The sequence below is a fragment of the Manis pentadactyla genome, chromosome 19 (assembly GCF_030020395.1).
Source record: "Manis pentadactyla isolate mManPen7 chromosome 19, mManPen7.hap1, whole genome shotgun sequence".
Lineage (NCBI taxonomy): Eukaryota > Metazoa > Chordata > Mammalia > Pholidota > Manidae > Manis > Manis pentadactyla.
This window is the reverse complement of record NC_080037.1, coordinates 5,424,921-5,497,009: the sequence shown is the minus strand read 5'-3', so window position 1 is coordinate 5,497,009 and position 72,089 is coordinate 5,424,921. Positions and strand designations below refer to the sequence as shown.

Genomic DNA, 72,089 nt, shown 5'->3' with positions numbered 1-72,089 from the left:
AATTTTCAATCTCCCCAAACTTATGTTTCACAAAATTTATTGGACATTTTTTCTCAAGCTCAGGTTTGACAGTTAGGGCACCTGATCTCTGAACAAGGGCTGCCCTTGCATCCGGATAAACTTCACGACCTTCTGAACTTGCCAAAACCTAATGCTAAGTACCAGTCATGAGGTTTCCCTGGACTGGGTGGCTGCCGTCGAAACTGGATTCCAAACTTCTCTCTTACGGCTGAACTTCTATATGCTTTACTAAAAAATGACAAACCTGAGCCTGTTATTTGGAAAGATGGAGAAGACATAGCCTTTGGGACTCTCCAGAAAAGTCTGACAGAGCCCCTGCCCTCAGACATCCTACCTATCAACTTCCCTTTTCTTTTTTGTAGGTGAGGAGAAAAGAAATGCCCTTGGGGCACTCACCTAAAAAACGTCATAAACCCATAGGTTTTATACCCAATAACTAGACCCTGTGGCACAGGAATACTCCACCTGGATCAGAGCCATCCAGCCACTGCTCTTTCGGTTAAAGCCACTGAAGAAATAATAATGGACTCCCTTTCAGCCATCCTTACACCTCCTCCGAGGCTAAAACCGAAAACATTTGCACCAGCAGTCGGTATGTGTTTGGGGTGGCTCATGATTTGGGGATGTCATGGGAATGACAAGGTTTCCTCACTTCAAACAGGAATAAAGTTAAAAATGGTTCAACATCCAAAATGTTTTAGATGCCATATTTTTGCTGGCTGCTCTGGCTATTATTAAGGTTCCCGGGCATTCCAGAGCGGATCTCCCAGAAGCCAAAGAAAAGCACCTCGCCAGTCTTTCCACCAAAAATACTGCTTTCAAGGACGCCAATTGTCAAACCTTGGTCATGATCCAACATGATGTTCTTCCAAATGATAATTTGGGAAAATTACAGAGACGCCCACCAATTGGCCCCAGAAAAGGAAAAACAGTATTGGAAAGCTCATAATTACTGATTTGATAAAAAGACAGAACTCTGGTTTGGATCAGATACCAATTTTGTCAGTAGACTCGTGGTTTAGTGCATATACAGTGGTAAGTCATGTGAACTTCTGGAAGGTACTACATCCTGGTTCCCAGGACTTTGAAAGGCTTTTATATTTTACTGGGACTGAAAATCAGATACACCATATACACCTCCAGCCTGACATATTACAGCCGCCTTTTCTTTTCTCTACAACGTAAGTGAATTTAATCTCTATGATCGAAGGCCTACTTGGTTGGTCTTCCAGGAATGATAGCAGTTTTTTCTTTCTGCCTCTGTGTTTTTCTCTTCCTTCTAGAAAACAAATAAAGGTTACTTATCCCCACAGACCACCGATCCATTGTCCTTACAACAGGCCAGTCTTTAATGACTCAGTGAATATGAGGTCATGAAAAGTCAAAGAAAAGTAGAGGGAGAAACCTTGGAAAAAATTTAAAGAAGATGTTATGTCATCCTCTGGGTTCACAGCAAGTGGGCTGACACTTCACAAGAGAACAGTTTCGAAAATATTTGTGACTTGGGAGGAACATGATTTATCAGCCACTCTGCTAACGTCAACAGACTCTCTGACCTGCGTCTCTGACATAGTACAGACTCAGGTGTCTCCTCGCCTTCCCTCGCCCGTGGGACCTTTCTGGGAAGCTGTTCTTTCTATCTGGACTGACCATCCCTTTTTTTTTTGCCAGGAAAAGTACTTTTACTTTATTGTTTAAATAATCAAGATCCAGCTTCACTGCCACCTTCTCTATGAAGCATCTTTTGACAGAGCCCAGGGCAGACTTGGCTCCTTCTCCCTGTTCTTGTTGTGTTTCCTTCATATCCTTATTGAAACACTTCACAGCTTTCCCTGTCTCTCCCAGGAGGCTGTGAACTCCTCTGGACATTTGACGCCTCATTCTTAGGCACGTCCTCGTCATGTAGTCTAGTGCTTGACAAAAGTGTTTGTTGATGGGAGGAAGGACAAAATGAAGGAGAAAAGGAGGGAAGGAAGGAAGGGAGAAAAAAAGATGGAAAGTTACTTATATCCTTTGTTACATGCCTCTGAAACATCTTTTTGAAAGAGGAAAAATATATGAAACTTGTAAGGGAATACAAAACCCTTACAAAACAGTAAATGTTAGCGTGCATTTTGGTGATAATGACAAGCAAGGATTATTGTTGGAGACTTAGAAAATTCTAGATAGGGATCACATGTTCTATACGAAGTAACATTTGTTTTGGAAAATCTTAACATTCTTAATTCTCTCTGCCTGAATTTTTGCCAAATTCCCTAAGATGGAAATGACCAGAGGTTCTGTTGTTTTCTTTAGGATAAGCAGGAGGTCTTTTCCTTGTCCTTGTTCAAATAAAACATTGATTGGGAGGATCTGGTTTTTCTATGGAGAAATGGAGCCCTGGTTTATCTCATCATTTGCTGTTCTGGCAAGTGTAATAGAAACAATTTCCAATGAAGTGCAGTTTTCTAGTTTCCAAGATGTTTTGTCTGCTCTGAGCTTTATTTCAACAGACCTAAGCCGAGAGTCTGAAAAGAGCCAGAACATTGCCAATAATAATACAGCTCACATTTAAATAGGCTTCTTTTGGAAGGTGAAAAGATCAGATAGCATTAGCCTGTCATTTTTTAAAAACAAAACAAAACTGGAAACAGGTTCAGAAAGGTTACTCAATTTGTCTAATATATAGTAAGATTCCACTCTGGGACAGCACGCTCACACGTCTGTGAAGCATTCCTTTGCACCTAAAATTTTCATTGACTTTTAATTGTTAGTTTTGTAGGAATACATCCTTCATTTTAAACCTATATTATCGTTAGCAAAAAAAACACACTTATTTATTTCTACGTATCAGGCAGGGTTTAAGCTGGTAAGAGGGGAATGATGGTCACAGCCAGATTTTAGGAGATTGTTTGAGTGAAGGAAAAGGTATGGTCAAAAGGCTCAAGTTTTTAAAAATGGAAATGATTCAACAGATGAGAAATTTTACAAGTGGATGTTATTAATGTGCTAATTTAATAATATAAGCCACATGACAGAAATTTCCTAGGAAGGAATGACTGAATCTTAAAAGGTTCCATATGGTGCCATTTATTGTGGCAAATTCAACATAATTTAAGGAGCTTAAACCCTATGTAATAGCTAGAAATCAAGAAGATGATAGTATAAAACTAACACTCTATTTTCTCTTCCCCTTCTGGCTTGCTGCCATTCGTAGCCTAACATGGGTCAACCATTTCCCATAGCTTTGTCCTCTACAAAGTGCTAACTGGAGAGGATAACATTTTTCCCTTCAGAATACTTACAATTCCCACTAATGTAATTAATATATTATGATTTTTTTAGGAAAATTAACCCTTTTTTGAGCCAAGGGTCATAAAAGCAGAGAAGTGACATTCAGTAGGGAGCACAAGAGGTCGTGATTTATCGCTTTGTGTTGCTAGTAATCCCCTGCAGAGAAAAATGCTACACGAAAGCTAAGAAAGAAATTGTTGGTGATTTAAGTCACTGAAATGCTTAAATTATAAGATGAGCTGGGATGACTTTAAGCATTGCCTACGTTCCTATAAAAGTGCTAGGAACTTTGGCAAGTATGGTATCATTTCACTATTGCTTTGTTAATGAGGCTATTATCACCACCTCTGCTTTGCAGAAGCTGAAACCGAGGCTCAGAAAAGCTACATATCAATTGACAATAATATCATTTCATGTGACAGTGAAGGAAAATAAGGCAGAGTAAGTGAATAGGAAGTGATGGTGGTGATCTTTTAGACGGGGCATCAAGATGAACTTGTCTGGGAAAGGTACAGTTGAATAAAAACTTGAATCGACATGAGGATGGGATCTACACAAGTATCTGGCAGGAAAAAAAAAATTTAGATAAAGGAAAAGCAAGCACAGAGGTGTAGAAAAAAAGCATGTATGGAATGTTTGAGAAACAGCAAGACAGTTAGCAAAGAATGAATGGGAGAAGACTGGTGAGAAGAGTCTGGAAAGTGAGCATTGATTGGGTCATGTGGGATCGTGAAAAAGATTTTGGATTTCATCCTAAGTGTGATGGGAATTCATCAGAGAGTTCTGAGATGATTTATGTTTTAAAAGATCACCCTGGGTCAAGTGTGGAGAATAGAATAAGACAGGTTCAGGAAGTGGAGCAAGAATGGAAGCAAAGGGGCCAATTATGAGGCTATTTCGGGAGCCGAGAAGAAGCCTCTGGCAGCTTGGACACAGGATGATAACCGGGGAGGTCACGAAAGGTGGCCAGATTCTGTACATATTTTTGAAGGTGACACAACAGGATTGTGGAGAAATGGATACAAGGTGTAGATAAAGGAGGAGTAAAAGATTGATCTAAGGTTTTAGTGTATAAATGGGTAAGTTGTAGCATCATTCCTTAAACTGGCAACACTGGAAGAGAGGGGGGCCTGGAAACGAAGTGTCTGACCCTGATTTGGTTTCACTCACTTTAAGACATCAATTTCATAGATATAAAAGCAGCACACCCAAATAGTAAAAGAAAGTTGGCTATTAAATAATTGGTTTGGGGGTGAATGGACAGCCATTGGGCAAAAAATAAAGTCTATCTCAGACCAGGATAAAATCCAAATGAGTCAGAATGTTAATGGTAAAGAATGAAACCGTAGAAGTATGAGAAGAAATCGTTGGACAGTTAAATCATCATCTTAAATTAAAGAAAATCTTTCTAAATGTGACACATTTTGTTTTTAAATTCCTAACACTGCCAAGATCTCTGCTTTGGCAGACGCATTCAGCTTGGCTTCTTGGCCTCTGCCCCAGGCGTGAGTAGCATGAGAATCCATCATGGGCATGGGAGAATTGCATCCAGGATTTTAGGTTCGTTTTTCTGAAGCTTCATTTCCCCCTTAATAATATTGGCCCTTGAAGTCCTGGTTGCCTTTAATTTTTATTCCTCAGCCCAGTGACACTGTTAAAAGCTCTAGGCTACCACTCTCATTCCAGAATTTATGCTCCAGGCCAGGAATCAGCAAATTCTTTAAGGAGACGGGAGAACAAGCAATGGATGAAGGTAGGACTTACCTCCATACATTTTCCTTCACCCTAGGGTTTTATTCAATTTCCTACTGCCTAGGGTGCTCTTGGGTTAGTTCATACAGCTCGATTTGCTATTTCTCCTACATTTCATAGCTGTTTTCATCAGGAGAGCTAGTATCATACAAACTGCTGTCATGGATGAGCGGCCCTTCTCCAAGTAACTAACTGATCACACATACAACAAATAAGTAAAGATTTATTTAAATAGCACAATTTAAACATTCGAGCACTTAGAAACTTTGAACATTGAACCACAAACTGGAGATTACACATTGTTTTTCAAGCCATCTTGGAAAACACTGTGTGGTAATCATTTACATATCAATATATACATTTGTATCTATAATATATATACACATGTCAGATCACCACCTTGAACACCTTAAACATACACAATGTTATGTGTGAATTATTGGAAAAATAGTTGTATTCTTATCACAAATAATAATTAATGATAATGTTAATAATATAATAAAGAGAGCCAGAGGAAACTTTGGGGCATCATGGAATGTATGGTGTACATTTATGTACAAACTCACCAAGTTATATTCACTCAATATGAACATTGTTTTGTATATCAATCATCCCTCAATAAGTTTGCTTGAAAACATATGCGACTTAGTTAAGTTACTGGTCAAAAACAAGAATGACTAGAAAAAATAGGTTTGGAATTTAAAAACACTTCTAAGCAATTCATTAGGCAAAAGCAAAATTATAATGGAAAGCAAAAATCTACTTAGAACTTAATAATTATGAAAATATTTTCATAATATTTCAAAATATTATTTTCATAATATATCAGAACTTGTGTAATTGAGTTAAAGCAGTACTTAGATTTCTATTTTTTAAATGCTTGTAGTAAAAAGAAAGTCTAAAAAAGTAAGCTGAACACTTAACTTGAGACATTAGAAAAAGAACAGTAGGATAAACCACCAAAAAAAGAGAAGGAAATTATAAAGAGCAGAAACCAATGGAATAGAGAACAATTCTATATTAGAAAGTACTGGAAAAGCTGAAAGTTTGATTTTTAAAAAGCTAATAAAATAAACCAAACTCTTGTATGACTGATTACCAAAGAAAGCAGAAGAAATGTTCAGGAAAAAGTTTGTGTATATGTGAGTGGGGAAAACTACAGAAGGTAGATACTGAACATAATGATAGATATTTTTAATTAGCACATAATGACATATTTGAAGACTTAAATGGAAAAATATAAACTCCTACGAAGCATAAAACACAAAACAGACTGATTCATGAAGAACTCATAACTCAAGGAATCAAATAGCCATTTAAAAACGTTTTTCATCTCAGATGTTTTTTAATGGTGAGTTCTACCAAATATTCCAGGAACAGACAATCTCTATCACAGATCATTTCTTCTGGAAAACAGAGAAAAGGGGAACATTTCTCAATTTATTTTGTAAAGCTATCAAAATTTTGGTACCAATATTGGTCACAAAAATATACAATAATGGAAATTAAAGGCAAAATACCTCATGCAAATAGGACTGAGAATTCTAAAGAAATAAATTTCACACCCACACAAAAGTCTAATACATCAAGACCTATTTAGAGTAATTTTAGAAATTCAAAGAGATTTAACACTATAAAATCAGCACAATTCACCACATTAAGATTAAAGATGTTAGATGATAGATAGAGATCGATCAAGGTTAATGTCCAAAATAATATATAGTTAAGTACAAAAAAATGTACAAAGTAGCAAGTTATCACTTATATAAATGGGGAAGGAGAAATATAAGTACTTATTTATAGATGCATAATTATCCCTGGAAGGATATTGTTTAAACATGATAGCACTTGCTGTCCCTAGAGAGGGGGACTAAGAGGCTTCAGGATGGAAGGGGGAGAAAATTTTGCAGTTAGGAACCATATAAATCTGGTTCAACAAGTTCATGAAAGCAAAATAAAATGTTCATGTTTATAAGTAACTAAATTTTAAAAATATTTTATAGTTTTCAATGCTTATTACATTATTAAGTGGAGATATCGAGAACTAAGTTGAATGTATGTATCCTGAATAGATCAGTGTTGGAGATAAAATTTGGAGTAGTTGTCCATATATGTGTTGTATTTAATGCCATGTGAATGAATATATACAATCCCATAGGTAACAGAAAGAAGAAGCCCAAGAACTGTGTCCTGAGACAGTCCTTAGTTTATAAGTCAGGAGGATCAAGATAAGGTCACTGAGAAGATAGTTGAAAACAAGAAATATGGCCTAGAAGCCAAGTAAACATAGTGACCAACTGTGGAATGTTGCTGACTTAGAGTAAGACAATATCCAGGAGTTTACTATTAGATTTGTCAATGCGGTAAGTAAGGGTCATGTTGTTAAGAAAGATTTCAGTGGCACTGTTAGCGTGAAAGCTTGACTGGGGCAGGTTCAAGAGAGAGTGGACATAAATTCATGGAGAACAGAAACCCTTTCAATATAGTAGGTTGTATCTGGAGAAGGATATGAGTTGAAGGAAGATGTTTTAGCTTTTGGTGGTTTTGTTTTGATAAAAGGGAAATAGGGCATCATATTTGAATGCTGTTGGGCATGACCCAAGATAAACATTGATAATGCAAGAGAGTTGGGGTATCAAAACATAACAGGGGATTTGCAGTTTACATTATTCTGCAGCAGCAGATATCAGACTTACTTCCCAGTCATAAGCAAATATAAAACTGGACAAAATGTACAAAGCAGCTATTTTCAGATCCTGGACCCAAACAATGATCATGTGATCCTGGAGCGAATGGAAACACATAAATCGAGCCCCACTTCTACCCCAGCTTTGTGCTGAAGGGCATTTTCTAAAGTGCAGTTGAGAAAAGCAGAATCAAGCAGCACACGCTGACTTTACTAGATGGAAGAGAGAGAGAATACAGGCTTTGGGCAGCAACAGAGGATGAGATTTGCTGTGAGGGCTCAAGAGGTGAGATGAAGTTGCTCAAGGAATCTGCAAAGGAGACTCTCTGGATTTTTGGTCAGATTTTAAGTGCAGCATATGCAAGGGGATGCTCCACAGAACTGAAAGAGGAAAGCCACTAGGGAGGTGTGATCTGAGACAGGACAGGTATTATGATCTCTGCAATATGTTAGAGTACTGGAGTTCTGGACACTTAACAAATCCTAGATATATAGCGAGGCCAGAGAAAGGCCATGACCTACAGATACACCTAGTCTAACTCAAAAGTAACAGGTATTTGTTCAGCCCTAACAAAGCCTTAAACAAACCTCAACAAAAGAAAGTCAATCCACCAGCAGATGACATACCTGCCCATACAATGTCAACACTTTTATAAAGAAGACAGGATAATTCAGACTATCACAAATGTAGCATTCACAATGATGAGTGAATGCCATGGGAAAGTAACTATAAACTAATGATAAAAAGAAAGAAAAGATAATTTGTGTATAGACAACAAAGATAAGATTGACTGGTGGCTTCTTATAAGAAGCAATTCAAACCAAAAGACAAGGCCAAAAAAATCTCAGCCTCAAGTTCTTTTTCTGAGAAAATATCTATCAGAAATAAAAGCAAAACAAAGACAATTTAAGGCAGAAACTGAAGAGTTATTACTAGAAAATATTCACTAAGAAAATGTAGATATAAGTTCTGCAGATAGCTCATCTAAATAAAATAATGAAGACCACCAAAAATGAGAAATATGTGTGCAAATATAGAAGTGAACAGAGGAAAACTTACAAACTCTAATCATAAGAAAACTGGAGTGGATATGATACAAAGGATATTTCAAAAGAAAGAATATTACTAGGAGTAAAGAAGGGCATTTCATAATAACAAAAGTGTCAATTTTTCAAGAAGACATTTAATGTATACCTAACAACAAAGATTCAAATACATGAAGCAAAGAATGACAGAACAAAAGGTAGACAGATACAGTCTAATACACATCACTCATTAATGAGAATAAGAAGATAAAACTCTGTAAAAATATAGAAAGTTTGGACCGCATCAAGTAACTTAACCTAATTAACCCTTAATGGGACGCTTAACCTAAAGCCATTCTTTTCAAGTACACACAGAACACTCACTTAGATAAATCACATGCTGGGTGAGATTAAAAGTTACAATAAATTTCAAATGATTGATAAGTATAAAGTATGTTCTTTAATCACAGTGGAATTAATTTAGAAATCAATAACAATAAGATATTTAGAAAATCTCCAAACATTGCAAATTAAGCCATAGGCCTCCAATTTTGATGTGGATCAAAGAAGAAAACAGTGAAATTAGAAAATATTTTGCTCTGGCTGTAATGTGTCCACACGTGTGTTATGCCACTACAGGGCTTAGAAAGAAAGCTATAGTTTAAAATACTTACAGAGGAAAAAAGGAAGACATCAGTTCAATGCTGCACCTGATGTAGAAAAAAGAAAGGAATAAAAATAAAAGTATAAACCAATGAAATAGAAAACAGACTAACAATAGAGAAAATCAATGAAACAAGAAATTAGTTCTTCAAGAATATTTTTGAAAAATGATATACATTTTGCTATGCACTTCAAGAAAAAGAGAAAGAAAATGTAAATCATCAATATCAGATGTGAAAAAAGAAACATCACTATTTATCCTACAATACCAAATAAATATTAAAAACAGCTTTATGACAGTAAAATCAACAGCTTAGATGAAGTGGAGAAAGCCCTTGAAAATCAAAACTTAAAACTGACATAATATGAAATACAAAAGGTAAATAGTCCTATATCTGTCAAAGAAAACTTCAGATGCAGATTATTTCACTACTGAATTCGATCAAACACTTAAGAAAGAAATAATACCAATCTCATGAAAACCTTTTCAGAAAATAGAGGACCATAAACTTTCCAAGCAATTTATGAGTCCAGAATAACCCTAATGCCAAAATCAGACAAGGGTATTGTGAGGAAAGAAAATCACAGAATATCCTCAGGAAAATAGTTACAAGATTGTTCACAAAATATTATCAATTCAAAAGTAATGACATATTAAAAAGACAATACACCTGAAGCAGATGTATTATACTTTGCCAGAGAAAGACTGAGCATTTTCAACTGAATATAACTTGTGACATCAACAAAACAAAGCAAAAAAGAAAAAAATCTGACCATCACAATTAATACAGAAAATGTATTTGAGAAAGGACAAAAGTAAAGACCTCTTTATAGCAAAAACTCCGTAAATGAGGAATACGAGGGGAAATTCTTCTATTGGATGAAGTAAATCTATACAAATCCTATAGCTGACCTCACTCTTGAAAGATCCCTTCAGCTGGGAACAAGGCAAGGGTGGGTGTTCTCCGGGTTTTTATTCAAAAATGTCCTGTAGGGTTTAGCCAGTGGGATAAATCAAGGAAATGGAAGAAATGTATAAACCTCAAAAAGGAAAAAGTTAAACTATCTTGATTTGTGATGGTGCTATTTTATGCACATAAGGAATCTCCGAAAACAAAAACAAATATGCAAACTCACAGGATACGAGATCAATGCACAAAGTTGCTGTACTTGTAAGCACAGCTGACCCTGGAACAGCATAGGTTTGAACTATGTGGACCCACTTATTTGTGGATTTTTTTTCAGTAAATATATTGAAAATTTTGGGGAGATGTATAACAACTTGCAAAAACATTTTCTTTACATTCGCTTACTATACTGTAGTAATCCAGCATATAATACATATACAAAATAAGTGTTGATTGTTTCTGTTATCAATAAAGCCTCTAGTCCACAGTAGACTACTAGTAGTTCAGTTATTGGGGAGTCGTAACTTATACATGGATTTTTGACTATCCAGGACACAGAAATCAAAATTTTTAAATTTTTAAATACTTAGGAATAAACGTAATTATATGCCTTCTCATTCTCAATACAAAAAAATTACAAAACATTTCTGAGAGAAATTAAAGACTATCAATATAAAGAAGTATACCTTGCTTATGAACTGGAATATTCCCTGTTATTAAGGTGTCATTTTTCTCCAATTGGATATACAGATCCAAACCAATCCCAGTTAAATTATCAGCAGTTTATAAAATAGAAATTGACATATTGATTCTAAAGTTTATATGGAAATTCAAGGGTCTAGTGGTTACCAAGGGGAAAGGGTTGAGGAGGGTGAGGGGGGAAAGGGAATAAAGGGGCACAATAATTCACAATCACAGTGTAAATAGGTAAAGTGGGGGGACAGTAGTACAGCATGGAGAATACAGTTAATGATTCCATAACATCTTACTATGTTGATAGATAGTGACCACACCGGAGGGGGTGAGGATTCAATGATACGGGTAACTGTTGAGCCACTGTGGTGTATAATTGTATATCAACGATACTTTAAAAAAATTATATGGAAATTCAAAAGCCTACAACAGCCAAACCAAGTTAGAGCAATAAGAACAAAATTGAGGACTTATTTTACCTTCCTTTGGGAATTATTCTTAAACTACAGTAATCCAGGTAGAGCGGCATATTGGCATAGTGACATATGAGTTAATAAAATTAGAATCCACAAATATATGTGTACATACTTCATTGGCTAATGATTTCTTTTACAAAGGCATCAAAGAAATTCAATGAGAAAAAAAGAGACTTTTCGACAAATGTTTTCAGCTGGTAAGTCTAGTGATAAACACTCATTGTCCTAACAAAGGAGTACATTAACCTTCTAGCCATATGTCATAATCCACCTTCAGGAAGACTTGACAGACCCTCATGCCACAGGACATGGCGCTCGTTCATTGCATGGATGATACTATGCCACCTGGACCTGGTACGCATCAGATCCTCTAGACCAGCGGTCAGCAAACCACGGCACACAGGCTGAATTTCTCCTTCCACACATTTACGTAAATGAAGTTCTATTGGAACAAGACCGCCCTCCCTTGCTCCTGTATTGTTGATGGCTGCTTTCCTGCTTCAGCTGCGGAGTTGAGCACCTGTGCTGAAGTTACATGGTCTGCAAAGCCTACTGTTTAACCCTTTACAGGGAAAGTTTGCCAATTCCTATTTTAGACAAAGTAGTAGGACACTGTGCCCCAGAGGATGCGAAATAAATCCCACAAAAATTCAGGGACCTTCCACTTAGGTGAAATTTCTAGGGGTCCGGTGAACCAGGACATGTCAAGATATCTCTTTCCGGGTGAGGAGCTGTTGCATTTGGCCATCCTATCCTTAAGAAAAAGGCATTCTGCCAAATGAGCCTGTTTGGATTTTGGAGGTGACATACACTTTATGTGGGCATGTTACTTAAATCCTGTCACTGAGCCACCACAAAACTTGCCAGCTTTGAATGGTGCCCAGAACAAGAGAAAATCCTGTTTCAGGTCTAGGCTGCTACGAATGCCAGGAGTGAAGGTTTGCAGTCATCCCATCTGGCTAAGAACCATACCAGCTAAGGTGCTTGTTGTAGGCAGAGGAAACGCGGAGTGGGTAGTGGAAGAATGTAGGTACAGGCACCAGCTGTAAACGTGTGACTAGTGTGACTAATATGGCTACCCTGGGCTCCTCTTGGGTGCTATGACCAGCAAATATGACGGACTCGAAATGTCCGTGGTAGACAGGGATACCCTTGGGGACCTTGTCGGGCCTTGCAGGTTAGTTACAGGAAGACCCTTAGGATTTTGATGCAGAGCCATGCCGTCCTTTCTGAATAACATTTTGGCTTGCTTCTAGGTCTCCTTAGAGAGTGACTGCTTGTTCATGGCCACTCAGCTGCCCATCCTAGGCGAGGAGTCATCTGACCCTCCACGTTTGGTGCGCCCAGCAGTGCTCCTCCGTCAGTGGATACGGGCACAGTTATCAGCAGTGCATCCTCTCCGCCTTCTTTCCTGTGCTCACTCTCTTATCATTGAACAGAAGATGCACTAACTGTAACTAACTTATACCTCAGAATTTGAGTTATGGGATATTAAAGGGGATACAAGAATCAGCTAGGGTAGGAATGAAAATCTCTAAAGGACAGAAAGGAACTTTGTGTCCTCCTCTAGCGAAATGGTAGCATGTTTTTGGGTGACATAGGATGGTTGTATAGTTCAAGGAAGAAACATAATTTTGTTACGGTCTTTATTTAGAGGATAATTAATGGTTTAAAGAAACGGACATGGGTGCCAAGTTGCCAAGGGGTGAAATGTAGGATTTTGTGATGTTATCTCACCTTGGTCAGGGTGAACTACTTTTCTCAGAATCCCCTTCCTGTACCTCTCTGGTTAGGGAGAGCTTCTGTGTGCAAGGTGGATGTGAAGCAGCAGGTTGTCATTCATCTGCTGACCCCCTTCATTGGCCTGAGGCGGGAGCGGGGCCTGCAGTTGGTGTCCCGGCCCCTCCATCCTCCTTCAGCCTCTCTCCTACTCCTGAGCCAGGCACGTATGTATATCTACTCTGTGAGGAAAGGTCCTGGCTTCTACAAGACTCCCACGCCATCAACGTCAAAAGCAAGGGTTTTGGTCTTTCCCTGTGGACTTTACCTTATGCTGTGCAATTGGCTTGTTCTTGATTATCTCCATTTTACATGCAAGCCTAATTCCTCACAAACAAAGAAAAAAATTCCCAAACTCCATCCTTCACCATATATCTTATCTCATTACAATGATAAAAAAACACCTAACAGAATCGGCCAAATAAGGTGCTGATTTCAGGAAGTGATGGATAGAACCTTATTCCCAAATAAGAGGAACATTTATATTCTTTAAAGGAATGTTTTTTACAATGGAATTTGACTTACTCAGTGAAATTGCTTTGAATTTCAAGTACAACTGGGGAAAAATTTGAGATGAAATTAGTAAACAAGGAGAGAAATCCCTGAGCCAATTGTCTTGGAGTAGCCAGTTGCCAAGTACGACCTTTCAAAGCCCATGAAAAGGAATACAAATGTTGCCAACCCTGCCTTTAGCGGTGACCTAGTGGCAAGAACCGAGTGGTCCAAAGGTGTTTCGAGCAGATGCCAGCCAGCCTGTGCTAGAGAAATCCTTTTCAGGGAAGGCTGTTCCTTGACAGCCCAGAATTGAGATTGCTGAATATTTTTAGTTGATGAACGTAAAATGCTATGTTCTGGGGACAGGAGACCACAAATAATGAAATCCTGGAACTCAGCTTAATTTTTAGCCCTGACATGACTACGTGTAACTTCAGTCTGTATCTGGACATGTGCCAGGATCCAAGAGACCCTCCTGCTTTGACGGGCCTGGGCTGGTGTCCATAAGGATCAAGATATATGCATCTACTCCTTTCTGCCTGTGGGATTTGGGCAGATGACATGATTTCTTCCTCAGCTGTAAAATAGGGATGATTTTATCTGCTTTTTGTCTCCTAAGGTTACTCAGAAGGTCGAGCAAGCATCACTTTTGTCTGGCATGCATTTATACATTCATTCCACAAATACCTTTTAAGCACATAATTTATCACAGGCATCGTCCTGTCTTACATGCTTGGGTTACACAACTGAACACATCTGATGAATATAAGAAACCCTGTGACCTTGTGCAAGTTACTAAGCCCCTTTTCTCACTTTCAAAATAGGAATGGTGACAGTTACCTCCTGTGTATTTCTTGGGGTTATTGCGATAATGGACAGAAAGTGCTTGACAAAATGCCTAGCGTACAGTACAAATAATTATTTTATTATTGTTAATATGATTTTAAAGAGAGTACTAAACAAAAAGAGTCACTCTTACTTTTGGAGGGAAAGTGGCCAGAATAACTCCATTCATAAGTGACCCTCCAGCTTAGTGTTAAAGAAGGCTCGGCTGAGAAAGGATGTGGGAAAGTCAGGCAGGTCAGGAGCAGGTATGGCACCAGGGAGGGGGGTGGGAGCGGCTGTCTGCTGGGCAGCAGCGGTTGTATCAAGTGGAAGGGAAAGGATAACACCCATGTGGTATGAACATCTGGTCATATTTACCCCCTGTGCTGTACTGTACAAATCCTTTTAGGATTCCACAGCCATGGTCTCTAGCCAGCCCCTTATCACCTTCTTTTGGAACCACGTTTATACAGACAGATCTAGATCCCAACTAGATCCCAAGCCTTTTGGAGAACAGGGATGAGGTTTAATTCCTGTTTGTATTGCTGACTAGCACAGGACCTGGCACACAGGAGACTCAGTACATACGTGTGCATTGAACAACTGTAGCGTGTGCTGTAATCAAGTTCAGAACAAGGCGTTCATGTGTGCAGAAGCAGGCAGCCACTGACTTTGCTAAAAGGGCTGCCAAAGGCTTTATAAGCAATATTTTCCAAGGATCAGAGCAAGATCTTTGTGTTTATCTTACTAGGCCACCATTTTCTAAGAGAAAATTTTGCAGGCAGTGTATGACTTGTACGAGCGATCCTTCAGGATCTAGAAAGTTCAGTTGTTTGTCCTTGAAAGCTTAGGAATGAATGTTTCTTTAGCTGCTGATTTATTTACATTACTAAGGTTATACAAACCTGGTCTGTCTGGGCTAACCACAGCTTAGTTGGAGTACATGTATTTTCTAAATCCAAAACCAGAACCCAAAGTCTGACAAGTGTACTTTTGGAAATAACAGAACAGAGTGTTTGAAATGGCAACTGCCTTGGAAAAACTGCAACCTCTGGTTGTTATTAGTATAGCTTACTATGTCCCTGTGCTTGAGGAATAGGTGAATTCCTCAGGGATCCCTGGGTGGTGCTCTGTGGTTGGTGAGAGAGAACTGGAGGTGGGTAAGCGTCAGTGGGATTCCACGGAGGTGCAGGACGTCAGTACAAACTGGATGTGCTGGTCGGAAGCAGAAATGGCAGGGCCACTTTGCACATGGGATTGCATGCCTCTGAGAAGTAGAGCAAAGTCCAGGCCTTTTGGGGGGTCAGATAACCTGGTTTGAAGTTAAAAGAGGGGAAAGGAAATTTAGGAAGGGAAGGAGAAGGAAAACCCTGAGCTCAGTAAACTGATGGTTACTATGAATCCCAACCTGGCCCCTTGCTCGGTACATGACTTTGAAACCATCACTGACTCTCTCTGAGCGTTAGTTCCGCATAAGAAAAAAATGGAGTAACAGTCCTTATAACATAAAACCACGTGTGTATCTACAAGGACATCAGCAAATTAAATTTGGAGTAAGAAGGAAGCTGTATTATAGAAATTAAAAGAAGCTGTAGAAAGGAGACACAGGAGAGAGAAAAAAGAGGAAGTTCAGAAAGAAACAGGAAATAATTCCAAGAATAAAGGGTATGATTCTACCCCCAAAACAGGATCGAGCACCCCCCACGGGCAGAGTAGCTGCAAAACCTCTGAGGCAAGGGACACGGAGAGTGAGAAACCAGTGCAGTCACAGATGCAGAAAGGATCTGAAAATTGAAAGGAACATCCAGATGTAAAAAGTCATTAAATACGAAAGCACTATAACCATGTGCAAAATGAGTCAATACCAGGCGTTCAAAATTGGACATAAAAAGTATAACCTCAGATGTCTGTCAAGAGTTCCAGATCTGGAGAAGCATGCCAGATGCCCAGGCTGGAATCTGAGATCAAACACCTTTTAAAGCAAAGGATCTACCAGGCAGAGGCTTTGTACATTAGCCTGACCCTAGACTAAAGGAAAATCTTCATGTATGCCCTCCTGCATCCTTCTCTTTTCCTTACTCACTTAAATAAACTTAAATATGGGTGTTCACCTCCAAAGGAAAGGATTTAAAAATAAAAATCGTATTTTTCTACCTACTCTTACACACACATGCATCCATAAATCTTCCATAACAAGCATGCAGACATTATTCAAGGTCATTCACTCTACTATCAACCCTGAAAAAAATGCTTCAATGCCACCTTTGTTGGTATCACACTAAAAAGTCTGGTACAAGGAGCTCCAGAGCTAAAGCTGGAAGATGCATATTCTAGGCTCAACTCTGCTGTTATTCACTGTGTGACCTTGTCAAATCCTTTAGATTTTATGAACCTCAGACTTTCCATGAGTAAAGTGAACATGTGAATCCCACTTACTTTAACCACTTCATAGAGTTATGGTGATGATCAAGTGAAATAAGGCAGTGAAGAGTGATACAAACAGCAGTTACCGGCAGGTCATCGAGCAGACGGGGGTACTGAAGAGGCCGAAATACCCCAAGTAGATACCTGGTAGACCAGTTAACTGACCGCGATTCTGTGTCAGTTCTGCACTAAATTGTATTCTAGACTCTCGGGACACAATGACACCAAGGAGTAAGTTATGGACCCAGCCTTTATCCAGATAACAGTTTAGGAGTTGGCTTGGGGAAGGGGGCATTGGGTTGGAAATAGGGCATATCCTTGCTCTCTCTAAAGAAGTGCTTAGTTTCTCTGATCATGCCTCTGATGATTCCGATGAGTAAGATATCACAGAGAACAAACTGACCTGGCCGAGGACTCAAGAAAAGAACCTTATTTTGCAGGTTACAAAACCTTTTCATACACGTTATTCCATTTAGTCCTCATCAACTCTCTGTGGTATAGAAAATCTAGATGGCCCCATCTTTGCTGATAAGCAAGCAGAGGCTCAGGAAGTTACTGATGCTCCCCGAGACAGTATAGAGGGAAAAACTAGCCTACAACTCAGATTTTGTGACTCTGAGTCACATCCACTGAGCCAACTAGACAGAAATGATGGTTTTAACCACAAAAACCATTTTTTCTAACCCTTAAGCCTTCTATTATCTACACATGATTTTCTGAGGTCTGCACTTAAAGTTCAAAGACATACTGATGTTGTTTTTACCAAACTATGCCATCTGTATCTTTGAAAGCTCTTGTAAGTCTGTTGCCTGTCTTGAGGAGCTAGGATAGGAATAAATACTTTCATTTGGATTTCAAATGCCTTTATCTTCATGATGCAGCGTCTTTATAGACAGCCGATAAATAAAATAGAAGATGCCTCACACAAGCCAAAAATATACACTCTTTTGCTTCTACTTATTCTTAGTCATTCTGAAAGGACTCAGCTGGAAAGATTTGTCAAGATAAGAAGCATGCAATCCCCCAAATGCCATTAAGCATTTTTAGTGGAATAAAGTGCAGTTCAAAGGGGTAAGATTAGCCCCCTGCCCCCGCTCACCTCCTAACATGCAGCAGAAATGGTATTAGAGTGAAAGTCACAATAGTTACCCACCATAAAATAATCAGGAATATTTCACTTTTTCTCTCTATTTTTTTTTTAATGGTTAGCAAATTGTCTGGGGATGTGCAGGGATGAAGACCCTGAGAGATGTCTGGCCTACTTATACAGAAAAGGAGCAAAGCCATAGAGGCAAGGAAAGCTGCAGGGCTACCTTGACGGGGATGGAGTAAATTCTGGAAGGGCAGAGGTGACGGAGGGAGGTCCAGCCAGACTCCTGTCGGTCTTAATGTCAGCCTTGTCTTCTTGTCTAACTTGGTATTTATCCCATTGGGTAAATAAAAGTGGTGGCATGTGAGAGGGGCGTTGTTTCCCGAGGGCATGATTAAAAGTCACAGTTATTTAGATTTCCTTTCATGGCCCTTGGGAGGAGAAGTGTATCTGGAAGACTTCATGTCCAGACTTTTTCAGAAGTTCAAATACCAGACCTTGCTTTCCCCTTTCCCAACACTCTTCAAGGAAGAGAATTCCCTAACTGTTGCCCACAATTGTCCTATCCAATTGGTAGGGACGTGTCTTAAGCGGAAACATCACAGACTGGAGGAAGGTCACCACTGTAGTGAGGTGGGGTCTGGTGGGTATGGAGGAAGTCTCCCTGAGGGAGATGGTACCTGTGCTCCCATCTATAAAGGTGGGTAAGGGTCAGCTAAGCGAGACTGAGGGGATACAGTGAAACGGACCACCCCGTGCAGGCAGACAGCAGGGAAAGCATGGTGCCTCTGGGGCTCTACTGGGTGTCTCCTAAGGCTGGCTGCTTTAGAGAAGAACTCTGTGTTTCAGGCTGAGGATTCAGGGTGCTATTCTGTAGGGTGTTGGCAATCAAAATTCTAGAGCAAAAACAAACTGTTAAGATGAAGGGTCATTTTTGAAGGCATCCATATAAAGAGTAGCTGGGATATCATTATACACCAATTAAAAATACTTGAAATGACAAGCTGATAGAAAGTCAGGAATGTTATTAGGCAAATTCATATTTTGCTTTTAAAACTTGAGTATTTAAAACCATACATGGACAGGTGAGGTGTTACTCGATTGAACGGGTGGTGAAGGGTGCACAAGGTTTATAAAATCTGTAGAACTTGTGCTCCCTGAGTCTGGAGCCAAAGGAAGGCTAAAGGGCAGGGAAATCCACCGGTAGGTTTTAAACAGAGGAACCCCACGATCAGACAAGTCACGAGACGAGTAACACGATCAGATAAACGCTCAAGCTGTTTTCTCCCTTGTCACTAGAGCTGTTGAAGATTGTGTGTGTTCCTCCTTTTAGGAGAATTTTCATTGAAGGGCGAATTTGCACTTAAGTGACGGACAAGTCTTCACAACACGGAATCAGCTACAAATGGTAGTTTGCAATTGGTAGTTGAGAAATTTAGCACAAGAACACTGCCGGTTCTTCCCATCCCAGTAAAAAGTAAAGTAATACATAATAGTTGCTAAAATAATATACAGGATAAAAGACTCTTCTGTGTCTATACATCTCTACTTATTACCCGGTGCTGTCAGGGAATGGGGCCATGTATAACTATATGGATGACCAGTTTTAAGAAAAATAAGATTACAACAGACAGACTTCTTTCTCCCTCAGTCAAAACTATCTTCCTTTCAATCAAAACACCCCCTTTCTCTCTGTCTTTAGGAAGGTTTTGAGGAACAAGCAATGTGTATCACCCTCATGGATTAATTCACACTACTGTGTGAATAGCTGATAACTTTCTAAGAGGATATTTCTCTTCTAGAGGAATAGTTTGCTAACCTGAAAGGGCATTTAGCTGGAAAAATTATTGTAGAGCTAGAGGACATGTGTGTATGTTTAAGAAGCACAGTTTTTCTGGGCCAACTCTACATTTCTCTAGTTTCTTATAATTATAAGATATCAACTTCAAGAGAACCTACTATTATAGATATGTACATGAGGCATTACACGGATTTTGTTCCAAAGAAAAAGTATCCTAGGCTGGGAAGCAGCTCACGCACAGCAGTGTGCTGTTGTCCCGATGTAGAACTTTGGACAAATCATTTTGCCCTTATGGGCCTCAGTTTCCTCATCTTTAAAATGAAGATTAGGGCAGAGTGGTGTTCGGTGTGTGACCGCTGCTACGGGACTGACCACCCAGGACATACGGCCAATCTAACTTGGCCAGGTGAGTGGATGCCACCTTTCAATTAGGACTTCAGGTCTTCTTGGCCCCAGGGGCTGGCATCTCAGCTGAAGAGCGTCTTTGCAGAGAGACGAGGATTGGACTTCTGTCCTGGGCACACTGGGGCACGTGCAATGTCAATGCCAGCTCTGACATTTTCAGAATCTGAATATTTTCCTTTATCACCTCTCTGCTCATCGTCAGTAGACTTGTTAGAGAAACCCAAGTAGATATGTAAGTTATGGCTTTAGTTGTTAACTTCAAGAGCAGTCAAAATAAATCTTCAGTTAAAAGGAATAAGGGAACATCAATCACCATTTTTGTTTATTAAAGCCTCTGGGCTCCGGTTTCTCTTTAAGCGTCTTATATGTTCTCCAAGAATTCTGCTTAGAAGCGAAGAGGCTTCAGGCATTAGCAGCCCTCCATCTGAGGCAGGCGTCCATCTCTTCCCTGTCACGGTCCCTTCCAGCAGCAGTCACAAGGTTCCACTTCTTCAAGACACAGCTAAGCCTTCCAAAGTCACCAGCCAGGAAGCATATCCACCCCCGGCTGCCGGCCACCAAACGCTGCATTCTCCCGAGGTGGGAGGAATTTGTAAACATGACCTCATTAACAGAGGCCTGGCTGCTAAAGACTGAGCAAAGATTGCCTCCTCATAATCTTGTTTTCTAATAAAATGTTCATCCACATTTCCTAGTGTTTTAACAACTTAAAACACTGAGACAGTTGCATTTGACCGAAAAGTAGAAAAGCATAGAATTGGGCCAGGAATTAGACAGATGAGGCCAATTCCAGGACAGGATGCATGCAGGCATTGGGAAGCCATCGGGAGAGTTAAGATGTTTAGAAAGTGGTGTGTGAGCAAAACAATTTTCAAGATACCGCTGACTGAGAATGTGCAAAATCAGCAAAATGTCCTCTGGAGGTGACACAGCCCGGAGACCTCGGCCGACATTACTGACAGGAGGGAACGGACTCCCACTTGGGCTGTAGTTGATTTCACTTGTTTAACTCAAACTGGAACATTGGTCTTAATGTTTCTGGGAGATCACCTGTGGTCCCTTTGGTCTGGGGGACCACACAGACGTGCGAGAGGCAGCACTGTGGCCTCTAAGTTCCATTCTGCCACTGGTTCTAATAGTGACCTTGGGCATCACTTCTCTCTGCGGGGGACACAAACGTGTCCACGATCGCTGCTCTGATAATACCTCTTAGTGGGAACTCTCAGAAATCAGCCAAGCGGACGAGCATGAAGAGGAGGACAGCTAGCGTGGAAGTGACTGACGCCCGTGGCATCTACATGACATACGAAGGCTCCGTGGGGGCTCAGAATGAGACTGAAGAACCCGTCAGAGACCAACACACACACGCCCCTCAGTCTCTCGGGCTCTCTTTCTCCATGGGGATCTCGTCACTGTTTCTCCCTGTAAATCTGCTCCTGTACCAGACAGAACAGCTTGGTCTCTCTGCCTCTGCACCGCAGGTGTCTCCTTTGCCACTTGGACCTTTGGGCCAAAAGAAAGAAGATGGAGCGGGGCTCCTGCTCAGCCCTGCAGCCCTGCACGTCGGCTTGTTAATCATCAAAAGGAATTTGTTCATAGTCTGAGATTTCTGCAAACAGCCCCTTATCTGAAGCTTGCCTGCCCTGAGGAGATAGGGGAAAATGTACCAAAACGATGATAGCCTGTCAAAGATTCACAGGAGCACCGTGACCAGACCCGGGTCAGTGGGAGTCAGCTGACCGAGGGCATGGAGTCTCTCGGCTCTCTTCAGACGGCCACGGGCTCCCAGGTGTCTACAGCCTTCGGTCACCCCCTAGCCTGCTTCCCCCTCTCTGCCTCCCCTTTCCCTGGCATGAAGAGGCTTGAAATCAACCCTGAGTTAGGATGGGGCTTTAGAGCATCAGTCTGCCATCCTTTTGGTCTGCTGGCTTTCCAAATGAAGTTACTTTCTGTGCCCCAATACCTTGTCCCCCCACTTCCTGACATGTCTTGCAATGAGTGGCATGAGCTTGGACTCAGCAACACCCCGATTATGCTTATTTTTGCACACAAACTCCCCCTCCCACCCAGTTAGTTGCATGGTCTTAGCTCATTTCCTAAAATATCTGAACACCCAATCAGAGGTCATTGAATCGAGCTGCTTGCAGTGGCACCTGGACCTCAGCTCTTTCACCAAAGCAAGAAGAGAAAGAAGTGGCTAAACTCTCTGAGTCCTGCAGGATCCAGATAATGGCCTCAGGCAAGTCTAACAGGGAACAACTGGCTCTGTAAGTTGTTGCCTCCTGAATCCAGAGGAAAGTAGTCCCTAGAGTGTATGAACCTGGGGCCCATTTTTCCTCCCCTTCTGAGCTTTGTGTGTCTGGCTGTATCACACTTGGTGCTTATCAGGGTAGGGATCATCCCAGCCGATCAAGGGCTCACCTGGAACGTGGAGTATTGAGGACAAGCAAACCTGCCTCAAGGAAGAGTTTCGGGTCAGGAGTGTTCAGAAGTCAAGAAGGACCCAGAAGAGGCTGCTATGTAGGTATATATTTATTATGATATATGTGATCGTGGTTACAGATACATATTTGGTGCTCTATCAAGAAGTGTGAGTCACATAGTACATGATGTATTGGATACAAAATCAGATGATAAACATAATTGTTCCTAAATGAAAAAAAAAAACTTACGGGATAAATGCTGACAAATGCACTTCTAAACCTTTCGTTTCTACTCCTCTCTCTGGGCTCTGTCTCCTGAAGCTGAGCTGACGTTGTAACGTGTTAACAATATTTAGTTCCCACCAATCCCGACACTATATGACATAAAAAGAACTCTTGGCAGACATTATCCTATGTCTCGCCATTGGAAAATTTCTCAGCATGTCCCGTTGTTGTGTCTATGCCTTTAGCCTCACACTTTCCTAGATAAGAAGTGACATGCTTTTAATGTATTTATTATTACATAATTGGTGGTCAGTCTCAACTATTTTAAATGTTTCCTCTTGCAGGGGAGAAGAAGAGGGGAGGTATGGGTGTGAGCTGGGGAGGGAAAATACCTCAGGTGAGAAAACAAATAACTTGCAGTAAAATGATAGGAATGTTAGGAGTTTGATTTGAAGCTTCTCTACTGGAAAATAAGATTATTAATTAACTGTGAGGTGAGGATAATATTCTACAGGCTTTTCCCCTTCCTTCTCTGCTGTGAGTTTGCATTCAAAGCCACAAATAGCTTCTCAGTTGGAAGTTATCTTTTCAGCTAAGTTGATCCTAGGGGAAGCCTTTTTTTGGGTATCTGTTGCTCTGATCTGCCCCCAACCTATTTGGGTGAAAGTTTGTTCACCGCAAGTAGCCATTGTTAAATTGTTAACTAAAGACTCTTATCCCAAACAAGTGGTCAATACAAATTTGTCTGAAAGGATGGAGAGACTAGAAAACCAGCGAGGTCTAATGACCATTCCGTCAGGCTGTACTGAGATGTGTCAAGACATCCCGTCTGGAACCTCCACGGAGCTGTCTGACCCTTGGATCTGGACGCTTGGATGGTAGACAGTGATTCTCTGCACTCTGCTTTCTGGCGCATGCAAGTCAAGTGGGGAAAGTAGATCCTCCACAGTTGTCCTTTTCTCTAGTCAAAACTCCCTAGGATTTTAAAATAAAGTTTCTCATCTAGCTGATTGAGAGTCATGATATGCCTTCCTGCAAACCTTGATGAGGACGCCAAGAAGCAGTTTGATTTTCCACTAAGCAGAACTGCCCTGAAATGTTTCAGACCGAATGGATTTGCTCATGGGTCTGGGCACTTCTTTACCACTTACCTTTTCCCAACTTCCTCCCCTTTCTTTCTCATGACCCTTTATTTTCCAAACTTGCTAAATTCTCAGGCTACAGGGAAAATGACCTGCTGGAGGGAATGATTTCAATCTCCCTGAAATACAAGTAGCTTTTTTAATGATTCTCATTATCGAATCTGTGATGGAATTGATAATTTGACAAAGCCCTGGCAGGGAATGCATATTAGTTTATCAATTGAGTTGCTAATGGTCAAGTTTTCATTGAAACTACTGAAGAGCTGTTATTATTTGGGAGACTACTAAGAACTCCATCCTCTTGAAATACAGTGTCCACAGGGACACATCAACCAAGCAAAATCCATTGTTTTTCAGAGAATAAAAAGACAATTCCTTGCACCAAGTTCTTCTCCTTACGCACTAAAAACTGAAATCTACTTAAAGCATAATTTATACCGGACAGAACTGGAGTACATGGGGTACTGGGAGCCAGGCACAAAATGTTGCCATATATTTGATGCTACTGATTGGAAAGCAAAGTTACTGAAATGCTTAGGTAAGTTCTGCATTTCAGAGTGTGTCTGTCTGGGAGAAGTTTGTGTGTGTGTGTGTGTGTGTGTGTGTGCGCACGTGTGCACGTGTGCGTGTGCGTGATAGTGGGTTATTCACTGCTTTCACAGATAAACACGGAACTCAGCCTCCTGATATACTCTAGCGTCAATGGTCTGTCTCTTTATTTGGATCCAGTTTAGTTCCTAATCTGATGCCAACTCCAGCCTGTATCAAACCCAGGCAGAAAAACAGAGGTCATGGGCCATCACCTGGCCCAATGTTAGGTTCCTCTCAAGAATGAGAAGCGTTCGCTCCTGTTCCCACTGACCACAATCTGGTCCCACCAGCTCTGTACATCTCAGATCCACTTACCACGGTAGCTACACTTCACAAGGGTGGAAAATGAGAACCCCACAGGGCTCTTGCTTTAAGTTTCAGTTTCCCAAAATTCCAAGCAATTTACTTTAGGGAAACTGGAGAGGAAGCGGAGGAGGGAGAGGGAGCGATAAACAGATGCTACACATTTTTTTCCTGGAAAGATCATCTCAGTTTTTTCTAATTTCCCAGAAAGAAAGGAATGTATTGTCTTTGGGTTACCATGGAAACCTCTACTGACAAAGTTTCTTTTTCTTTTTTTTCCCCCTCGGTTTAAAAACAGTTTCAAAAGATTTCAAAGAACTTTTCTAGGGCAATGTTGATATGTTGCTTCCTCACTTGGGGCTGTGATATTTGTATTCCTTTTAATTTTATTATTCCATGTTAGAATAGCTTTTAATGTGTGTGTGGACTACTTTAAGTTTAAAATTGTGGTAATCTACCTGCCATCTGCCTCCTGGGTTCAGTTTACGCATACATGGGGTATGCAGTCGATTTATGAATACACTTGATTTGAGACTTTGTAATATCATCCATCTGAATGAGCTCCGTAATATCTGCTTAATTCTCTGGGTTCTTCAAACATTTGGCTATTTCAAATATTGTGAATAAATATTTTAATTTCTAATTCAGGTTTTCCTTAAAAATGTTTGGTATTGAAGTACAAATAACTCATCGCCATTGCTGGGTTCTCAGCATTTCTAGCCACAATAGAAATAAAGGAGTGAGGGTTTTATATTGATTTGGGGCCAGTGTAGACAGATGCTGAGGAAGGTGGTAGCAGGAATTTTTATCTCAGTTGCTTGTCACTCCTACATTCATGCACATGGCGAGGACTTCTCTTTCAGGCTAAGTGTCCACCTGGCCTAGCTGTCGACAGCATGGCGATGGAATTTCTTTGAAGTGAGCAACATTGACAAATAGGAGCGAACTCATCCCACTCTAGCAAGTGTTGGCAGTGAACCCAGTCACTCCAACCCATTTTCAGAGTATGAAATAAGTATTCAAGAAGGGCATTATTGCCCTTTGAAATAACAACAATAGGGAAACCCCAACAATTACAGTGTTTGCCAGAGGAACCCACCAATACGGTTGCTTCACTTTCAGTATTCTTCGGAAATAACTGAATCGATGGGTGACAGACATGTGAAACCAGGAGTGTGTGGATAAAAAGGGAAAAAAAAGGAGGAAATATGAGACTAAACAATGTCATCTTCTACTTACAGAATTTTCAGAATTTTATTAATCCTTTAAAAAATACTTTCTTTTTTTGATTAACTCAGTATCCTCATCTTCAGTACCCTCATACATAGTTTAGTTCCTTATTTCTACTAAATTATGTAAATCACTACTTAATCAAATCTACTAAAGATAAAAAAGTTCTAGCAAGACTTATAATGATGAAATGCAGAATTAAAAGTTTTAAACCTACTAAGCAATGCCATGGCCTGCCAGTCAGCTGTGCGTGAGGCACGTTAGTGGTATAAATGTGCACTTTGATGAAATTCACTAACACAGGGAGCAAAATAGGAGGGAAAGACAGGATTGCTCAAACATCACTGGATTTTGCAAAACGCAGGGTGTGTTAAAACTCTCTCTTACTTCGAAAGCCTGTACGTGTCGCCAAATTAATTTTTCCAAAGATAATCTGATGTTTTGAAGATAATTACCATTTACTAAACAAAAAAATGGCATTACAGCAAAATTAATAATTTTAAGCCTGACAAAATTGTCTCATTTTAGTGCACAGCCCTCTTACTGTGGAGGTGAGAGACCACTGTTATGCACACCAATGGTACCATTTTACACAATTGGAGTTATATTTCAGAATTTTAATATTCACGTGGATTTAAAATACTTTCAAAATGGAAACTTTGGGCCTACGAACTAAAGGCAGAGATACACTTATAAAATAGTCCATTGTCAATCTTAGTCATTGATTTAACACAGAATTTGGTAACTTTATGGGTGGGTGGTCATGTGGGAGGTATAAGGAAAGAATATGGATTGCGTTCAGATTAAATTTGTATAAACCAGCATATTCATGGTGACATGTCTTGTTTATAATCTTTAGTTGACAGGAAGATATTCTAAGGGAAAGATCAATATTTTAAATAATGTATTGGCTTAACATATTTAAAAAATCGGAATTAAAACAACAGACAAGATCAATTACTCTCATGGGAAGTTGGTCTTTCCGCATCCATATTCTTTCTCAAATTTAGGTGGTGATCCATTACCTAAGCCAAATGGACCCACGTTCAATGGGATCATATCCTTGTCTTCTATTTCCTTGCCTTAGGCAGAACTTTTCTGTGATTCTAATTGGGTTTAACAACAACACACTGAATGGAGCTTAATAAAGATTACGCAGGAAGAAGGAATTGGGGGAGGAAGGCATGCAGACGTCTAAAATAATGTTAGCGAAAGGGTAAGCCCCACTCCACAAAGTTGTCTCTGGGTATTTGAGCAAAGCTGCTCTGGGAAGCTATGTAGGTTGCTGGAAAATGCTGGGTTATTATGGAGCAAATGACTCACAGGATGATTCTTACAGCCCAACTAAATTGCTACTTGATCAATTCCTCATAAAACTCCGAACGCACAAAGCGAGGCAGTGAATCCTTTTCCATCAGGGCACGGATTCTTTTCTGGGCCACATCAAAGCTGCTCAGAGAAGGTTCCACCAGATTTTTCATTGTGATGTCCTTTGTGAAGTGATCAATATTCACCTGTGGGCCAGGAAAGAAGATCACGAGTCAGCCCAGGTTGCAGGATTTGATGAGGGGTGTGAAGAGAAGCGAAATTTCTCACCAATAAAACACATAGAGGAAGAGAGTCATAAGAAGTGAGAAATAGCATTTCTGTTTTATAGGCAATGGGGTAAGGTAACTGATGTTTCAGTAAATGCATGACTCAAATTAAGATCCAACCAGTATTGGGCACTTGCTAGGTATCAGACCCTCCACCAGCAGCTAACACATGCATACTTCACTTAATAAAAAGTGTGTGTGTGTGTGTGTGTGTGTGTATATATATACATACATATATATATATAAGTGGCTTCCTCAAGGTCACACTATGTGTATTTGAATCAGACTCAGAATTTGAATCCAGCTGTCCTAATGCTACTCCTATGGTCTTCCTTCCATACTTGTCTGGTTTCATGCCTAGTGGAGGGAGAAAATAGGGAGAAAGAAATTGTGATCCGGGATCCAAGCCCTTTGCATGGCTCCACAGGGGCAGGGAAATGTGGTACTTCTGGAAACAAACCAGGAAACTGGTTCGGACTGAATAATAATAAAAATAGCAGCTAATTATTTACTAAGCACTTGGTCTGTGCAGGCACTGGGCTGATGAACCCATTTAATCTTCCTTTAATCTACAAGGCAGATACTGACACCCACATTTTACAATGTACCCTGAGAAACAGAAATGTTAAGTGATTTTCCCAAGGTCATAAGGGGTGGCGAGGATTCCCAAGCCCAGCAATGCAGTTAACCAGCAGACCGCGGTGTTGCGGGCCCCGTGGCTCCCAGGTCCTGGGGACACCGTTCGTGGCAGGGGCCACGTGAATGGTCGGCTGCGGCGGGGAAGCCTACGGCCTCACGGGGGGCCTGAGTTGTGCTTTGAGAGCAATCAGCCGTAGGCTTTCAGGACTCCTGAGTGATCTGAGTGTGAAAGAGAAACAGACTCAACCAGTGGATCTGAATTTGAATATTGGGAAGTGCTGCGGGTCTCTCCCGGGCTGCTGGCGGCCCCCGGTACCGAGAGAAGCTCTTGGGGTTCGGGGAATTACAGAGTGGCTGTCGGTGCAGGTCAGGGACGGAGGCATGATGGGGAGCAGCGGACAGCAGCTGTGATGGAAGGCCCGGGAAGAAGGGGGTCGGGACTGTGGTACGATTTTTCACAGCTGGGAGGGGCCGGTGAGCTTTAGCAGGCAAAGCGGAGGACGGCGGTGTCAGAACCAGAGCAGCCTCCGGGGTGATGTGGTCCAATGCCTGCCTGTCCAGGTGAGGCTCCGAGGCCCGGGGAGGTCACGGCACATGCCCACCCCCCCCGCCCCCCGTGAAGGACCGAGGAGAGGCCATAGGAAAGTTTCTCTATTCTCAGTCTAGTCTTCCCGACACACTAAAGCGATGTTAAATATCCACTGAGCTGGGTAGAAAGCCATCCTCAAAATGGTAGAATTTCTAAAAATGATAAAACTATCTCCTAACCTTATGTTTTTAAAGATGTGATGTATTTAAAACTCTCTAACACATTATATTCAGCAGCTCATAGCAGCTATTAATCTTAATTTTATATATATGCATAGACCTCCTCTAATGAATCACTCTGATACATATTTATCTGAGAGGAAAATATTATTTCATTAATTTTAAATGTGGACAAATGACAATTTGCAATGTGCAAATTATCTATTTATTGAACTGCATGTGGCCATTTCTCTTTTTTACATCTTAGTTCCAGTTCTTACCACTGTCTCTCTCCCTCAGTTCCTGGTACTAAAGAGCTGAGGTGAATATTCAGAGAAAGAAATTTAGATGACTATTTGCTCAGTACATGTATTATATAGGTCAGTCTGCTACTCAGTAAAATGAAGTAGTAAGTTTTTAGGTCAAAATACAAAATTTGGGGAATTTTTTAAGTTTTAAAAGCCACAATTTATTAAGCATACCGTAGGTACACATACATGTATGTGAGATGTTTACAGTTAAGGGTCTCTGGAATTAGAAAGTTTTAGTTACAGACTTGCTGGTAGTCACACATCTAAGAAGGTCTGGAGTTGGGATATCTGCATACATTCATTTCACAAACATTTACTGAATGCTTATTATGGGCCGGGAGCAGGATTCGCATTGTCTCCGATGCCCAGCTCAGGGGATGGAAGTGGAGGCTATTTTAATTCAAGCCCATAAATCCTTTTAACTGGGGGGGAGGGCACCCTTTGTTTGTTCTAGTAACTCAGCTAGGGTTTGATTTGTTTTGAAACTCCATTGTTAATATCTCATGTTTTCATGATAACCACCAAGGTTTTAATAAGGAACCTTGAGAACAGTGTTTCCCTAGAGCTCAGAGCAATGAGCAATAAATAGTCTGGACCTGGATGGTCCCCCCCACAACTCCCACCATCCCCTCCTTTGAAGGCACTGCAACAGATCCTGGAATTCTGTGAAGAGGAAGAAGTTGGTAGGAAGGTAGGTTGGAAATGGGGAATCACGTGAAGTTAGGAAGTGAGTGTTGAATTTCATACTCAATTAATCTCCTTAATCACATCACAGGTAGAGATTCCATGCTGACTGAAGAAAGAATGGCTCAGCACAATGACATTAGAAGCAGGAGAGAGCTAACCTACGCGCCTATGCCTAGCGTGAGAGACTGGGGGGTAAAAGGAGGAATGTGGAGAAGATTCCAAAATTAATTTCCAGACTAAGATTAAGTCCAGTTCCCTCCTAGGACCCTAACTTTCCCCACCTTTAACTCATGGTATCTACACTCTCATGCTGCCAACCCCCACATCCTATGTCAAGGAGAAAGCTCCTCCACTGGTATGAGGGCATATAATTTGTCCACCCACTCAAACATATACACCCTTTAAATGCATCGGTGACGAGTAATTCACAGCCAAAGGAATAAATATCAAATGTTGGAACTCCAAGTCTAAAGCACCTATGAGAGAAAAGGGATAGTGAGGGTTTTTCCTCTCGAATCACCTTCAGTAGATTACTGCCTACCTGCAAGGTTTGCTCAGGTCACCTCTGTGCTTGACCTCAAATCTTAATGAAACTTTTAATTGGATTAATATGGAGTTTGAGTGACCTAACCGAAACACCATGAACAGATCTTGCTGAGACCACCCTTGGTTCTACAAAAGGCCCTTCAATGCAGTTTCATAAATAGTAAAGAGCACATAAGCTGCCCTAAACATCTCTGAAATCCAACACATCTTGTCTTTAACAGCTAATTAATAGTATATATTTTTTAACATCTATAGCACTGTTATCTCCTGATATTTTGATTTTCATCAGTAGACACCCTGTTGTCCCCAAAGAGTATAAATGATAAAGGGCTGGGGAAACAAAGGGATGGAGGTGAGTAGAGAAAAAAGAGAGTTTTCAAGAAAAAAAAAAGGGAGGGGAAGGAAGAGAAAGAGGAAGGCATGAAAGATAAGGGGTAAGAGTACTTATTAGGCATCAGTTAGTTCAGACACACAGATGCAGGTTTCCAGTGCCGCCGCTTTGTTTCATCCTCACGGCACCCCTGCAAAGTAGTCTTCATGACGCTCACTTTCACAAAGAAACGAAGTTCAGAGAGACTCACTAGCTCATCCGAGTCATACAAGTAGCATTCTTCCCGCTTGAGATCACGCGCTACTGAAGTGAGACCCACACTGTTTCTAGGAAGTGGTGTCCACAGGATTCAAGTTCTCGTCTGCTTGAGCCTCGTGCTCTGTCTTTGCACTGTCTTCCCTTCCCTCCCCTTGGCGCTTTGCACGGACTGCATGGCAGATGGGAGCCCTTGCAGCGGAGTTGTTGGGCTGACCCTCGCCGACCATGCTCACCCAGCTACCCATCGGGACCAACCTCTTTAGGAGCCTCCGTTTGGATGAATTCTTCATAAATTTTCTTTGCCATCTCAGCCATCTTGGCAGGGGACTTGATCCTCTTGTACTCCTCACAGGCAATCCAGAACTCCAGGTTTTCCTCGCTAAATTCAGACTTCAGGAAACTTTTGAAGCTGGCAAGTCCGTCTAGCAAGGAAAAAGGTTGGTTGGAGAAACAGATCTGTCTGTCTATCAGTCACCTGTCTATCAGTATATCCCAGTGGCCCACTTATGCAAGACGCTTACAAATGTTAACATGTTTACTCTTCATTTCAAACCTAAGAGGCAGGCCCTATTAACATCCTATTTTACAAGAAGTCAGAGAGGTCAAGTAACTTGCCATTAAGTAGCCAGCTAGTGAATGGCAGTGCCAGGATTCAAATCCAGGCAGTCTGTAGTTGGGTGGTGAAGGTTGACCTATAAATAGTATCAAGGAATACTGGCAACACTATTGCCGATCTGGACACTTAGCAATTACCGAAAAGGAAAATATGCGTAAGTAGTATTAACATGAGTTATTGTGCCTAAACTACTTACAATCCAGTTTTTCTTTCTGCAGATGAATTTTGAGCAAATAAAATGTTCCAGGCGTGATGAGCATTCACTATGATGAGTAAAATAGACATGGATGCTGCCCTAGTGGAGCTTAGGTATTCAGGAGATAGACAGACAATGAAGAAACTCAAAACACAAACCTTACAAAACAGGAAACCGGATGAAAGGAACAGAGTCACCTAACGTCGCGAGAGGTGTAGGGAAGGCCTCGGCCAGGAGTGGCAGTCAGCTGAGCGGGAAGGGGCCTGATGAGGCTCCTGCATGCAGTCGTGACTATGCCCAATAATTACACATACGTTTTTAAAACATTATTACATCTGCGAAAACTATAACTACTGTGATTCTGTTTTCAGTGTACTGTTGATCACGTAGAATAGACTTTAGCTTATAATTTAAATGTATTATGGATATACATATAACATGTAATATGTGGACATTATAATAATATATGTATATATTTGTATAATATGTATATTAAAATAATATAATATTTATATAAAAATACAGCTATACACAAATATGTGCATGAGAGATTCCTGGACCTGATCTTACTCTTTTCTTTCCTACCCTTCCAGCTCCAACCTCCAAAATGGTCAGTGGAAGGTAAGGTGAGGATCTAGAAAGGCACTGGAGAGGAATGAAGGAAAAGTCAATCTATATCTTTAATTTTCCTCCTTTTTAAAGCTAACTATATATATATATTTTAAACCAAAATTCTAGCAAATTCTTTTCTATAGAGAGAGAATCCATATCCATATATTATCCAAGGAAACTGGATTTCTAAAGGGAGGGGAGGAAAGAATTCCAGTTTTCCACAGACTATCACAATCACAGGCCAGTTCTCAGCTGCATGCCTGGCGTGTCACTTGCCTCCTAGGGCAGAAGGCAGGACTGACTGTCGCCAGGACATTAGGGTCCAGTTTTCCTCTAACTTGGCCGCCATCAAGAGGCTCTTACGCAATCCATTAGTTCTGCTTAAAGAACATATTCATGTGTTGAATTCATGTCCTTTGACCTACTTTCAATCTATTTCTCTTTTTCTTGACTATTTCTCCCTACTCCTTTTTTACAGACTATTTTCATTGATTCATCATTGCCTAAAACACTGATTTCATCCAACATGTATGAAATGCCCATGATTACACCAGGATAAATGGTTGCCTTTTCTTAGTTTTTCTTATACACATTTTCATTGTCATGACCATCATGTCCCCTGCAGCCACATTCTATTCTAAAGAAACAGAATGGGTGGGTGATAATTAACTTGGATAGGGTCACCAGCAATTTCTGGCTCCAACAAAATACTTTGCATCTTAATCTTCTCTACCTATACTTAAGCTAAAAACATTTTTCATTGATCAACACCTAAAAATACATCTAGGAGTAATGGTAGGTATGAAAAACAATTTTCTCTAGAAACCTTGCTGGCATTACTTTGAAATCATTTGAAAATGTGCACCTGAATAAAGTCAGGTATATTTTCCCTCTCTTCCTGCTTGTATTTCCTACCATATTTCTAACACTATTTGTTATAATTTAGTGATGCTGGAGTCAGTATATATGTTGGAAGAAGACAGGCAGCCCTTTCTCTCTCTGTCATGGTTCAAGTTTTCACTGTTTCTCAAACAAAAGGTGTCAGGTAGTCTCTGTTGAAATGGAAAACTCCCAGGCACTTTGGAGCTGCCAGGAAATGACAGCGGGAATAAAGTTTTCGGAGCTCCCACACAACCTGATGGGTGCCTGTGGAGGAGGCAAGCACTTCACAGAGCAAGTCTGGGCCCGATTTGATCTCATTAGCCCGAGTTCCCACCACCTCTCAGGCGCTCCGAATCACCCATCTCCCAAACACTGTTATTTATGACCTGAGGACGCATACCAGGATTCCACAACAAGGTTAACGTTTACCACGTATCCAGGCAATGAGCTTGGAAAACAACTTTCCGGTACAGTAAGTCCACTTCCTGGGTACTGGCTTCATCATTCTTCTCGAATTCCACCTTATTATTTCAAGGCTTTTTGTCAACAGACACACTTTAAACCAAGATGCATAAAACAGTTTTATGTTCTACTGGTCTGGGAGATGTTTAAAGCTCTTCTTCTCTCATCTAGCTTTTGAGGAGTCTCTGGAGGGTCCCTTACGAGGACCTTCTGGGGTCACTTCCCAGACACTTTCTCTTCCGTAGCCTCTGGTTTTCTTACTGTTCCCCTCCTCAGAGACTCATGAATAGCCATCGCCCCTGAGGAAGTCCTCCTGGGTCAGTCAAATGAACCCCAGGTGAAATGTCTCTATTCTTTGCCTCACGTCATTCCCCTGACCAACCCACACCCGGGAGAGCCCCCAGCACAAACCCCTAACAAATCCCCCCCTTCTCCCTGCGGAGCCCGCTCAGAGCCTCGGGGCGCTTGTGATGCTCATCGGCGCCTGGTCCTGCAGAAACACTTTGGGTTCGGACCCACATTATAATCCCAGAGCCGGCCTCAAGTGGTGCTGCCGCCCTTGACATCTACACAAAACAGTAGCAGCGCCACCAAAGGACGAGTGAAGCCACCCGGAAACCCGCTTTGAAAATAAAAGGAGTGTTAGGCAGATGCTAGTTAGTTTGCTGTAGTGGGAAACTAGTGAGAAGTTGCTGATAGTTGCAGTGCCATCCCTTAGCTCCCTGGTTCAAAGCACAGGCTCCAGGGCCAGGACCGCGACGCCGGCACACTCCATTACACCAGTAGCTCTCTGAGCCTCAGTCGCCTCATCTGCTAAATGGGGATAATACTGGAACCTACCTGGTAGGGTTTGGGGTAAGAATTAAGTAATTCACGTAAGCTCTTACATGGGGTTCAACATAATGGTAGCTCAATACATACTGGTTTTCATCATCATTATTTATACCCGATTAATCGTCACTCAAACTCCAAATCAAATATTGCTTTATATTGTGAGATAAACTACCCTCTGCTCTTGAAGATGTTTATAATTGTGAGAGAAGAGCTCACTTCCTGATCTTTCACCGTGAGCGTTTGCTTGTAAGTCTGTCTTTTCCAGGAGGTTGTTAATTCTTTGAGTTCAGGTCTGACTTTCGCTTACCTTTGAGACTCTTTTGCAGCCCACCTCCTGTCTAAATCTGTGCACCTAACATTTAACAGAGGTTTGGATTTAATTAAATAAGGCCCTCACAGAAAGCATTTCTTCCCAAATCAGAGAACCAAAGAACAAAGAATTTAAAGAGAAATACATTTACTGCTTTATATTGCTGTAGTATTTCATCTCATGGGCGGGTTACCTAAGTGCTCTGTGCCTCAGTTTTCTTTTTCTGGAACATAGAAATTGTTATAGTACCAAAGTCCTAAAATTATTGCAATCATTAAATAAATTAATATATGCAAAGCGATAAGGACAGTGCCTTGTGCATGTGAATAATAAATGCAAGCTATTGTTTTTATCATTATAATTACCACTTTACACGAGCTTGTGCCGCCAGCTAGTAAGATGAGGATAAAGGTGAGCCAGAAAAGGGAAGGGAGAAGATTGGAAACCAAAGGGACAGAAGCAGAAGGAGGATGCAAAGATCGGGGGCAGGGGAGGAACTAGGGTTCATACTATTCCACTCCCCAAGGGAGAGTCCAAATCTCAAGGGTGTCTCAGGGAAATGTTCTGACCCCTTGGAGCTCCTGGGGGAAAGAATCCACATACAAACTTAGCTGCTACGGGGTTGCGGTTCATTCTTTCCCTGCTCCTAGAGACGATCTGGTAGAGGAATTTGATGTCACTCTCTTATTTGAACTCCCATGTGCAGATCTGTTTCTGTGTTTAAAGAACAATACACTGTCATATGCCCCATGGACCTACTGAGTGAAAACAGATGGCATCATCCACAGAACCGAAGGGAGAACATCTAAGAAACTGACATTCTTTCAAAACAGACTCAAATATGCTGGGTGATTAAAAATGGTTTTTAAAATGAAGAAAGGTAAGAGAAATCTTGCAAGCCAGAAAAGACTGAACAGCAGCTCAATGGTCTTAATGTTTTAGAGGTTAGGTACCAACTGATTTCATTTCCACTAAAGGAAAATGTGGCTTTAAAGAATGCCTGGGAACTATATCACCTGTGAGAGTCAATATCCTACATTAGCAGAAGGGAGTGCCAAACATTCCTAATAAATTAACAAAGATGCCACCCCCCCAAAAGCTAAATGGTTTAGGTTATCAAATCAAACATGAAAGAAGGGAGTGTGAAGTTTGAAATGTGTATATTTCCCAATGGTATCTTTCTTCATTACCTATTTTATATCAAGTTGTCTTATTTACTAAAGCTAAGGTTAGATATTTCTGATTACAGACCGTTCATTTCAGCAGATTCAAGTAAGAACATCTCATAAGAACTGACTTGCCAAAGTTTGGTTTGAAGTTATTTATGATACACAATAGCTGGTGTTTGGGGGAATGAAGTCAAGTATTGCTACTTGAGGTTGATGGAACCAGGGTAGAATGATTTGGGCATGCCTGTCACGCTGTTAGTCCCTTCTCTAGGAGTGGCCAGACAGAGAGAAGCAGGGAGAGAGAGGTCGAGATGGAAATATAAAGAGGAAGAGAGAGACAGTAAGAACAGAGAAATAGAGACAGAGAGAGGGAGAGACTGTCTTATTTACTAATGGCCTCACCTCCTAGAGGGCATGGCTGTCCTCTGATTCTGTGAGATCTCTATATCCGTACCAAAACCCCTCTTTTTCACTCAAACTAGTTTGGACAGATACCCTTTCAAGAAAGGAATTTTGATTAGAATAGTTATCGAATGCTTTTCCACTTATTACTTGGGAAAGTTAATTGCTCAGTCTTAGAAATGTTAATTACTTAAGAAGATAGTTTTGTGGAGTTTAAGATTATGTATTACATATGCACACACATTATATACACAGACATACTGTGTACACACATATGTATCCATATATAAATTAAAGATAAAGTTGAATGAAATATTGTGAATATTATAATACATATGTATTTACACAAATATATATGTGCATATATTTTTTCCCCTCTAAGTAGAAAGTATTACTGTGAGAACCTGGGGCCTCAAGCTCACACCATAGTCATCATCTACTGGCGAGCTGAAAGGCTTTAGTACCTCAACGAATTACAAAGTGCTAATGACTGCCTCTGGCTTAACTTCTGTCCCTCTCTGTCTTATCCCGATAGCTCTCTGTCTCCTAAAAGCCTAAAACATGAGTATGTGGCCCTGAGGATTAGTATGATTAAAAAGGATTGTATGCAGGAGTAAAAATATATGTCCTTCTCCTTAAAGGGTTTGAAAACACAGGAATCGTTCTGCTAATTCTCAGGTTCCTTGACAATAGCAATAAATACCTGTACCCAGGATGCTTAGCATTCAGTATGTATCAAAATGTGATCTTTCGGGTTGCAAATTTCCTTAGAATTGTGGTGGAAGACAATAAATAGGTCAATGATGAGCATAAATATTTCCCTCTTAATGGACCTCTGGGTCCATTAAATGAACTTCTAGATCCAAGAAGCAAAGTGAATTAATTTGTTCACCCACTGGGTCAATAAACATTTACTGAACACTTTATATGTGTCAGGGCAGCATTCTCTGATTAGCACAAGAAATAAAATGAGAATCAAAAATGGACACAATTGAGAAAGTTCCAAGTTACGGGTTTTGGTGTTCTGCCTCTAAATATCAAATATTGTTTATATCAGAGGTAAGGAGGAGCTTACTTCACCAAAAACAAGACGTAAAAAAATGCTCATATACAATTCAGCATATGGGGTGTGTCATCTCCTCTGTACCCATTAATCATGACGGTCCTTTGAGAAATATTTTTTAAATCTTCATTTTTGCAAGGCACCTAACCAAGTTCATATTTCATTTGTGTGGTAAAGATGGAGAAATACGGATTGGATACCTTAAACCAAATCATATTTGTAAAGTGAACTCTTCAACCAATACTTCTTTTCTCCATGCTGGGCACATCCTGTTGTGAAATTATCCAGATAAAAATGACTATGTCCTGGCTGTCAATAAGTTTATAATGTATCATAAGAGGGAGACAACTAGGAAGAAGGTACCTGGCAGCCAGTCCTAAGTGGCATAAAACAGGTGCAGACAAACGGCTCTGGAAGCTCAGAGGATAAATCCTGCTGAATGGTTAAGGAAGACTAAGCATTTAGCATTAGCTTAGCTTTTATAGAAGAGGGAGAATTTTAGCAGGTAGACATATGAATACAAAGCACCCCAGGGAAGGGTCACAGGTGGAAATCCTACATGGAGGGGAGGACACTTCATTTGCTGCAGACCAGCCGTATAGTTATCACGGAAAAACCTTAAACATTGGAAATTTGAACGGGATACTACCGGTCCTGGGAACCAGCAAGGCTTTTGGATCGAGGGAAAAGCATGCCAGCTCAGGTGGATTGTTGGTACCAGCTGGGCAGGCAGCTCTTGCCGGCACCTGTGCCATGTCTTGCATGAAGACATAAAAGGCATACGGCTAGCAGAGGAAAGCAAGGATGGGGGACATAAAAACCCAGGTCAGGTCACGGAAGCAATTAATAGGAGTTTGAACCAGGACATGCTGCCCAACCCACGCCTCATAGTCCAGGGACCTTTACAGTGCCGGAGCCAATCCTCATCAAGCCACGGCGAGGCCAAGCTGGAAAAGGTGGCATCTCCATTTTGCTGATGAAAATAGGAAGCAGCCCACAGGTCAAGCCCCTTGCTCCGGCTCGCATAGTAAGCAGGACAGATAGCAGCGCGGTGTGCAATCATGAGAGCTCAGGACACTCCGTTTTCACGTTCGCCCATAGCGCAGAAGACCTGTCCCTTCGTGCGAGCTGGATAACCACACGCCCTTGGCACCCTGCCCTTGTGGAGGCCACTTTGAAACTGAAGAAATGTCCAGGTTGGGGAAGAAGGACACGGGCAATACAAAGGTGCCTTTTGCCTCCGTCCCTCCCCTGACCCTCACAAAACGTAATTCAGACTTACAGTTGTTCTGCAGAAGCTTGTCCAGGGAATCACGCCACTGCAGGACCTCATCGGGGCTGGGCCTAAATCAAGAATTGAGGAAGAAAAAGGTGACAAACGTGAGGAGGGAGTTTCCCACACACACCGACAAGGACTTAGACCTGCTTTTCTTAGAAATGATCAACCAATGACCATCCTGACGACAAGCGTGTGGGAGTGATTTTCTTTCTAACAATAGGCTTTATGAGCTGGGTTTGCTCTCACGTATCTATATGGCAGACTTTCATCTCTTTGAGCGATGTGGTTAGGTCTGTCCCTTTTTTAGGAGTCTCTGTCTTGATATTCTTGTATATCCCTTGACAGAACCTCCAACTGTGGTTTTTTTCTTCCAAATGTAACTGAATGAAATCCAGTTGTCCCTTCACAGAGATGGAACTCAGGCCCTCTGCTTCCTCAATGCCGCACTTTAACCACTGGACGTCATCAGCCAAGGGCATTGGCTTCTACGTCCACATCCCTTCCCAGTAAGGCCGCGGAAGGGGGACTGTGTCGTGCTGCTTCCTGTTGGGTGTGTGATCATATCAAGTCCACAGTTTAAAAAATCTGATTTTTCCTTCTCAGTTAGGAAAGGATCATGATTTTTGAAAGAATTACTTTTCTGAGAAGAAGATGGTTCTACATCGTGACTAGGAATGCTGTGCACAAATACTCTCGATGCTGATTGAAAAGGGAAGGTAATAGCCAATATGTAATTTCCTCTTGATCTGTTTTTGCTCTAACACTTATATATGCATGAACCCTGCAGCTATTTCATTTTAACCACCAAGTTTTGTCTCACAGCAGGATTGGGTCAAGTCAGGCTGGAGCCGGCTGGGAAGGGGGCTCCCTGTGCTCTCTGCAGGGGTTCCCCACGCTCGGACTCTTGCATTAAGATGTGAGTTCTTCACTGTCGAATCAAAACAGACTAAGGCATTTATTAAGATATTAAAGCCAGTGAAGGTGTTTCTCCTAGACTGGAATTTCCTTCTCTCTTAACCAGCCTACCTACTCTTTAGACAGTTCGGGAAAATTGCTGCTTCTGGTTTTTAAAAAATAATGTCTTTAAAAAAATATCTTAATTATTCAGACCAGCAGCTGAGGTTGATAAGACAACTGCTAATTCTACTTCTCATTTTGCTCTCCAGGCTTGGATACAGCTTCACTTTATTTATGTAAGAAGTCTGAGATAGCAGTAGATGTTTTGGCTAAAGTATTGTGAATAATTCCTTTACCTCTGAATTCCTCATTGTAGAACATGCATAGATTTTGAATCTTAATTATATGATATCTCCATAAAGTTTTATGTTTTTACTATTTCAAAGTTAAACATGCCAAAAATGAGAGTACCAAACCTGGTGACATAATGTTGAAAGGTTTCTTTTTTCCTGGCTAGACACCTAGGTGTCATAGATCAAAAACTCAATGCTGATTTCTTGAAAAGTTATTTTTAATAAGTGAACTACCTTCTCTCCCTCCGTTTTCTTCTGGTTAAAGGTACACAGGAAGGAGAGAGGACATGAAGAATGGATTACAAATATGTCCCTGTATTTTTCTGCCCCATTTTATTTCTAACTAAAAAAGGATTTGTTTTCCAGAGATCAAGAACTCCATTTGGCCCTCATGTATTACCTAATACTGAGAACTTTTCCTATGTATATATTATTTTGTATCTACACTTGTAGCATCAGACCTTACACATCTTAATGTTTTCACTACAGTGGGTTCAATGTTTTGCTTGAAATAGATACCCATCAAGTCTTTCTTGATTGTGAACGGAAAGAGCAGGACATTAAATAATTAGAGAGAAGAAATAGCAAGGGGAAGGCCCTGCTCACTGACTGAACCTCTTCCTGATCTGATAAAGATTCTCATAAAATGAAATGGCCTTCCCTCCCCACCCTGTTTCCTCTGGTTAGTGTAGTGGGGCACAGGAAGAAGAAATGACTCAAGCAGGTGCACCGATCTTATGCATGTTACCAGGTCCAGTTTGTCCCCAGTAGTCATGTTAGCACCAGACTAATGGTCAGTCTCAGCAGCTCATCACAGCCATGATTAAATTCCTGAAAAGGATGTGTGCAGAGCCTGCCTGGGGCTTGTAGTCAGCCAAACGGATTCAAGGACACAGTCAAGCGGATCGCGTGCCCTGCAGCATAAAGCCCAGCCTTCTGATTACCAGCCGAAGAGGTAACAGGTTCATCCTGTCCTGATCCTCAGAATATGCCAGCCCCCACTAAGCCTGACTTCTTTGGAATTAAAACACATGCAGATCCAAATGACTAGTAAGTCTCGGGACCACAGAGCTGACCACAGAGTCTCTGGGCGTGGGTGTGGGGGCAGGCGAGGAAGCCAGCTCCAGTGGAAGGCCAAACAGACACTTAGGCTGGTGATTAACTGCGTGTTTCATAACGCCCAGTGTAAATGCCGCCTGGTCCAGGAAGTGCGCATCTGGGCTGGAAGAGCCGTCTCCCTTTCCACACTCCAACCACACGTACCTGCTGAACGCCTTACATGGCAACACTGTACTCCTGCCCAGACATACAGCTTGTCAGCCATGGACAGTTTCTCGCGTTCCACCCTGTCTACTGGCACATCCACTGTAACTATAATCTACCCTATAATAAATGCATGTCAAGTTGATGCATAAATTAACAATGGTTCAATTGCCATAGTCTAGTTGACAAGAGCCACAGATAACCCAAAACTTGGATTTCATAAATTGCAGCCCCATGAACCGTTCCTTCAGCGACTGACAAGTCTGACACTTACCAGCTGTAATCATGGGGAAGTATTTTAACTTCTCTAAACATCAGTGGTTTTCTTCCCTGCCCTCCTTTTTATTTTAATCTACCCAGTCCCTGGCACATATTTAAACCCTTCTGGTAATGTTCTCACATGCTCTTGCTTTTGACATGGAAAATGAAATTATTTATTGGCCCTTCTAAGTGCCTGCTCTGCTCCCTTCCAGCAGTGCAACCTGCTCCTGCCTAGTGTCAAGTCCATGAACATTTATTGAGCCCTTACCCCATGGCCCACAGGAACCTGGGCAGCATGGGTGGGGATGCAGATAAAAACACCTGCTTTTTAATGTCTATCTGTTGGCCAAACATTGTACATACATCTTCAATCCTCGCTCTGTGGTTTACCAGATCAGAGCATGCCTACCAGAATCCTTTGTAAGAGTTCTCCCTGTGCACAGGCGAGCGTCTCTTTATGTGTGGAGGTCATCCTAGAGTTCTAAAGTAGTAAAACAGCAACAAAAATGTAGTTAAAAATTAGTGACATTGGCAGGGAGAAGGAACATCTCTAAGAGTATCTATGTCAGATGCTGCACATGTTGCAACCATGACAAGACTTACTGCAAACTAAGTTTATGTGGCTTACTAATATGCTTATTGTTTATTATGAGGACCTCCACCCAAGCCTTAGGAAATGCTCACATAAAGAGGGTGGGCAAATGCAGGAGCCATCAGGGCGAGACGATGGGAGGAATTCAGGGTTCGAAGTTACGGAAGGGAGTTTTATGGAGCCCAGCTCATAAGCAGCATCAAATGCTGCCTACACGTCACAGGGTGAGGTTCAAACCTGGTAAGAAGCTACAGAAGATACTAGAAGCGATGACCTTCTTCTAGAATTATCCAGTGAAAGCAAGAGAAAGGGACAAGAGTTGGGAGAGTGTTTTCTGAGTGGAACATGGGTACAGATTTCTTCCCAGTGGAAGAGGGTCCAGAGGGAAAAAGCGCAAGTAATACTGAAATGGTAATGAAAGCTGGTTGTCGGGGGTGGGGATATAGGCAACTATTTTCTTCTTTTTCTCAATGGCTCCATTTTTCTTTTTCTAACTAGAAGAATAAAAAATATATTTTAAAAATAGAAAATGCTTAGAAAAAAGATTTTTTTTTCTAAAAGATGAGAGTGGTTAAAAATACCTTCGGGCCAGAGAAGGTTTATTTTGTTCTCTGAGGTTTATTTTCTTCTCTGTGAGAGGAACATGGGTTCAAAAAAAATTCTGGGAGATTTTGAAGTGAGGGAAAAGGGAGACCAATGGAGCTCATGCAAACACAAATCTTTTCCTGTTTGTGAAAAGACATGGAAATTCACCAAACAGGGGGCGGAAGAATGAGGGTTAGGGGTTTGGAAGACGGTGGGAAAGCTTTGTCGTGGTCACTGTTAAAAGTGCAGTAGAGACATGCAAATAGTCTCTAGGGATATAAAGGATATTTTTCCATAACAATTCAAACTGCTGGAAGGAAAAAGGGGATGGAAGACAAGAGAAGAAAATAATCCAATAAATGTCAGCCCCAGGTTTTCTTCCAGAACTGCTTCTCTCTGAATCCCTGTTAAGCCACCTAGTTCAAGTGTCTGTGTGGTGTATTAAAGCAGAGAATCAAAGCAGGGAATGGAGTACTATATTTTTTTAAACCTGATTCCAGCAGATCAATAACCACCCCACTGTTTATTTCCAAATAGGCTTTTTGATCTGTTGCTGCTCTGAAATGTGGTTCTTACTCTGCATTACCGTCTGGCACCTGCCGCTCCACACGGAAGGAGCTTCTCCTTTCTAAACGCAGAAAACTCAATTACGCCTCGCTTCCGGTCTGGGATGCCTTTGAAGTCACAAAAGGAGAATGGAAATATCCACTTTGGTTGTGGGAAAAGATTAAAAAAGAATAACCCATCTCTGTGTCTCCCAACTAGTGCAGGGTATTTGGATGAAGAAAAGATTGGCCAATTTATCCAAATGTTAAGATTTTAAAAGAAATGGATGCAAAAGGGATTCCTGTATTTTTACCACACTTCAGTGGTCTCCTCAAAGCTTTCAGGTCGTCGAGTAAAGGAGTTTGAATATATGTGGCTCTTCTTCTTCCCATTTTCCTTTCTTGATTTTCATGGTTGTCTCTGTTGTAAAGGGAAGTGTACTTGTTCGGGGCAGTGATGGGCGTGAGGCTGTGCAACAGTAGCAAACAACGTGACAATGGTGAGTAGTGGAAGTCATAGTCGAGCCAACGCAAAACATGAGCTGGGTTCACTGCCGTAACATCTGGAATCTTTAAAATTATTGTTTCCATCCATGCCTAAATTATCAGAAGGTCGGGGGAGAAGAGAGGTGGGGAAAAGGGAAGGGGGTCTGTAGAGTCCAGTCGGGAACACTAACGAATGGACTGGGGAAATGCTTGCTGTGAGAATTAAACAGCTGGCCGAGGGTTCATTCTTCCATCAAGGAAGCTTCTTCTGTTCCTCTGCTGGACCTCAAAGGGAGGTAACTGCACAGGTGGCCCCCATTTGATGAAACCCCTCAGACTGGAACAAAGAGAAGCCCGGGTGCCTCAACTCTGACCCAAGGTGTGGGAACTAAATTGCATAATTAGAGATTAAAGAAAACGTGAGACTGTAAACCAAGGCAAAGCAAACTAAACAAAGGACTCTTAGCTCCCCTCAAAGCCATAGATAAACTCTTGACTCATGTATCCTTTCAGTAATTTGCAGGAATTTAGATCCCCACCAGCTGGGCCACCTCCCGATAACAAGCAAGTAGACCCCAGACTAGCTGGAGCCAGAAGACTGGGTGCTAAGACTCCTGAAACAGCCCCCCATCACCTCACCACAGACCAGTCAGAAGAAGGGGGACCAGCTGCCCACACACCCAGCAACTCTTTCCCATCATTTTGCCTTGGCCAAGGCACCCCCACAGGGAGTTCAGGACCTTGCTCATTGGCCACCATTCTCCCTGCTTGACGCCGGCATAAAAAAACTCCCACTTTCTCTCACTGCACCCTGAGAGCGGGCCTTTGCTGGGTGTCAGGCGAGCAGACCCAGGTTCGTTTGGTTTGGTAACAGGGACGATATCTTGGAGAAGAAACTATTAGGCTTGATCTCAGCCTCTTCGTGTGGGAATGTTTCCACCTTACCTTCCTGCTGAGGAGGAGCCTGGGCTGGTTCCCTAGCAGGTGGGCATCGTGACCACAGTTAATTGGCAGGAGTGGTTACCTGCCCCCAGGGCTGCAAGCGAGCAGGTCATTTTTCCCACACATCAGCGTGGCAACTTCATGAGGTGGTGGATGCCTTTTGATAAGGTTTGGTCTCCAACAAGGTCCAAGGCAGAGCCTTACCTTTATTTCTTAAGCATCTTGCCAGGATACGACATTATGCTCCAGACAGGAGTGTCAAGAAAGAATTGTTTATCTATAAACCAGCTCTGAGGGATCTTAGGATTCTCGGGGAGTAATTGCAGGGGGATGTTCTACAGATGAGAGATGGAGCTATCACTTGAAAAGTAGCCATCCTCTGGGGAGAAGGAATGGAATATATATTCATGACTCACTTCTGGGTCTTGGCAGGTTTCTCTGGCTTCTCGGTATATGGAATGACAAGGTCAACAGTCGAGTCTGGCTTCTGGAGGAGAATTCCCAACTTGATTTTAATCTCCTTGGCCCTGAAAGAAGAGGTATCAGGGGGACAGGAACACCACGTGAGCATGCAGATCTGAAAACAAGATTCCTGCGTCAGAGAAACAGACCTGAACAAAACCCCATTTCCCTGTTGTGGCAGAAAGAATACTAATGTAGAAATTGGGACACACGGGTTCTAATAATTAACATTCTTGAAGCTCTTATTAGGTCCCTAGCTAATCTGCATTGTCTTTTCCACATGGCAGACGACGAAGCATTATTGCATTTGAAAAATGAAGAAACCAAATGACAGAGAGTTTTAAATAACTTAACTTATAATCCAGCCAGAATGTGGCGGAGAGGCAACACGGGCCCAAGCTGTCTGACACTAGAGTTCATAGGTGGAACGAGTCACTGCATTTTCCACCTGACTTCCATGAGCTCTGGTCCCAGCTCTGCCATTAGTTAGTTGCATGACATTTGAAAAAAACAATCATTTTTTACTGCAGACCTCAGTTCCCTCTTCTGTAAAATGACAGACTTAACCTAGGTATGCCCTTCAGCCATTTTCCACCTGTTTGAAGAGTTACTTCTCTATAAAGTGTTTCACATGCTGTAAACCTTACACAGATAAGTACTAATTGCCAGTGGACCGACTACAGCAACGTTACACATTTCTTTTCCAGCTTCAGCATTTTAGTGAGCAGATGTGCTCAGAATTCTGGGCACTCACCCAGCACAGGATGCCACCATTTTCCAGCCCAGTTTCAAAACTAACCTTTTAAGTTACCCATGATTTTATCACAACTCTGAACTCAGAAAGACCCAGCAAATCTTAAACATGGCTCGATAAGACAGCGTGGCATACTGGGTGATTCACAGAGCAGTCATGCCACTCTCACCTTGACCCTTTACATGTACTTGGAAGATAGAGTTTATCATCATGTGTATCATTATCAATTTACGTGTCTGCTTTCTAAGCTGGATATGAGACCTGCTTGAAGGGGGACATGGAGACTTAACCCCTTTTAACTCCTGTGTGATCATCACAATGCTAGAATACAAGACCACATAGTCAACTTTCAAAAACATTTGCCAAAGGGGACTACAACATGTGGATTCTCTTCCTCACAAATCTGCTAACATTTAGCTCCTGGGCAATGCTGATCATAAAGTCTTAAAGAGCTGTGATGGGATTCATGTTGCGACTGGATCACGTTTTGCTCCTATAAACACACTTCCCTCATTCATTCACATGGAGACAGTGATGAGAAAACTGAAGTAAACAAAATGCATAAGATGAGCAATTATGGCTCTCAGGGAGAGGAAGTTAAGGAAATCTGTGTAACTTAACCTCTGCAAATGTCGAATCACATCATGTTTTCTTTTAGTGTCATAAATACCATTGTGAAGTTATGTTTTCGAATTAGTCGTCTCTACAGTGTCTTTTCATTTCTTTCTTTCTGCTTCCATTCTCTCCCTAAGATTATCTCTCTGGCTGTTGGAATATCTCACACTGCAGCAGACTTAGCTCAGTGGAGCACAGCATTATGGTTGAAACTGGGAATGTTCCGTTGAGGGAACTTATATGAAATATGAGAGTAATGGTAGGTAAGTGTCACTTTGATTGCAGGCTCTGCAAGTTGCTTAAAGTATCTGAGGTTTCATTTTCTTGCCTAGAAATTGGGACTGATAAAACAGCACATCCGCATAGAACTTTCTGTGATGATAAAATACGCTCATGCATGTGAATCACTTAGCTCAGCACTGGGCCTATAATACTGTCTCTTCAAAGTTAGTTCTAAGTGCATAATTGTTGCTCCAGCCACCTCAATCCATGTTCCTTAGCTTCAAGTACCAAATTAAAAGGTCCAAAAAGTTTCTCACATGTTGCTAAGAATTACTACACCCACCACCTCCTACATTCTACCTCTGGAAACAAGAATCGCCAATTTTATATTTATCTGAAATATGAAGAAAACTTTATTTGGGGGAGGGAGGAATGCATGCAATATTTGTGGCTACCCTCTGCTGGCCCGGTGTAAGTACTCTAGCTGCAAAACGCAGGTCTGTTTTTCTATCTCACCCAGCTCTGGAGAGCTTCATACACACTCCCTCCCCTCCCATCTCCAGGAGCCAGAGGGGGAACTCCTGCAGCAACTGTTTGCAGTGTTTTTATACTTCCTTTATTCATTACTGATTTCCTCCTCGACCACGTCTCCCATGTCAGCAGTACACAGTAAACAGGCAAACCGCTCCCTGGCTTAGGCCTTACCTTCAAGGTGCTTTAGCCTGCGGGGGCTTCACACTTGTAAACAATCACAAGCAGGTGTTCAAGGAGGGGATGTCCAGAGAGCAGCAGAGCTCTGGGGGAGGACACCACGTCCACAGGCCGAGCCGGGGGCTTCTCAGTGGAGCAGGGCTGGAGCAGCACTTAGCCAGGCGGGTAAGAAAAGGACAGGCTGTCTGGGCAGAAAGAGGGGGCTGAAGCCCATAGCCCTGGGCAAGTTCACTATGGATTCAATGAGACCGAAAAGATGACAGCGGAATGTTCTTGGGTGAAAGGGTTTATACCCAACTTTATTCCCACGGTGACAGGTTGATTGCTAGAATCCCATCCACTCAGTGAAGCTGCACGCAGCAGGCCGGGCTCTGCCTCTGGGCCTCTCTGCCCCCTGCAGCCATCTCAGCCTCTGTCCCCGGCGCTGCCACCACTCCAGCCTCTGCCCTCCTGAAGCCGTGCAGCCCAGAGCACTGGGCGGAGCTCCTTATATAGAGTCAATAACAACGTATTACCCACACGTGCGAAGTGAGCCAGCTGACCAGGGCCAGGTGAGAATCCTGGCCACAGGAACCCTCCCTTGCTCCACACTGTGCAAAGCTTGTGAAGGGATACAAAAGTAGTTCTGCACTGCTTGAGTGTAAGTGTGATCAGCAAGAACAGATGAATCCAGCTCCTTCCTCACAACGGGACGCATCTTGACAGAGGAACCCTCGTACAGTACCCAGCCCACAGCAAATTCACTATTGAGAACCAAAAAGAGCTAAAACTATTGAAAGGTGCCATTAACAACTGTCCCCACGTCAGGAGGTGACGTCCTATCTTGCAAACTCAATCTGTTTCAAAATTTTCTTTGGCTAATTCTTTCAGGAAGTAATTTTTCATTAAACACAGTGTCCATAAGTGGTGGTTCCACACCGGCCTTTGAAAACCAGAATGAATCAGAACCCTACCACAGTTTTATCTTAACCAGGTTTCTCTGTGGGGTGATCTAGAAACCCACTGCCATTTATCACACTGCCTCTAGAAAATCCTATTCTGTTTCCTCAGAGAAGACAAACACAGCTGAGCATCAGATTATGCTTTTCCTCACATTTGCCCCGGGAACACAAGCGAGAAAGGAAACCTAGTCTTTGGAAAATACTTCTTCCTCTGGTTTTGACACCTGGCTTAGTATAGGTTCGTATATCAGACATTAGAAAGTTAGAGTTATGAATTGGGAAATGCATCCAGCTTACCTAGGAAATTTGAGAGAATACAGAGAATGGTAATATCACTGAATCCCTTATAAAACAGCAGTTTGAAGGTTGAAGAGTTGAGGGAGGCCAAGCTGAAACCACCTGAAACATCTCACTCTTTTAGAGAATAAACAGTGTTACTACCTTTGTTTTCCCCTCAAGAGTTCCCAGAACACCACTTCATTCCCCAGTCTTTTGCCTCAGCCACACAGACAAAACAAACCACATGGAAAATCAAACAAAACAAAAAGCTCAAGCCTACCATTTTATTTTCCCCTTTAAAAATAAACTTAAATGTATCTGACATTCATTTAATGCCAAAAGTGACTCAGTCCAGAGAAGGAAACAGTCTCATGTGTTGATGATTTCAAGTCAGCCTCTGGCTGTATTTCACCACACACGGGGCATTTTTTTTCTGGCTACGTTACATCAATGCCTGTTAAGAGGCAAGAATTTTCATCTACTTTCCTCTCACCACCAATCCCACCCCCTTGTTATCCTTTTGTTTTACAAAGAAAAACTTGTTTTGCAACAGGTCGATTGGAAATGCCTGGGTGAAATTTTAATTAAAGGCTCAGAGGAAGATGATTCTTTCTCCCGATGACTCGTATGAGTGATTTCAAATGGAAAAAGGTTTGAATCATTTGTAGGGCTGTGCAGTTTTAAATCCGTACCTTGGGTCGGTATGCTGGCCAGGAAACCAAATTTCAAAAGGCCCCGGACTACCTTGATGCTTCCTTACAAGCAATCAGTAAAAAACAGAACTATTGCTATAAAAATACAGTTATATTCAAGTAAACTTCATCCATCATCAACTATATATAAAGTCCCGTGAATGGTATTTCTAGGGTTACAAAGATGTGCCTTGCGCAGACACACTTGAAAAATTGGGTGTAGGGCACATATGTGTAAACCATATGCTAGATATTTTCCTAGTCACTCAAAGGGTATATAGGATATACTAACTAAAGAACCTAGACCCCAACAGCAAGGAGCTCAAATGTCTAACTAATGTGATGACAGGAAGACAGAGCCGTGGGAGATGCTCTAAGAGCACTGTATTCTCAACCCACTGTGTTCTCAGAACCCTCTGGATTTTTCCTTCACAGCTGTTATCAATTTGCATTTTTGTCTCTGTATAATCTGAGTAGGGTCTATCCCTCCCATTAGAATGTCAGGTCCCCAAGCACGGGGTCAGTATCTGTTTTGTTCACAATCCCAGTCTCAGCACTTAACCCAGGGCCGGGCACTTAATAGGCACTCAATATAAAGATTTGTTCTATGAATTGATGAATCAATAAATGGATGAATGCAAATAGAATCACTAGGTTATAGTGAAACTGCATTTTGGGGTGGGGTGGGTGAAATACCGGGGTGTGGTACAGAATGAATCACCGAGGACGAGGGGGTCCCTAGCCTGGTTAACTGGGAGGGAGGCAAAGCCGCCGGACGGCTACAGGGCCTCCAGGGCGGACGCGGAGGGCTCAGACCGAGCGTGCTCATCCGTTCCTCTGCTGACAGCCTGGAGAGGATGATCATGACCACCAACAATCTCATCAGAACCCATTATCCGGCCATAATTTATCAGGACTTCAAACACCAGAAGGAGCCCTGCGGCGTGGACCAGCCCTGCGGCCAGAAGGCTCTGGGCGGCCACAAGCAGGTGTCATTCTCAACTCCAGACACGTTTTGGGAACAGTCAAGAAGGCCGCTGGAGGAAGTTTGGGAAGTAGAGGTCAGGGATTTTTCCAACACATTTCCAAAAGAAATGTCCCACACGTCCCAGGTCAGGGACAATCCAATTCAAATCTGCGTGGCACATGCCCCCTGCTGGCCGTGGGGAGGGCTGCACACCCACGAGGCAACGAGAGCGCAGATGTGCCGCAGGCTGCCGGCCGCCTTCCGCAAAACGCCGCCCAGCTCTTTTCCACGTCAGTGAAAAGGACATGCCCTTTCTCGACTCCTAAAAATGTAGTGAATACCAGGAAAATACAAAAAAAAAAATTTCTGAAACACTTGTTAGCAGCCAGTCTCCGTGGCTGGAGAGGACTGCATAAGCCAGCGTCAGCTGCATCTGAGATGCAAAGGCAGACCCGAGGTCCGCTGAGTTCTTGTGGCAGAGACGGGAACCACAGGGACAGACCCCAGGCGGACCCCATGCAGGCCGACCCTCCAGTGCAGGGAGAGGGCAGGGCAAGGCCATTCTGGTGGCTTATCATATGTGCCGTCTACATCTTCCTGAATTAATCTATTTCAATTGGAACTGACTATTCTGCCCTTCCGACTATCTTCCAACCTCTCCCTTCAGTAAATTCTCTTAGTAACTATTTCCATTCTTGCATTCAAAGCTCTTCCCTCAGCTGTCCCAGATTATCCTGCTGTCACCAGGTCCCCTCCCAGACAACCTATAGTAAAAGACTAGGGAGTCCACAAGGGCACTTTAATAAGCTGGCTTTATTTCACAGGGTTGCAATAGCGACAGAAAAAACTGTTCTTCTTTTGCCCACTTATGTACCCAACAAATTAAAAAAACATTTCTGAAATGCTTGTCATGGACCATACACCATTATAGGTTCTGAAGTCCCCAGGGAAGCAAAAGACAAGGTCCTCCCATGGCGTCTGTATGTTAGTTGGATAAGACAAACAGGAAACAAGGAATCAGAACAATGAAACGAAAAGTTTAGCTGGTTGTTATTGCGACAGAGTTATACGTGGCCTGGTATATGGACAGAGTTAGCTTCAGCCACTCGCCCTGCTCGGGAATTCACATCGCGTGGGTGGCCAGCGAGCCCTTCAGAAGGACCACATTCCAGAAGTGGCTGCTGTCCGTACCGCAGGCGTCCTTGCTGAGATCAACGTCAGATATGCCTTGATAATTCGCAGACTGTTCAAAGTGAGTTTTTATGGGTAGGTTTGCATATTAGATAATGGGCTCCCTCCAGAACAATACCAGTCTCCACGTCATTACTGGGCTGCCAACAATGTTGTGGAAACCCCCACCCATGCCATAGAAGGGTCGTAGGAATGTAATTAGCTCTTCCCCCTTGACGGCACCTGTGGCTTCATCCTTAGGTAACCAAGGGTGGGAGACCATGTGAGGGCACTGGACTTGCATTGGAGGCACGTGACCCCCGACTTGAGGTACAAGGACTGCAGCCGTGGTCAAGAGGCCACACATCCAGCAAACAGGCAGAAAACAGGTGCTCTTAGAGACATACTAATACCTTACATAAAATATTAAGTCATTGACATGTTAATTCATGTTTCCCTTTATATACAGTTTTCCTCTTACTTTCAAGAGGGTAACTAGGCCTGTGTGCTTTCTAAGCTCTGAGGGAATTGTGCTAAATGCTAAAAGCAGGTGTTAATTAGAGGTAGGTCTGGCCTTTGTTTTCCAAGACCCTAAGCCCTCTGGGGGGATACGCTGGCTTCTCCTCAAAGAGGACTGCTTTGGATGAGTTAGGAAGAAGCAGAAAAATAAAGAGGGGCAAGAGGAAATCTCTGAGACGACGTCAGGGGACTGTGTCTAGTGCTCTGGAACTGACCAGCCCTCCCCCATGGGACTCCACCACACACACCTTCCAGGACTCCGGGAGGTGGCAGGACCACAGGTGGGGCAGATATATGGCACCCACAGGAGACTTGAGCCGTAGCCCTAGAGCCCCCACCAGGGGCTTCAGCAGGATGATAGCCAGACCCAGGCAAGGGGCCCTGGAGTGGTTTCAAGGCATTGTGGAGCTTCAAACAAGAAACAAGCAACGATGCCTCCATTTAAAAATTCCCCCCTTCATGCACACCCAAAAAAGATGGCTTAAATTAAAACAGGAATATTCAAGAGAACTCACTAACCATCTGGTGGTGAAACCATGGAAATAGTGAGGGAAATGTGGGCAAGTTTTCCACTGCTGAAGGGAAGTCATCAAGAAAGACAAGCAACCAGCTGCTCTGGGTAACTGAGTGGTATGGCCCCCTGCCGCTGCCCAGAGGATCTCATAAGACACTTCCCAGATCTCGAGTCTGTTATTATGGTGACGAGTAACATGCTGAATGGTGTTAAATCTCTTCCTTCACTTGGCAAAGAAAACGTCTAACTCCCAACTGTGGCAAAAACCCTGTCTCAGGTTGCATAAGTGGGAGGGTTTGTAAACAGCCGGGCCATTCTCGGAGGGAGAGTTGGGTACTGAGCTCTCACCCACACAAGCTAATTAATACCCAGACTCAGCTGTTTTTCCTAAAAGTCAAGAGACAGATGAGCACAGTGGTTAACGACATGGATGCAGGAGCCCAGATCTATTTCACTTTGCCCACGGCTTCTGACAAGTTTCCAAACCTTACCTTGCCTCAGTTTTCCCATCTGTAAAATGGAGAGAGCAATGGTTCTTATCTCATAAGGTTCTTAGATGATAAAATGAGTTACTATATGTGAAGCCTGTATATTAATGTCTGGCACATTTACCATGTACTCCCTACGTGGCAGCAGTGATGATGATGTATTATTGTTTCTTACTTACAGAGAATCTTGTGCCAATGAGGGAGAATGTCTAGCTTAGTCACAGAAAAAATGACAACCCTCCACACAGGATGTGACAATTGGAAGGAAACAGGGAAGAAACAGTGTAATGGGGTAACATTTGCTCTTGAGTTTTCAACTTAGTCGCTAGATCGCTGGGTGATCTTGAGTGAGTTGAGTTCTCTTGTCTTCAGTGTAAAATGGAAGGAAGGAGGGAAGGGGGGAGGAAGGGAGGGAAGGAGAGAACAAGTTTAGAAAACCTTTAATTGCATTCTATAATATTTCAAGATGATCACATTCACCATCTTTAGCAAGTAAATGAGAAGTGGAGGACCTGAGATGTCAAATGACTTGTGAATGACACTATATCCTTTTTTATTTGACCTCCTTCCCAACAGCCCGTTGTTGTCTGTGACTAGGGTACTTTCCTTATTCTCTCAACTCTGACTCACATTAAACCGTTTGCCTTTGTTCCCAAAGCTCCTCTGTCACAAGTGTTCTTTGGAGAAAATTATTTGAAAGACACCCTTTCTTCTCCTGATCTAAACCTGCCCCCTCCCTCAGGCCTGAGTTGCTAGGACATGTCATCTTACAGTTCCCCTTCCTACTTGGAGACATTCTGCACCCACTGTGAGACCAGCCTTTCAGATACAACTTCCTACCTACTTGCCATGCTTTCCTATTATCACAATGCTTCTCAGACCTGATGTTGCACCCCAGCCGCCTGGAGATCTGGCTAAAAAACAGATTGCTGGGCCCTGTCCGAGAATTTCTCACTCAAGAACTGTGAGGTGGGCCTGGAGTCTATACCACAGGTCCGGGGCAGCCCTGGCTGACCGTGCCAGTTCAAACAGCACTCTCTGGCTTCTGATGTCCCCTGCTTCTGACCTTATTTTCCAGGCACACCGGCTTCCTCTCCCTCTCCCCACAGCAACTAAAATTCCTCTGACCCTCTAGGCCCAGAACAGGTCTTACTCTTGTCCTGAAACCTTTGTAACTTCGCCAGCCCAGGCTGCTCTCTCTCTTCTCTAGTATAAAATCACAAAACAGAGGCATATTTAAGAGACGTGATAAGCTTTTAGCTTGTCCTCCCCTTACTTTAAAAGTAGAAAAACTGCAGTTTATGGAAATTAAAAGATTTTTCCAAGATCTCTAAAAAGTTACAGAGCAAGGGATAGAATGTGTGGCTTCCCCTAAAGTTCTGGATGGTACATGTCACTTAATTACTCAAGTTTCTCAGGAATGTACATCTAGGAGTTCCATATGTCAGGTACATGCAGTGCGATTGATCGCACGTTCCCTGGGGTAGATGCCATATCTTACTCCCGTGGTCTCCCCGAGCATCTTGAAAATAAATAAGCACTTTATAAAGTTGCTTTGACTCCTAAAAGCACAGGTTGAAACTGCTTGGGCTTATATACCAACTCTTACTGGCCAGTAGAGTGACTTTGGGTAAGTAACTTAAATTCTAAACCCTCCATCTTTCTATGCAAAATGGCGATAAATAGGGTTCCTACTTCATACATATATTATGAGGCCAAATAAATCAATGCATTAAAGTGTTGAGAATAGCACCTGGCATAGAGTACATATTCTACAAATGTTACCTATTCTTCTTACTGTTCAATTATATTTGTCCTATTATCACAGCGTCGTGCACATGGGTGTTGGTTAATCAATGGTTATGGAATGGATGAATGTACAGAATAGAATGGAATGCGTTTAACAAGGTTCTGCTTGAATGACACGTGGTAAGCTCCTTTCAGAGGCTGCCACGTTGGAATAATGCAGCTAATTCTGAAAGCACAGAGAAGATATATCGCCAGAGAACACTCCTGTGGAAATAGCTGGCAATGAAAGAACTTACTGAAGGAAGAGGTTAGAGGATACCCAGAGCTGGAAGGTCAGAACAGATGCACAAACCTGCTGTGGACACATCTGACACAACTGACATTGTCAATTCCATTTTTTTAGCCGCTTCATAGTTTAACACAACTTGTTATATAATCAATCACTAATATGAGCAAAAGCCTGAAGCCCCACTGGGGACCGATTCAGCTGTGTTTGGAAACAGAGCTCTCATTTCTGGAGTTACATCACCATACATTAATAATCATAATAGCACATGTCCTTGAACATCTTCATCTTCCTATCATTTGGACCACTGAGGACTATTTTGTATTAACTAACCATGGAGGCACTTTCCATAATGTGTCATATATTAATATACAAACTAGCTAATAAATAAACATATACCTTAAAATGTGATATCGCATCGCACTAGTTAACGGGTTTCATTTTCTGCTAAAACACAAGTAATGAGTGGTGTTTCTTTAGTTCAAATTGGAAAAGGTTAATTGAAGAAGATGGCAGGGGCCAGTGACACCTTCTTATTCCATCAAAATGGCCCAGCCCTGTCTTCTCCCTGCACTTGAGGGTAGTTTGGAGGCTTCTGCTGCTGTCTCGGGCAGCTCAAAGTTACACTGTATTATCAACCCCCTTGTGCTGCTATTTAGAAATGAAAAGAAGAAAAAAGAGTATTGGTTTTCCCAAGCACTGACTACCCCCTACCCAAGGATTCCCGTGGAAATTGAACTATTTCCCATGCTTTTATGGCCTGTCTCTGACATACTCATCACTCAGAGTAGCTTGTTGGGGGCAATGAAGGAGCCAGTGGAGGGACACTACAGACAGGACAACAGCAGTTTATTTCCCTTGACCTTCAATTCCCTGTCTTATTCAAAATATTGTTGGCCAGATGTCTGGACTTTGGGTAATTCAGTTTGGAAGCCAGATAATGAATAGTGGGAAAATGGTCCTCAGTTGAGGAAGGCAGAAATTTATGGTTTATTTTGAGTTCCGAAGATGGAGGGGTCAGAAGGCATTCCCATGAGAGCTTCGTGCACGTTGGTGTGACCCGTAGCTTCTGAGCGTTTCCGTGTCACTCTGCTTTAAATGATAAAAGAGGACATTATAGGCTGAGTCTTTAGTTATACATGGCCCTACTTTATTTCACTTGTTTTGTATATTACAAAAGAAGGAAATAAAAGTGGTGATAGAGGCTACTGGAGAAGGAGAAATGGGAAGAGAAGCAAAGATTTGCTGAGACCTTAGTCAACATTAACACGTATTACATCACTTAATAAAACTACAGTTCCGAGAGCTTAATGTGTCATCTCACAACGAATTTATGTAAGAAACACACATCATTTGTACAAATAATCAGAACACTTGGTCAACATTTGTCTTTGCCAAATTATTAAAAGCGTTTTTTGAGCAAAATAAGGGCATTACTATGAGGAAGAAGAGGACTTTTTCTTGTCTGAAGGATAGAATCAGAGTTCAAAACATTTCTCTGTCTCACCCGCAACATGTGGGAACAATATCTTATTATTCTCCAGATTTCTATTTTCAAGAACTATCTGTTTATTGATTCATATATTCAGGCTGTAGTCATGCACTTATTAGACTCAATAGAGTAATAACCACTGTCTGTCAGGTACCTGGCTAGACAGCATGGGAGGGTTTTACAAAATGACAAAATTAATAAGAGAATGTTCCAAGCAGCTTCCATTGTATAAAGGAGAGATGACTGTACAGCTTCATTGAGATGCAACTAGGATACGACGGAATAAGCCCCAAATTTGAAATTAGTAACCAGAACTCAAGCATGTGCGGTGTGTTTTCTGAACTTAGGCCAGACATTTAAATTATCTGTGTTTCTTCATTTGTAAAACAGCGAGGTTGATAATACCTGCCTTGCAGTGTCAGGATAAGAATTAGATGAGATAATACCAACTACACAACCAAAGTCAAATCTGAGGACAGGAGGGGAAGAAGTGATAGAAACTGCAAGACGAGAATCCTCTGCAGGAGCTCAAGGGATGGAGGGTCAGCTTCTCCCCAAGAGGGAAATAGGGAAGCTTCCCAGAAGGGCCAATATTGCGGGTGTACAATTTGGTGGAGTCCTGCGTGATAGGGCAGGAGAGGGTATTGGTCTGGATTCCAAAACAGGTGCTCTCTTCTCGTCTCCCTGCACCCAGGGGACCCTCCACAGAGTTTACTGTGGCCATCCACATCTTACCAGTACAGTTTCTAAACCTTCCGTAGAAGCTTTCAAGGTCCCTGCCTCTGCTTGCGGGGTCGTAATCCTGCAAAGCTCTCTCCAGCATCCTCAGAACTTTCCCTCATTTTCCTCCCAGGAAGCAACGCAGTCTGCCTTGCGGTGCTCGCACACGATGAGCTGAAGAGTGGGGACCTCCCAAATTGTGTGGCTGTGGGGACAGCAGTCATTAAGTTAGAGAGCTGGGTCCAGTCTGGGAAGCAGGCAGCTGGTCACCTGGGCGCCATTGGAAGGCAAAGCAGGAGTTGTCAGGCCAAGCCTCCTGCTGTAGGCAGAAGCCGTGAGGGATCTTAGACTGATGCAAATGCCACTTTGTGCATTGCATATGCAAGTCACAGCTGGTAAGTAACCATTACATGTTAAACAACAAGGGAAAACAGACCTGAGAGCTTGGGAAGGAGGGTCAGAGAGGGCGTCAGGGACATTCCACAGAAGAACAAGGGAAGAACAGTGTTTTCTAAATGGAAAACTGTCTAGATAAACCCTTGAGATATGGCCTGCCCTTGAGAAATTTTCACTTAACACAACAGAAGAACTGTCTGCGAGGCACAGAAGGAGAGGGGGAGCAGGGAGTGGGGAGGGGAGCTGCCCCCTTAGACGGGGACGCTTTCCAGCTCCCTGTTCTAGCCTCATTCTGAGACTTGGCAACAAGCATGTCCCAGTGTGAAAAGATGACTGGGAAAAATCACGAACTCGGAAAAATCACACGCTGAGAGAAAGCACACATTTCCTAGCTCTCTAAATGGTTTACTCAACACATAGAATACATGACCTTATTTAGTACTCATAACAGTCCTATGAGGGGGGCTAAATGCTATCTCCATTTTGCAGGTGAGAAAAGTGAGTTGCAGTGAAGTTAGATAATTTGCCTTAAATCACCCAGTAAATAACCGTGGTAGGAGTCAAAACCCATTCTCGTTTCAGCCTCTGGGCTCTTAAATACTATGCAGTACATCCTGTCTCATGCTGTTCAGATGTTCTTATTGGCAGTGAGATGTGGTGAAATGAAAAAAAAAAATCAAACTGTACTTCCAATCAAAACTTTTGGAATATGGTGTCTGTGGAAGAATAAATATTTTAAAAGTAAGTACACATATAATTCATAGATTCAAGTTGATCAGATAAAATAAAATGAAGATGATATGTAAATCCACAGACCTTGAATTAGGTCCAACTCTAACTAGCTATATATCTTGGTCACCAAAACAGTTTGGACCTGTTTTCTCATCAAGAAAAGAAGGAATTGGTCTGCGACCCTGATCTTTTTTTCAGTCTATGATTCTAAGCTGTTCATATTAGAGGAGAAAGAACATCACATCCCACCTCGAGGAGCAGATCAGTTCACATCATTAGATTTTTATTACCTATGAGTGATCAAGATTCTGCTAGGTGCTCACTTCCAGACTGTCTGTCCCCTTTGTCAGATGCCTTTGCTGTTCTTGTCTTTTTCATGCTCTTATGCCAGTATTCACTAATAAAAATGTGTTCCACAAGTGGCCCTTGGACATTACATATCCCTTCCCTTAGCTGCAATCCAGCCTTATGTCTCATCATAATCACAAACATCCAGCCCTCTCTTGGCTGGGAAGGGAGATAAGGTTAAGCTATTTTTAGTGGATCTGAAAGATAAAGATCAGAGGGCAATTAAAAATAAATGTTTTTGAGACTTTTTAAACCCTTAGATGAGAATTTCAAGAAAATCCCAACTTACAGTTTTTTCCCCTCAGGATTGCCAGCTAAAGGAGAAAGTGTAAAACTACAGACTATGAAGGTAGGAGACACATACTTGCCTAAGAAGGAAAAAATCCCTTTAATCTACATTCATCTTTGTGAAAGAAAAATTGCTTCCTCCTAGCAGGGTCAGCTTCACTTTCAATTTGTCTGCAGGGATATCTGACTTCAACAATCTATCTTTCTTCTAAGTCATAAAAAATGTCAGGGCTGTATGTGTGTTCAGATGCATGCACATGTGTGTTCAAGGTGTGTTCATTTTCTTGGTCTCCAGAAGCAAAGTCTCAGATTCCATGAGCTTGTCATCCAGAAAGCACCGGCACCAGAGCCTTGCTAATGGTGAGAAAGTTTTCAGGGTGACCTGCATTATTGACCTTGTCCCCAAGGGCCAAGGTCATCAGTCCCATGCTCTCACTGACCCAGGAATCTCTTCTAAGCTATCACTTACAAAAAGTTGCCAAAATACAGCCAACTATTTTGTTAATGGAACATTTTGCTTCTTTCTAAACTTTTTGAATCCCCATAGACAAGAGGCTCATCAAGAAATAGATTTTCTGTACAAGAAGTTTTCAAAAAGCAGTAGTTTGGCCAAAGCACTTTACACACCTCACTGTCAATCGTCAGCACTTAGAGAGTAGAACACGTCACATTGTCTGGTTTTCCTTCATGCTGCACCTCTTCGTCTGACTCTAATATGATAGTTCTATCACCTTTCTAGAATGTAGCGTTGTACTGATCTGAGTGGGATTCTGTCCAGGTGGGCCAGGCGTCTTTCTGAGGAGTGTCTGGGGAAGCGGTTGGAAAGCAGAAAGGAAAGCACGTCAAACACAGAACAATGGTCTTCGCCTCCTTTGCTACCCAAGAGGCTAATGTGATTATCAGGTACCTACTGTCCAAAGCATTCAAAGACGGCTTGGCTGAAGCCTTTCCACATTGAAACATTTCCGTTTTGAAGGAGAAGAAAACGTCAGGCCAAGTTATTTTTTCTCAAGATGGCAAATGAACAGAATGCTTTGCAAAGAAATACGCTGTCTGAACCTCCCAGGAGCAGTATCGTCAGGGGAGTAAGCCCAGAGCCACGTGCACACGGGCTGCCTTGATGATGCAGGCATCGTCTAACTATGTTGGCCGCATTGACAGATTTTTCCAGAAAAGACCCAATTGCTAATGCCTCGTCTAGAGGCAAGCTCCGTGTCCTCAGTCTAGGTGGAAACTGCAGTTGATGTACATAAATATGTCTGACAGGGATTCATGTGTCAGAAGCGGGCTTCATGTCACCCCCAGAACGGTCAGTGCTCCAGGACCGAACCTGGTAGATGAAAACTTGTTAATTTTGGAAAGGCCTAGAAACCTGGCTCACCCTCCTCATTCCAGCCCCAAAGGATGGATATTCTTTCACTGTTAACGCAAAAGATGAGTCTCCCTCAGGCAGCATTCAGAAGGGCATGAGTGGGCCGCCCTTTCCATGGAGATAAGACACAGCTGAATTAATTGCAAGCAAAGCATGAGAATCCTAGGCTGTTAAAATCCATGATCCTTGATCCCATCTAATTCGCCCTCCAATTTTATGATAAACTGAGATCACCTTTTCCTTTCATCAAATTCCCCCAAAAGAAAAGCAGAGTCACTTTCCACTGCATATATTTTTCACAAACGGGGAGTTTATTCTGAATTAGTCATGTGTTTTTTCCAGAACAACACAGTTCATAATGGAGTCCATTGAGATCCAAAGTGACTCGAAGAAAACTGCACATTTTTCATGGGTTTTGAGCTACTTCCAAAAGTCCGTTTCCTTGCCTGCCTGTCTGCCTGTAGGACTTGGGATGAGATGCAAAATTAGAGTTAAAATGCATCTTTCCTCAAAATGCATGGCATCCAAATTAAAAACAATCAAGCAGTGGAGCTGGAGAGAGGAGAGGACCATGCACTGATTCATTACTTTTACAAATGCAATAATGAGGCCTGGAGAGGACAGCTGATGCCTGGCCGGCCCTCTGCCCCTTAGCAGCAGCCAGGGCTAGAGCTCAGGACACCTGTATTCCCCACCCAGTACCTTTTCCATGTGTGTAGAGACTTTTATAATTGTATCTAAAAATTCAGTGTCCCACAAATAAGTTGTAAGAAAAAAAAAGAAACAAAAGACAGGAAGCCTATTAATTAGGAGAGTTCAGGAGACTCAAACAATCTCAATGTGTGACCCTGGGTTTGTGTGGGATCCCTGCCTGGGTGGAGATTTGCGGATTCCCACTCAGCCTTGGGGGTAGGGTGACTGCATGCAAACCAGTTCGGAAGGACCTCAAGGAATGGGCCTTAGTTTCCTCAGTGTCAAGAAATAGAAGACCAGAAGGATCTGTGGCCCAGGCGGCTTCCAGCTCCTGGCATGGCACGCTGCACACAGTAGGAGCTTAGTGAACATGGTTTGAGGTAGAGAAGCCAATGAGAGGCACATGAGGGGCTTTTTGTAGTCAGTAGAGGGACTTGAAAGGTGGATGAAAGGGTACCAGGGACAGGGTATGATCCCCTTGGGTCAGTGTTGCTGGGAACGCGGACCCCTCCCCACCCCTGGCTCTATCAGAACCTCTGGACCGAGATTACTCATGTCTCCCAACCAGGTAAAAATGCTGGTCTCGGTCTGTAGGGGCCCTTAAGTGCTTTTACATAACTGGAGCCCAATTAATTGTAGAAAAAAACACTAGATCAGTGGCTGGTATTTGTCAATATAATAATAATAAAATTTGATAACTCTTTGACAAGTTCATCTTTCTTATTTAAAAAAGATGAGGTTATAAAAAGGAAGGATGAAAAGAAAGAAATGTTATCAAAGGGGTTGGCACATAATTGAGACTTAAATGAGGTTTCCCTGACTACCTTCTCACAGGAGAAGAGGGATGGAAGGAAATTAATTTCTTAATAAGAGCCCACCTGCTAAAAATGAATCACCTTCTGTTCATTATCTCATTTATTTCTCATAGCATCTCTCCCCAAGACAAATGCCCTCATTTACAAACGAGGAAATGATGCTCAGAATGGTTTAGTGACTCTCCCAAGTTCACCCAGCTCGGAGATCATAGAGGTGGCCGTACAACCTCTGCTCTTTCCACCACATTGTCCATGTTAAGGCAGGGGATGGACCCTTCCTTACTCGGGGTTTTCTTTAGCGTTTCTAAAATCCGTAGTCTTAGGGTTACTTTCTCAAACAGTCGAAAACCATCTGGCTTTCCCTGGCTTTCTCCTCTGGGTGACTCAGCCTTTCAGATACATTGCAGGTCCGATGTTATCCGAGGACAGATTGGAACTTTAAAGGAAGAAAGAGATAGGAACCTGTTATCTTCCAGCCTCCAGCCACATTCTGGTTCCTGTTACTGATGATTAATCCTGACTGTACTAATTAAAATTTAGTGCCTTTGCGTTCTGGCCAGCAGGACACATAAGAGCCACTGACCCTGGCCTCAGAAACGGAAACTCCTTCCCTGCATACCATCTATCCCACATGTAGTCTTTGCTAAGGCAGGAGGAAAAGATTAGATAACTTTCAGGGATCCTTCCAAACTTAAGATTCCGGGGCCTACAAGTGTTTAGAATTGATATCTGGCATTTCAATAAAACCCAGACTTAATGACAGAAGGAATAGGAAGAGGCAGCTGCTTAGAATTCAGGATGTACTGACGATGTTGTCACAGTATTTGCAAGAGACACAGCTCCCTGGGGTTCACCATCCAAGAAGACGCACCCCATTAGCAGGGTCTTCCCGATGAAGACCTCGAGGCTCTCCTCCCTGCCTTCCTCCCCTGATCCCCCTCCCAGCTCCCCCAGCAGGAATCCCCTCTTATTTTGCAACATACAGTTGGACCCTTGCACAACACGGGTTTGAACTGCACAGGTCGACTTATTCATTTTTTCCAATAAATATATCAGAAAAAAATTAGGACACTTGCAACATTTTGAACAAACATTTCCTATTCTCTAGGTTACTCTATTGTAAGAAGAACATGGTATATAATACATATTACATACAGAATGTGTGCTGACCGTTCATGATGTTATTGGTAAGGCTCTTGGTCAACAGTAGGCTATGGGTATTAAGTCTTGGGGGAGTTTAAAGTCATCTTTGGATTTTTTACTCCGCAGGGGTTTGGCGCCCCCAACCCCTGCATTGTTCAAGGGCCAACCGCACACTTGCCCGTTGGGTCCTAGAGTAGCTCTGCTAGGGCTCTTCCCTGTGCCTTTGGAAGCAATGAAAGCACCAGATGACCTGGACTCAGGCCTGTCTCCTCTTGCTGTAAGTGCGTTCTTTCAACAAAATATTTAATAAGTGCCTACTATGTGCCATTTACAGATTGTCTTTTCAGTAATTATTTGGAAGGGGGTAAACATCTTTCCCCTGGGGAAATCTCCTAAGTCTTCACAGATGGGAGTGGGTGGGAACTTGGGAAGTTCCAAGAAACAGGCCGAGTGCGCTGTGCAGGAGGGTAACTGTGATGAGAAACTGCGAGTTCCCTCCTTGCTCACCTCGGAGAGATGATGCTGATTCCTCGAAGACGCTGTAGCTGCGCTGGGCCTCACCCCCAGGTGCACCCGCAGGCCTGCTCCATCGGCCTTCAATGCCTTCCTTCCCTCTTCTCTTCCTGTCTACACCTGGCTACACCCTGCCCTTCCAGGCTTAGTTCATAAGCTTAGTTAAGCATCATCTCCTGCAATTTCTCACAAAGTTTTCCCTGACTACAGAAGCTCTCTGCGTCCCCACCCACACCTGCAACCTTTGTGTTTCTTTGCACTCTGTGCATTTATTCCTTCACAGTAGATCTCCACACTGTGGGCTAATTTCTTGTCATTTCTATCCCTAACTGGGCTGAAATTTCCTCGAGGGCAACACCTGGGTCTTTCATTCTTACGCTTAAGGTTTGAAAGTCAATCCAGAGAAATAATCAGTATTGCTTCATCAATAAGAATCAAAACAAAGTTTCTCTTAGTGACTCCCCCACTTCAATTTTATTAATCAGTTCATTCACTTTCTAATATTACAGAGTTTCACTGAACATCTGCGATTATATCACAAGATGTTCTTATCAGCTTTAGCAAACCTCAAATTCACCCTTATTCTGGGATGTTCCTAAACCAACTACAGGCTCTGCCGCTGTCTCCGTAGGCTCCTCTGAGGAGCCTGTATTCATTCCGAGTTACCACTGGTTCCAGTTAATCACCACAGTCTAATTCTCTCCATGCTTATCTTTCCCCTCCAGTTGGCCCAAAGATGTGTTCATGCCTCTGAAAAAAGCAAGATTTACTTAATCCTGCAGATCCAGGAACCTTGGCCCGTTCTGTGTGGTGCTTCCGCGTGGCTTAACAATCTTAAAAGATGAGTTGATTAGTGGCTGTGCTTATGCGGTGATTTTTTCCCCTCTAAATAGCCCATATTTAGACCCCCATAAATCAGAGAAGATGGGAGAAAATGGAATGTTTAGTAAAATAATACTAAATACAAAAACCGAAATGTCCCCTTTCCTATTGGCTTTCTATAGCTCTTGAAATTCCCAGCACTTCCACACACTCAAGATGGCCAGGAGCCCATGAGTGAGCTGTGGATTAGACACGGCCCACCAGCAGCAGCCTTTATCATCTTAACAGAAACCAGATCTACACCAGACCCCTTCAGAGGTAAAGAGTTTGTGACACTTCATTAATATTGCAGGGAAAAATGCCTTATCAGAAGCTAAGTCCTCGTTATCCTTTATCCCCCTTTTTAGTCTAGTAGAGACGGTGAACTTGGTAACAGGACTAGTCAATGTCAATGGACAAAAATAATGATTATCACACCGATTGTTTTATATTATGGTAACAACTTTTGGGGAGTCATAATGCTAATACTTCTTATTTCAGAATCGTCCCATCTTTTCCCAAAGAACAATGTTTACTTTAAAAATTAAATGCATTCAGAGAAACTCAGGAGGCTCTGAAAATAAAATGAATTTTCGAAAGAAGCCTAAAATTCAAAGTTGAAAATCTCTGGTAAAAACAAGACCTTCAATTGACTCAACGCATCCCTTTTCCATTGACTGTACGATTTCCACCCATGCACACCGGTAAAAATAGTGGGGTGGTGGCCATTTATTTCTCAGATGCTTGGATTACTGTTCTCTTTAAATATATAGAAGTATTGAGATCAATGCTGAGTTTTAATAGACAATATTCTTAAAAAATCTAAAGAAAGAAAGGTTACTACAAGTACATCAACGTTGACTGGCTTGTTTCCCTAAATATTGAGAAAGGAATATTTTCTAGGATTAAATCTCCCTGTACAAGAAGCACAAGATTTTGTTTTCTTGTACATCAGTATTAGAATCACATAGTAGGTTGTTTCTTCCATAGCCATGATTTCAGCACAAGGTTTCTTGATGATTTTTCATTAATCCACCCTTTCTGCTCCCAACTTTAAGATAGAAATTAACTAGGGAAAATTTCCCTTCAGCTATCTCTCTTGCTAGTCACTGAATGAAACTATGCTTTAAACATATTTAACTCTGTTAGACTGAAAGGGATGTTAGAGAACAACTAACCCAACTTTCACTTATAAGAAGAGTCCTAGGAAAGTGCAATAACCTGCTCATGGATGCAAATTTAGACAATGGCAACAGTGAGTCTGCTTACTGCTCCTTAACCAGTGCGCTTCCATTATGATAAATCACATGCTAATCAGATTTTTGTAAACCGAATTCTATTTCCAGTGCAACAGGAAAGTTCAGTTTAATCCTTCAGCAGAGCTTTCCATTATAAACAGCTTTGCCTTCATAGTGCTTTTTATTTTATATGGATTTTTAAATATCTTTAAGCAGTGAGGCATACCCATGTTTCTTTCATAGGTTGGAGAGGAGAAATGAAGAGGTGAAGAATTTGTGGGGAAAGGGAGCAAGAGACAGAGTACAGCCAGGGAAGGCAGACTGGGAAGCATTTATTTGAGTATCATTTTTCCCTTGGAATAAACAGTCTTAGCTGCTTTCCATGAGTGGGTGTTAGCAGCTGCACAGCCTCACATTCCATTTCCCCAAGGCAGCATTGTAATAAGAAATATGATTCTATCTGAAATGGTAACAGATTATGGAAAAAAAATATAATAGGACACGATAATTGCAGGATGCTAACCACATGCCAGTAAATTAAAAAGATCAGGTAATCTGTACAAAAAGAGCTTGTTCCTCGGCTGCTCTGTAATACTCTCCGTGAACATTAGTTATATCCTGGAGCATAACAATTTACTGTGCAGTGTTAAAGTTGATAATGAGTCAGATATAAAACAGGAATAGGGATCAATGAAAGAAATGTCTCATCCATGTATTTCAATATACATTATGGATATTTACAACATATAGGGAGAAGTTAGTAACAATGCCAAACTTTCAACAAACATTCATCAATTATTCACTAAATGCCAGGCAGTGTGTCACAGGATCCCAAAATGCCTGACAGACTGATGTCACAATCATTCTTGAGTCAACTGCTCACCAATTAATAAAATAAGATTTACCTGTCACATGAAAATACATAACAACTTGGAACAGCAAGTGTGCTAAAGACACCTGTTAAGGTTGTAAAAGGCAAACTGCAATTCTCAAGAGTTGCAAACATGGAAGAAGAAATAATTTTGCATCATCTCACATTCAAGGAAATTAGGATGTCTTTTATCTCCCTGCATTCTCTCTGCTGTTGAGGCTTTCTATGAAAAGAGGGACAGGCTGACCATAAAACACAGCACCCAGAATTAAAACTTGGCCTCCTCCACACGTGGCTCAATGGCCAATATCATCCCTCCAGTTACAACCTAACTACTATTACCGAACCACTAGTAGTTTCTTTTGTGTGTCTCTTAAAAATAACCTGTGCTATTGACAACAAGGATAAGAGTAGGTTTTATTTTCAGTCATTGGCAGTATTAATGGAGACAAATTCCTTTGCTGCAATGTTATCTCTTTATAAATCATTTTGAGGTCATTCTAAGGTAAAAGTCATCAAAAAGAACTGAGCTTGTCAGTGACAGAAGTCACAGATGACCTCTTTGGCAAACGTGCCCACACCTGTGCCTTTAGTGATAGAGTTAGGTTGTACAAAGCTCACCATTTTTTCTTTAAATAATGAAGACTCGAACAAACTTTAATCAAATCCATTCTTAAGCAAAGAGCAGAGGAGAAACGTGCCTACTTTTCTGCATCATTGAGGATTGCTGGGTTCCACTTCCTAAGAAGGCAGGTGTTCTACTTACTTAGCTTAGATACTTAGGATTCCTTCCAGAAAACTGTCCAGCTTAAGGATAGCCAGGGGGCCTCAAAGGTATTTCTCCATTTACCTAGAAAAGAATGCTAGCTAATAAATAATGTCTGTATCCTAAGGGCTTTCTTTTTTCCAGCAATCCAGCGACTTCTATCTAACAGGATCAAGATACAAAGAACAATGAGAAATCCCCTCTGCCTCACTGCAAACCTGTCTTGTCTCCCAGCCCATGTGCACACACAAAGGTTAACAGTAATTCACTCACTCCTCAAAACCAGCCTATGAGGTAGATGCTCTTAGTCTCTCCGTTTTCAGATAAGGAAACTGAGATATAGAGAGATTAAATCAATCGCCCAACACCACACAAATTGTAGGTAGCGGAGCCAGGACTCAAAACCCAGGCAGTCTGATGCTGGAATCCGGGCTCTTGGCCGCACACTTCTGACACTGGGCAGGCACATGTACAGGAGAGGCGCCTCCCTGCAGGAGAGGATGTTCTCGACCTTAAATGATGCATGAAACACCCCAGGCTGGATCTCACGTAATGTAGCTCGGATCTCTCAAAACCCCTGTGATGTTAACAGAGAGGAGACCTTCTCCGGTCTATAATCAAGCACCTGTTTCACCACCAGCTACAGTGGCCCTCTGTTGCCTCTGGGCATCCACCCCTGAGCCAAGATTCTCCGTATCTCCGTCTCTTAAGCCAAAATAACTGGGTTCTCACCTTTCCAGGCATGAATGGGGCAAAGCTGCAAGTCCTTTGCACATTTTGGCAAGTGGCTTAGCTCCTCAGTTTTGAGCAAAAATTCGTGACAGCAGAGCGACTCTGAAAACTTGAGAACTGTCCTGGTCGGCCTCTGCCTCGGAGGCGTATATAGCGGCTGCCGCCCAGCCCCGTCTCCCTCCGGACCAATCCCGAGCCTCGGAGGCCCCGGCGGGCGGGGAGCGGGGGGCCCTTCCCTGCGGCTGCAGCCCGGCGACCCCAGCGGCTCCCAGCCCGCCGCTCCCGCCCCGCGCGCACCCCGCAGCCTCTGGCCGGCCGCGGTGCAGGCACGGAAGCCCGGTGCCCGGGGACGGCTCCCGGCCCGGCCCAGGCGTAGGGTGTCAGGGCTGCCAGGGCCCCTGGGGAGCACTTCGCCCACCTTGCTTCTCAGTGCGGGGGACTGAGGTTAGCGAAGTCCAGGGGATGGGTGCCAGTACCTCCCACCCGCCAGGCACGCAGCTGCGCTCCCGGAATTCAGAGAAAGCCACCCCCTGCCCCCCACCTCAGGACCCCAAACATCGTATCAGTACCGTGTAAGTGTGCAAGAAGCAAGCCACCGAGGGGTGCCCAGGATGCTGTGAGCTTTCAGGGCCGCCAGAGAAGGTTTGGGGGAGGAAGTAACCCCTGAGCTGAGTGATGGGAGACACAAAACACCTCACACAATTCTAACCACTAGTTTTACCCCCCCCCCACCCGCAACCCAACAAGTTCCCCGAATTCTCTAAATGCCTTCTGACTGTTCTTTACTAGGTTAGCAATTATTTGCCCTTCCCCCTGCTCCACCCCCAACCCCACTCCAACCCCTGCCGCCCACCCCCATCCTGGACGGGCTTGTCTTCCCGTCCCCTTCAAACTTTTCCTGCCTCCTATCACTCAAGGATTATTTCCACCATAAATATACCTGACCTATGTTTCATCCTGCCGGGACCCAAGGGGCTGGTCAATTAATGTGTAAATGAAAATGCCTAAGGGGTTGGCAGGAGTCCAGGCTAAAAATAAGCCACATTGAATAATCTGGGAGAAAAAGCTCTAAATTTGAAATTAAAGATGATTCTCATAATGTTCCCTGTTACCTGTAATCATTTCTTTTAAAATGTTGATGGGGGCCTGTTATTGGCTTATAAAGTCAATATAGTGTATTAAGACCTGATGTTCTAAATTAAATAAATAGGATATTATAGACAAATAGCCAAGTGCCCTGCATGAAAGAATTAGGGATTGTTTTTTGTAATTTTTGCTTTACTTACCAATATGTGTGTCATTAGATAAATTGTATTTCTTACTCAAAGTCTTAATCGAAAATCACAGAAGCTGCAGCTCTATGCCACACATTTGTTACCAAAGAGCCCTGTCATATCCACCTTTGTACCCTGATGCTGTGCTTCACCCCAGCAAACCAATGAATCTGAGTGATGGAAGCCTTAGTGTCCATAGAGACGAGAACGCTGCTGTTCTCATAGTGGGAGTATAAAACTAGCAGAGAAGACTCCTTGGGCAAGAGCCTAAATTACTGATTGGTACCCACAAGGCCTACAATAGAGAGTAATAGAGATAAAGCCCACGTTAAGGTAGAGCCATGCAGGGTGATGGGGTGATGCGTCTCGACCAGGGCTGAGATCAAAGCAGGTGTCTGACCGTCCCAGAGAGTTCATGTGATGGGTACTCTTCAGGAATCAAAATGACCTCAACCATACTAAGAGATGGACTAGCAAAAGAGTGCAAAATGCAGTCAGTGGAAAGGAATATTAACCCAGCACAGATTTGTTTTTAAAAGCTTTGTAAAGATGGGAAAGCCGGGGAGCATGTAAAAGAGCTCATTGTATTAGAGTTCTCCGGAGAAACAAAACATGCATATGAGTGTATATATGTATATTTATGCATACATATACTTACATTTATATATGCATGTATATTTATATGTATATATATATAAATCAAAACACATAATTACTCTATACCTTTTATGAATCCAATGTATGTGAAGATATTTAAAATGATCTGGCCTCTGATTTTTTATATATATATGTGTGTATATATATATACACACATATATATGTATATATATTATTGTATATATATAGTATATATATGTATATATTAAAAATATATATGTATATAAAATAATATACATATATAAAATATATATATATGAAAGATTTAACACTCTTGATAAAAACTTAGGACATTTGATATATCCTTAACAAGAATGTGTGTGTGTGTGTGTATATATATATATATGTGTGTGTGTGTGTGTGCATGTGTGTATCCAACATGCACATATGCACATATACATTACATTTCATTTTAACTTTGTGTAAAGAAAAAATATATATACACACATATATATGTAATATACACATGTATGTATATATTATATACACATACATACACACACACACACACACAAAGGAAATTACAGATCTAGTTTTAAAATCAGTGTTTTACTCAATAAGAAACACTAGAAAATTTCCACTAAAATCAGGAATAAGGCTGGTCTTCCCAATATTGTACTAGGGGTATTAGTGGTGTGACTACAGGCATAAGAATTGGTAAAGAAAAAGAAAAACCATCTCCTTTTGTGGAAGACATGACAGCAGTGCCTCAAATACCCTAGAAAATCATGATAAAACTAACCCAAATGATTTAAAAAATCATTAAGGTATCATAATATATAATGAACAATACATCAACTAGAGAATGTAATGATAGAGAAAATCCCATTTATAACAGAAGAAAAGGAAAATTAAATAGTTAGGGACAAACTTAACAAGGAATATATAAAACCCATACAAGAAAAATTTTCAAACACTGCTGGCAGACACCAAAGTTGACTCAAACAAATGGAAAGACATGCTTCTCCTTGGATAATATGACTCAGCATTTAAAAGATGTCAGTTCTCCTTAAATTAATTTATAAATTCAACACAACCCTCCTAAAAATTCCAGCAAGCTTTTTTTATGGAATTAGACAACTTGATATTAAAGTTCAACGTGCAAAGAATAAATATGCATGAATACCAGGACATTAAACACACTATGGCATTTGTACAATTAAAGCCATTTAGTGCTGGTATATGAATAGACAAATATACTGGAAAAACAGAATAGCTCAGAGATAGACCCAAGGACACATGAACATTTAGTGGATGATAAAGATATCTCAAAACACTGAGATCACAATAGACATAATAAATGGTGCTGGGACAACTGGTCTGCATTTTGAAGATGAAATTAGATGCATACCTCATATTCAAGAGGACGCTTCAAGTGAATTGAAGACCTAAATATACAAAATGAAACCCTACAGTACTAGGAGAAACATGTCCTCTTTAACCTCAGTGTAAGGTAAAGGCTTGCCAAACATGACTCAAAATCTGAAGACAGTAAAGGAAAAGATGGGTACATTTGACTGTGTAAAAAAAGAAGTCATGACAAGAATCCCGAAACAGAATCAAAAGAAAACTGGGAGAAAACTTGTAGCATGTATCACAAAGGGCTAATATTATCCCCAATATGTAACGAATTTTTAATAATTGAGGAGCAAAAGGGCAAAGGCCAATAGAAAAAGATAAGGAAAATATTGATTGTAGCTTTTCAGAAGTATCAG

General features: G+C 42.0%; 1 protein-coding gene across 1 annotated transcript; it reads right to left on the bottom strand.

Moving 5' to 3' along the window:
- Nucleotides 1-22,836: 22,836 nt before the first annotated feature.
- RGS5 (regulator of G protein signaling 5) lies at nucleotides 22,837-68,594 on the bottom strand. The gene is made up of 5 exons (XM_036922860.2): nucleotides 68,444-68,594; nucleotides 45,511-45,621; nucleotides 39,174-39,235; nucleotides 31,601-31,767; nucleotides 22,837-27,745 (listed from the first exon to the last, which is right to left on the bottom strand). The coding sequence occupies exons 1-5, from the start codon at nucleotides 68,485-68,487 to the stop codon at nucleotides 27,584-27,586; spliced, it is 546 nt and encodes a 181-aa protein (XP_036778755.2). The 5' UTR covers nucleotides 68,488-68,594; the 3' UTR covers nucleotides 22,837-27,583.
- Between the last annotated feature and the right edge of the window lie 3,495 nt (nucleotides 68,595-72,089).

Coding starts and splice junctions, on each gene's coding strand:
- RGS5 (XM_036922860.2), bottom strand. CDS start 68,487: ATGTGCAAAGGACTTGCAGCTTTGCCCCATTCATGCCTGGAAAG. Junction 31,768..39,173: donor CAAGCTTCTGCAGAACAACT/GTAAGTCTGAAT, acceptor TTTCCTTGCTAG/ACGGACTTGCCAGCTTCAAA. Junction 27,746..31,600: donor AAACGGAGGCTCCTAAAGAG/GTTGGTCCCGAT, acceptor CCTGGCCCACAG/GTGAATATTGATCACTTCAC.